We start from the raw sequence: 72,089 nt of genomic DNA on the forward strand, positions 1-72,089 counted from the left end.
TACCTGTATCTTCCATAAGGATCTGGTCTGTATTGCTTCAAAGAGCACACTACTGCAAACATTTTGCTTCTAGTCTCACAATAGTTTTTCTCCCGTTTAACAAATTTTCAGCTAAAATAGGTTATGATCTTCTCCATACTGTTACTAAATTGGAGAAAATGCTACTCATGGCAACTGTACTTGCGCCCTAGGCTCTCGCAAAAATATACCAAGGATAGGGACATCATTTTTTCCTAGCTTCATTTCATGAAATGCTTGCTTTCAGTGTTCCATCACAAAGAGTTGTTTTGCTTTCCCTGTCATGAAGATGACTTAACTATTTCTGCAAATCCATGTATGAATCTCCTGTAGTATGAAGCCAGGCCCAAGAAGCTTCTCACATCTTTTTGACACTGGAATCTTAGCCACTCCTTGATTGCTTGGACCGTGTCCAGATTAGTGGAATCTTCATTCGCTGACATGACTTGACCAATATAGAGTACAGAAGTTTGAAAAAATTGGCAATTGCTGGGTTTGAGTTTGAGGTTGGGAGTATGCATAATATTATTGATGGAATGTCCAATATATAGCCTTGGGAAGCGGGAAGAAATAAAGAAATAGAAATTCAGTAGAAGGACACAGGGACAGTGTGTAAAATAACATATTGGAAATAAGGAAAGTAAGTATAAAATATGAATGCAAATAAAAAAAAAATATTCATCAATTATTCAAAGTTGTAATTGTAGAACACAATTCCATTTCCTTTGATGGACAGAAATTTCAATTCGTATTTATTTTTTACTCATAAAAAGAAATCAACAAAGTACAAACATATAAACAGATAAGATAGATGACATTAATGTAAAATAAAATCCAGTTAACATGAGTGAGGGCAGTGGCAAGAAAGGACGAGCCTTATAAACGCCAACCCAAGATACTTAATGAAATAAATTGAAATAACATAGATTAAACTAAAAATTAAGAAAACAAAATACCGTACAGACCCTACACAAAAACAAAACTACAATACAAGATACAAGAGCCTACAATATTAATGCAAATGATAATGATCCAGTATAAAAGTTTTATATTTCTATTTGAAAACATTTAGAGATTTACTGTTGCGAATTTGGCAAGGAATTGAATTCCAAATGACAGGACCCTGATAAAATATTGATTGTTGATACAAAGAGGTTTTAAAGAATGGCAATTGAATGTTTGATGCATTCCTAGTCACATGCATGTGTATGGAACTATTTGCACAGAAATATTGCAACAGTGTCTTCGGTAAAACATTATTATGTCAAGAGTACATAAATATTGCAATGTTAAACTTAAATATATCTTCATTGTTTTAGTACTCTCAAGTGACAAATTATTGGTGCTAAAATGTTTGTGAATCCCACCCGAAAATTAACTCCTTCATGCTGAGTGTTGGATGTAGACAGCAACACTACTATGTCCGGTGTCCGGTTAGCCCCCATAAAAAATGACCAAACCTTGTTGTTTTATATATACAAATATTTTTGATGGTTTCTTGTCAATTCGAGGGTGCTGATTACGAATCTGGATGATGCCACTCGTGTAACCCTGAGCATTTTCCGCAAATTGGCAAAATCCATTATGGCCGCCAATAATATGCAAATTACCCATGAAACTCATAAAATTGTCCTCATAATGACTGTGAAATGCATGAAATTGTGTGGCAGGAGTGAAATACAATCTTAAAACATAATTTTTGACAAAATATTTATTTTCCCGATATTCAAAATGGCTGCCATAGGCCATTGTATACACTATCATGTACAATATGAAAAGGGAAAACTAGTTTTCACAAAAATGAGCACTAAACTGCAAAAATCGCGATGTATGAACGAAGTAATATATGAAAATCATCATTACTAATGAGATATATTATTTATTATGTCAAATATTGGAACATTGCTGTATTTTGGTATCTAAAATAGCCGCCACTGGCCCAAAGAGTATTATGTACAATGACAATGGCCGGGTCAAAAATGACATGATTGAGCATTAAAATGCAGATTATTAAGATGAACGAGTGGAATACTGACTAAAAACAATTGTAATATGCCATTTATGTGGTAAATGCTGTATTTTGACATTCAAAATGGCCGCCATAGCCCCTATATTGATCATGTACAATGCGAAAAGGGAAACTAATTTTCACACGAGTAAGAAACATAAAATGCATGTAATTGTGATCTATGAGTAGAATATTGTCTGACATGTTTTATAGCAAGACATATCATTTCTTTTGTCAGGCATGAGATAAATACTGTATTATGAAGTTCAAAATGGCCCCTACACGCCATAACAGTATTATCTACAATGTGAATTGGGACGTATAATTTTGTAAGAATTTGGATTGGCTTGACTATGACATCCGTATAATCCTGTTATATGAGTAAAATGTTATTTTGAAAACATTTTTTTTAATCATCGCATTTCATTTTCCATACAGGTAATAAATACTGTTTTTAGATATTCAAAATAACCTCTACAAGGCCTAAATAAATTATGTAACATGCGAACAGGGAAACGAATATTCACAAGAGTGAGAATCATAAAATGCATATAACTGTGATGTACGGGTAAAGATATTTTCTAGAACATTATTTCTAACTGAAAACATCACATATGGGTCGTGGACATGGTGGAGGTAATAAATGCTGTACTTTGAAATCCAAAATGGCTACCGTAGGTCCTAAAAGTATTGTGTACATTGTAACATGGGACGTATAATTTTGACAGAATTTGGCTTCACTTGACTCTAAATATTGCATAAAATTGTGAATTGTGATGTAAAGGTGAATTATCGTCTAAAACCATGGTTTCTAACTAGATATATCATAATGTTGTGTAATTAAGGTGATAAAATGCTGCATTTTTCAATTGAAAATGGCCACCAAAAGCACTTATCGTATATATACAATTTGGGTGGAGACAAATGATGTTCACAAAAAGGGCATATGACAGCCATTTTGAATGTTGAAATACAGTATTTATCACCTAAATTACATAAGATATTATATATTTTTGTTATAAATCATGTCTTCAGACAATATTCCACTCATACATCACCATTTGACCAAGCAAAGCCAAATTCTGTTCAAATGATTTGTTCCCATTCATATTGTGTATATTGTGTATATTGTGTAAGTACCGTAAGGGACTGTAGCGGCCATTTTGACTTTAAAATAACCGTATTATCACCTAACTGGCAGAATAAATGATATATCTTAATAGAAATGATGCTTTCAGACAAAATTTTACTCATAGATCACTATTACGTGCATTTATGGTGCTCACTTCTGTCAATATTGGTTTCCCACTTTGCATTGTACATAATACGGTTAATGTCGAGGGCGGCCATTTTGAGAGTCGAAATACATTATTTAACACAAACTTCAAACCTGAATGATATATTTCGTTAGAAAATACGTTTTAGACAGTATCCAGTTAATTTATCACATATATATGCATTTTAGCGCTCAATCTTGTGATTTTTTTTCTCCCATTTCTCATTGTGTATAATACTTTTAGGGCATTTGGCAGCCATTTTGAATATCACAATACAACATTTACCACATACATAGCATATTGATAATATATTTCGTTAATAATTATGTTGATAGTCAGTATTCCAATTGTTTAATCTTCATAATAAGCATTTTAGTGATCACTCTTGAGAATTTTTTGGCTCCATTGCAATTGTACGCAATACTGTTTGGGCCAGTGGCGGCTATTTTAGATATCAAAATACTGCAATTTTCCCATATATGACATTACAAATTATGTATCTCTTTAGTAATGGTGATTTACATGTATTACTTCGTTCATACATCGCGATTTTTTGCAGTTTAGTGCTCATTTTTGTGGAAATAGTTTTCCCTATTCATATTGTACATGATAGTGTATACAATGGCCTATGGCGGCCATTTTGAATATCAGGAAAATAAATATTTTATTAAAAATTATTTTTCAAGATTGTATTTCACTCCTGCCACACAATTTCATGCATTTCACAGCCAATGTGCGGACAATTTTATGATTTTCATGGGTAATTTGCATATTTTGGCGGCCATATTGGATTTTGCCAATTTGCAGAAAATGCTCAAGGTTACACGAGTGGCATCATTCAGATTCGTAATCAGCACCCTCGAATTGACAAGAAACCATCAAAAAATATTGTATATATAAAAAAACAACGTTATGCCTCTTCTATCCTGGACTATATGTCCGGTTAGCCCAGAGAAATAAACTTTATTGAATGTCATATTTTATCAAAAGATGGTAGTCTAGAACTTGAACACTTCAAATATTTTTATTTTCTGGTGGGATTCACTCACTCTTTGGCAACACTGTATTTGGGGGGTATACAATGGAAGCAAAAGAGTCAAATTTACAGTTTCAGTAGTTTGGGGTGAAAGAGAAAATCTGATATTGAGAAATGTGTACTGTAAATCAACATTGAAATTTTTAGTTCATTGCTGTTTTGTACTTTGTCATTTCCTAAGGTGTCAAAAGAACTTATTTTATATTTGATCTTTTATACTTGCTATATATGTTGGGTATTGTGATACTTTGGATCTTGGATTCTGCCAGGTAGTGCCAAAATAAAGTGTATGTATATTAAACGAAATCACCATTATTTCTATTTTTTATGTTATTGATGATATTTTGACTAATAAAATCTTTTAAGAAATTAAGTAATATAAGAGTCTTTGTGTCGTGTTTGGTTTGGAAGTGTGATGCACTGATGAAAGATTTTTTAATTAAGTAAAAAGTATGGACCTACTGGTGTGCTTAATTCCTTCCCCTTTAATGCCAAGTTGTGGGTATATGAAAATTTAGCTGCATGCTACTTTACTTTATATGCAATAATTATAGATTGATTATCAGTTATATCAGTGGCGTAATGTGCCAAAAGTTTTGAGCGGGCGAGATATTGCCTATCGGGCAGAATTTATAACAAGCTGTGAGTGAATCAAGCGGACAAAAATGAAGAATTTAGGCTCATTATTACAGGGTCTTTTTGGCCAAATATTGCTAATTTTTCCAATTGATTTTTAATAGTGTATCATCATGTTACTATAATTTTGTTGAAAATGGAAATGACTCAAACACAAAAAATGTTTACTTCCAACTTTTAGTAAAAAAAAATATTATTAGTTATTTCCCTTATCAGTGTACAAGGGAAAATTATGTCCAGATATAGTAAAGGACAAGAAGAGAAAGAGAATAAGAGAGGGGGCAGGTTTTTCCAATAAAGGGGGTGGGGGTTATTTTCATACACATTTTCCTGATCGGCCGCTCGAAGAGCTAAAAGCTGGCAATAGTCCTAGCGACTGAATTTTAAGTACATTTTAGTTTTATTTGTACAAAGAAGATAAGGTTTCCCATAAGGCTTAAATGAATAATGCGGGCTTGGACCGCGAGTTTATTTTTTTTCCATGTATTAAAAAATGAAAATGGACCATTCAAGGTTTTAATTAATATGTAACCATGAACAAGATTGACATCTAACCAAACGATAATGCAAGCACGATTGGAAATTTTTTATATACTAACATGAAAAAGGACATACGAACTGTTCGCAGGGACTCGTGACAAAGATAACTAACTCCCTACTCAGAAATCCGAGCGCGAAGAGCAAGCTGAAAATCTTTGATATTCCGACCTGAAAACGGGACATCAAGCACCTGTTCGTAAAATATGAACATGATGCATGACCTGCTAAACAAAATAATGATATTATTCAGAATTATTTTGGTTTATATTGACTTGAAAATTTGATATCTCAAGCCCCATGTAATCCTCTTAAGCAGGGTATGTGTTATTTTCATTGAGCATGCGCCAGTGAAGTGCGAGCGGAAATAATATTTTGATATGTTTTTTTTCCAATTCTTTCCCTCCCCTCATATGATTCAGTTTTCCTTTTGTTCTTCCCTTTTCTCATGCCCTATATTTTTCTGTCTTCTTCTCTTTTATATGTTTTGTCGCCAATCACTTCGCCCCCCCCCCCTGGATCCACATATAGGAGAGAGAGAGAAAAAGAGAGAGAATAAAAGAGAAAATTGAACTTTTTTAGTCCCTGTAATTACTAGTTTCCTTTGTAATTAATTTATTGTTTAATTTCAACCACATATAACGGCTACATATTTCTAACAGAACAGAGAATGAGACAAAGATATCTATATACATGTACTTATAATAGACCCATGCCCCATACGTAATGGGTTCAAGGGGCTCTTGCACCCCCTCTAAATAAATTGTCAAACCTATCTATAATAGTACACACAATCATTTACTTAACAGAGGCGCGTAAATAGATTTTTACACCCCTCCTAAAAAAAAGGCGGGTCCTCACCCTTCAAAAAAAGGGTAGGCCTACTGGATGGAGTAACCAGGGCGATCGGAACTGAAGGAGAGAAAGCCTTTGCCCCCGGTCGTTCGGATCTGGGCCCGTTATTCATTACTTAGATGTGTATTTCTCAGTAAATGAACAATAATTCCGGAATTAGGCCTATACCAAATTAACATTTGGCTCGGTCACCGTGCTCACTCTTTTTTTTTTAGATCATTGTGTATACAAAAATTGCACGACGATTGACATAATGAGACGCCTGTTTAATAATTCCAAATTTATCTATTGACATAATATGCATATTAATGTTACAGAACATATAATGATTCAATAATTCATGATTTTAATGTTGGATTCGAGATTTTGGATTAAAAGAAAAGTGCAAAGGGCTTTATTGATAATAAAATGTTCAACGGCTGATTCTACAAAAAGTTTGAAAACCATAGAATCAGGCCTGAACTTGGCGATTACGTAATGCGTACTGAAGAGACGTACATGAGCGCACAATGGCGGGAAAATCTGGAAGAAAAAAAATCCCCCGGAATAATAGAGGCTATGCACGAATGGGCGCAAATAGAATGCGTCTTCTTCCACCAACATGCAAGGAATGTTTGATCGATATGGGTGTTTTTTTTCAATCACTGCCGATCGGGCTAATTGACTGTTGACTTTGAAAGGAAAGAAAACCTAGAGATATTAAATTGGTGTTGTCAGAAACTCTTCTATTTGTATTGTTTTTATTCGTCAAACGTTTGACGTCCGCAGTGTACATTTTCAGCATGCAAGATGCAGACACAAGCAGACTTAGTGAAGGTAAGAAAAGAAATTTAAATGTCTGTTTTTATCATTGATAACTCCGGAAGATAACCAGGCAACTATATTACACATGTGTATAGGTAGTCAAAAAGACAGAAGGAAAGTGAGTTAGTGGTCGACAGAATTGTAGCAGGTTTCTAGACTGTGTTTTGTTTTTTAATGTCCAGATCTTAGAAGTATATCGAGCCTATAACTGTACTTAACCACATAGGTATCCAGAACGATACAAATTAGGTGAAATGGAGCCTTATAATAAAATTTAACATTTTAAATCCAAGCCTTAGTTGACATTCATCAAGGCCAGCATTGTCGAGATAATTTTGTTTCCGATATTGATCACAGAAAAAGATATAACGGCGGTTACCCAATGTGATCTCGAAAGTTTTCACTGTGAGCAACGCTGTGCAAAATTGACAAAATTTGCCGTTTTCTAGCTGTTAATCAAAAAGGCTACAAAACAGCTACAAAGGGGCTATGAAAATTGAGAGAAAACGGCAACAAAAATGAAAGATGTGGAAATAGTGAACCTGACTGAACCATGAGGTCAAGTCTTACCGTGGCTCTCCATATTTTTGTTTAAGGCATTTATTTTTGTTTTTATTTTGTTTAATGCATCATTTCCGCCCATTTAGATGTTGAATACAGGGACGAAGCCACTGTGTGTGTGTGTGGGGGGGGTTACAGTGGTGACCGCCCCTTTTATTTTTTTAAGTCATGACAAACAAAAATAAAAGAAAGAGTGGAAAAGGATAAAGAGTGGAAAAGGATAAAGAGTGAGAAAGCTTAGGTTAAAAAATAATTGACAAAAAATATATCTGGGTAGGATCCTCGTTAAATGGGGATGGACATGCGCGGATCCAGGATTTCGTAGGGAGGACGGGAGCCCAAATTTGACATGATTTTGTATTTTTTGAAAAATGGCGCCCCCTCCCTCCCCGTCAGGCAAACATAAGTGCCTTAAATGCATGTTGAATTAGGTTATTTCATATAGTCACATGAAAAGGGGCAATTGAAGACCACTTTTTTAGAACGATGTGTTCATGAAGAAAAAAAAATCCATGAACACACGTAATGTCCTTGAACCTTGAAGAATAGCCCCTTTCAGCAGCTCCAAAGCTATCCCCGGACAAAAACCTAGAAATGTGTATCGGTGCGAGGTGCCATGGTATTGGGAAGGTAATTTGAAATTTCACTTATATACATTCAAAGTGATTATTTTTATATTACATTTATTTTAACATGAAAGCTTATTCGTCAATGCATATCTAATTTAAAAACTAAAGCGGAAAATGGCATTTTCAGTTGTCCGGTTTGAATATCAAAAAAAATCAGCCCGTGCTTCTCGTTCGCATAAAAACTGTTAGGACAGGGTTCGTATAAACAATTGATGCGAGCGGGTGAAGCACGAGCTGAAAATGTTTGATATTCTAACCTGACAACTGGAACTTTAAGCATGTTTTAGAATAAACAAATAGCTGCGTATCTCGCGAGTCAAGTAATACAAGCTGGAAATTTTTTTCATATTCCCATCTGATAATTTGACATTTTAAGAAAGTTTTAGATAAAGAACAATTTGTCTCTCAATGAATGATTGATGCGAGCCCAAAGCGCAAGCTGAAATTTTACGATACTGACCAGAAGTAGAAAACTTTTGAGCACTTTTTACCATTTGATAAGAGAATACGTATCTCACTAAATAAATGGTGAAAATTCAAAGTAAGAGCTAATTTTTTTTTTTATCATGAACAGAATACATATCTAACGATATAATTCAAATGAAATGCTTATGTGCAAGTTAAAAAAAATCCATATACTCAGGTGCGGATTCAGCTTTCGCCAATGGGGGGAAAGGGGAGTTGGCCGAAAAATAATTTCATTCACTTTTTTCACCAAAAGCTGATTTTTTAGGGGTTATTCCTCTCCAAAGATTGATGTTTTAACTGCATCCCAGATTTGTTCTTACACAAAAGATATCAAAATAAGGCATAAAGAAATAAGCGAGCGGGAAGCGCGACCTATTTTTTATTTTATCAATAGTGATTTGAAATTTTATATGCTGAATAGTTGTTTATATGCAACTAAATGATTAATGAGAGCGCGAAGCGCGAGCTGAAAATTTTAATATACTGATCTAAAAAGCTGCCTGTTAATGACGACTTCCAGCTATTTTCCGACTAGAAAACTGAAAATATACTTTTTTTAATAATTAAAAGTATAGGTATCTAACTAAACTTATGCGAGCGCGAAACGCGAGCTGAACATTTTTTATTTTCCGACTTTTAATCTGGTAATTTTCAGCACATTTTGTAACTACGTGTATGAACAGAAATGGTATCTCACTAAACAATTGATGCGAGCGTAAAGTATGAACTGAATTTTTTATTTGTCTTTTAAATTTGATTTTTTTTTGCCATGTGCTGAATAATAGAATAGGTATCTAGCAAAACAAATGATGCAAGCGTGAAGCGCGAGATGAAAATTTCAATTTTCCGATTCGAAAAGTTTATTTTTTGTAACCATGAAGACTATGGGTATCTTATCAAACGATTGAAATGAAGGGTGAAAAGATTTATCTTTAATTTTAAGACCTGAAAAGCGGACTATCCGAGCACTTTTGACAAAATTGATGCCTAATTAACAATTTGTGCGAGCGCGAAGCTCTCGCCATTTTTTATGCAATTATTATTACCCCCAAATTGGGACATTCTATGCACTTTTTCTAATAAAGGAAAGGATGGGTATCTTTACTCAATAAATGAGGCGAGCACGCCTGGATCTGCCTATGGACACTGAATTGAAAAAAGGACTTATGTACGTGGGATCTATGGAGAGGATACGTAACTCACTAATAAAATATTGCGAGCGCGTAGCGCGAGCTAAGTTTTGTACATGGTTTCTTGTATATTATCATAAAACAGGATATTTCAATTCCGCCGCATTTAAATTTACCTTTTTGTGCAGACCTTGTATCTCAATATAACAAGGCAATACGAGCAATTTCGCTCCCCAGGTCGAACAATTGGCGTGGCGTCCCCCTTTAAGTTTAAGGTCAATTTGGCGCCCTCGGTTAAACATGAGATTTGCGCCCCCACAAGAAATATGAGTTTGCCCTTACCCCTCTGAAACTTGAATTTGTTGCCTCTGGTCAATCATTAAAATAGCATCTCTTAAGTGGAACACCAACCCGGCTCCCCCTATATAGTTTAAACATCCATTCGGCGCCCTCCTAGTTCGAACATCAGTTCAGTGCCCCACCCCCTGGACGAACATTAATTTGTCGCCCCTACTTTGAACATCAATTTGGCGCCCCCTAGTTAGAACACTATTCAGTCCCTCCCCCCTGTTTGAATATTATTCAGCGCCCCCTGGTTCGAGCATCAATTTGGCGCCCCCTAGTTCGAACATCATTTCGGCGTCCCCTGATTCAAGCATCATTTTGGTGCCCCCTAGTTTGAACGTCAACTCTGCGCCCCCTAGTTTGAACATTATTTCGGCGTCCCCTGCTTCAAACATCATTTTGGCGCCCCTAGTGTAAACATCAATTCAACGCCCTATAATTCGAACATTTTTTGGCACCCCCTAGTTCGCACAGTCTTCGGCGCCCCCTAGTTCGAACATCAATTTGGCGCCCTCTAGTTTGAACATTATTTCGGCATCTCCCGAATCAAACATTTTGGCGCCCCCTAGTTTGAACACCAAGTTGGTGTCCCCTGGTTCGAACCTCACTTCATTGTTCCCTAATTTGAACATTAATTTGGCGCCCTCCCAGTTCGTACATACATTCGGCGCTCCTCTACTTCAATCATCAATTCAACACCCCCCCCCTCCGAGTTCAAACATTATTCGGCGCCCCCCTAATTAGAACATTATCTGGCGCCCCCTAGTTTAAACATCAGTTCAGTACCCCCTAGTTAGAACATCACTTCGGTCCCCCCCCCTGGTTCGAATATCAATTTAAATCCCCAAAGTTTGAACACCAAATGGGTGCCCCCCCCGGACGAATATTAATTTGTGGCCCCCACTTTGAACATCTACATGCCCCCTAGTTTGAACATTATTCGGCGCCCCCTCTAATTCAAACATTTTTTGGCGCCCCCTAATTCAAACATCACTTCGGTGTTTCCTAATTCGAACATTAATTTGGCACCCTCAGTTTGATCATCAATTTGGCATCCCTCCTATTTCGAACATCAATTTAACGCCCCCACGTTTGGACATCAAATGGGCGTCCCCCTGGTTTGAACATCATTCGGTGCCCCCCCCCCCCTTCGGACGAACAGTCTTCGGCGCCCCTAGTTTGAACATCAATTTGGCGCCCCCTAGATTGAGCATAGTTTCGGCGTCCCCTGAATCAAACATTTTGGCGCCCCCTAGTTTGAACATCTACTTGGTGTCCCCTGGTTCGAACCTCACTTCGGTGCCCCCTAATTCGAACATTAACTTGGCGCCCCTTAGAATGAACCCCGCCAGGCACCCCCCCACCACCCCCCCCCCCTATTTTGAACTTCAATTCAACTCCCCCAGGTTTGAACATCAAATGGACGCCCCTGGTTCGAACATCACTTCGGTGCCCCCTAATTCGAACATTAAATCTGCACTCTCCTAGTTCAAACAAAAATTTAGCATCCCCTACTTCGAACATCAATTGGATGCACCCTACTCCGAACAGTATTCGGCCCCCCAGTTGTTTGAACATTATTTGGCGCCCCTAGTTCAAACGTGTTTGGCATCCCGCCCCTCCCGAGTTCGAACAATATTCAGCTCTTCCCTAATTCGAACATTATCTGGCGCCCCCTAGTTCGAACATCAACTTGGTGCCCCCTGGTTTGAACATCAGTTCGGCACCCCCTTGTTCGAACATCAGTTCAGTGCCCCCTAGTTCGAACATTAATGTGACGCCCCATTGAATGAACATTAATTTTGCGCCCTCAGTTTGAACATCAGTTAGGCACCCCTGGTATGGACATCACTTCGTTGCCCCCTAATTCGAACATTTATTTCGCCCCCCCCCCCATCCCCATACGAACATCAATTCTGCATTCTCCTTGTTCAAACAAAAATTTATCACCCCCTAGTTCGAACATTAATTTGGCACCCCCTAGAATGAACCTTAATTTTGCGCCCTTAGATTGAACATCAATTTGGCACCCCCCCCCCTAGTTCTAACTTCAGTTCAATGCCCCAAAATTTGAACATCGAATGGACGCCCCGGTTCGAACATCAATTCGGTGCCACCCCCCCCCCCCGACGAATATTACTTTGAACATCAATTTGGCGTCCCTAGTTTTAACATCAATTTGGCGCTCCCGTACTTAAAACATCAATTCAACATCAATTCAACACCCTCCCCCCCCCCGGATTTATCATCTTTTAAACGACAACTCAAGTCATATCTTTTTTCCAAATATCTAATTTTCTATTTTCATATATTTAATATGTATTTGTTTTTATGATTTTATTCTATCACTGTTCGGTTTGACTTGGCTAACCGAGCTGGGGCCTGGTGGCCTCGAGTGCTATACTAGAGCTTCTGTGAATAATGTGCTGACCAGGCTTGTCCCTTAAATTGTTGGTGAACGAAGCAGCAAGCAATAGGCCACCAGGCCTCATCTGGCGCAGTTGAGAACACCAATAGTTGATGCAATTTAATGTATTTAATTCTATACTCTTACTACTTAAGATTTATATTTATATTTTATTTCTGACAATTTCTGACAATTGTAAGCGCTGCGATACTCTTTGTGTATAGCACATATAAATAATCCTTATTATTATTGTTGTTCGAATATTATTCAGTGCCCCTATAATTCGAACATTATTTGACGCCCAATCGTTCTAGTATCAATTTGGTGCCCCCTAGTTTGAAAATCAGTATGGCACCCTTAGTTCGAACATCACTTCGTTGCCCCTAATTCGTACATTAATTTCGCCCCCCCCCCATTTGAACATCAATTCGACGCCCCCCCTGCTCCAAACTGTATTCGGCGCCCCCCTTGTTTGAACATTATTCGGCGCCCCTAGTTCAAACGTATTTGACACCCCGCCCCCCCCCTTCGTTCAAGCATCAATTCCACGTCCACAAATTTGAACATCAAATAGGCGCCCCTGGTTCGCACATCGATTCGGGCTCCCCTAATTTGAACGTCAGTTCGGCTCCCTTGGTTCGAACATCACTTCGTTGTTCCGTAATTCGAACATTAATTTGGCGCCCTCCAAGTTCGTACAAAAATTTGGGGTTCCCCTACTTCAAACATCAAGTCAACACCCCCTCCCCGAGTTCGAACATTATTCCCCCCCCCCCTAATTCGAATATTATTTGAGTCTTCCTAGTTTGAACATCAGTTCGGCACCCCTGGTTGGAACATCACTTCGGTGCCCCCTCATTCGAACATTAATTTGGCGCCCTCCTACTTCGCAAAAAATTCGGCGCTCCCCTACTTCAAGCATCAATTCAACATCACCCCCCCCTAATTCGAACATTATCTGGTGCTCCCTTGTTCGAACATCAACTAGGTGCCCCCTGGTTTGAACAGCAGTTCGGCACCCCCTGGTTCGAACATCACTTCGGTGCCCCGTAGTTCGAACATTAATTTGGCGCCTCCTAGAATGAACATTAATTTTGTGCCCTCAGTTTGAAGATCAGTATGGCACCCCTGGTTTGGACATCACTTCGTTGCCCCCTAATTCGAACATAAATTTCACCGCCCCCCCCCCCCCCCATTCGAACATCAATTCTGCACTCTCCTTGTTCAAGCAAAAATTTATCACCCCCTTCTTCGAACATCAATTCGACGCCGCCCCCCGACTCCGACCAGTATTAGGCACCCCCTTGTTTAAAACATTATTCGGCGCCCCTAGTTCAAACGTATTTGGAACCCCCCCCCCCCCCCTAGTTCGAACATCGATTCGACGCCCCCAAATTTGAACTTCAATTTGGCGCCCTCTGGTTCGAATATCAGTTTGGCACCCCCCTGTTCGAACATCACTTCAGTGTTCCCTAATTCGAACATTAACGTGGCGCCCTCCTAGTTTGTACAAAATTCGGCGCTCCCCTACTTCAAATATCAATATAGTTAGAACATCAACTTGGTGCCCCTTGGTTTGAACATCAGTTCGGCACCCCCTGGTTAAAACATCAGGTCGGTGCCCCCTAGTTCGAACATTAATTTGACGCCCCCAAGAATGAACATTAATTTTGCGCCCTCAGTTTGAACATCAGTTAGGCACCCCTGGTTTGGACATCACTTCGTTGCCCCCTAATTCGAACATTAATTTCGCCCCTCCCCATTCCAACATCAATTCTGCACTCTCCTTGTTCAAACAAAAATCTATCACCCCCTACTTTTGAACATCAATTCGACGCCGCCCCCTACTCCGACCAGTATTAGGCACCCCCCTTGTTTGAACATTATTCGGCGCCCCTAGTTCAAACGTATTTGGAACCGACGTCCCCAAATTTGAACATCAATTTGGCGCCCCCTGGTACGAACGTAAGTTCGGCACCCCCTAAATCGAACATCACTTCGGTGTTCCCTAACTCGAACATTAATTAGGCGCCCTCAGTTTGAACATCCATTTGGCACCCCCTTATTCAAAACATCAATTCGACGCCCCAAGTTTGAACATCAAGTGGGCGCCCCCTTGTTCGAACATCACTTTGGTGCCCCCAGGACGAACATTAATTTGTCGCCCTTAATTTGAACATCAATTTGGTGCCCCCTAGTTTGAACATCATTTCGGCGCTCCCCTACTTCAAACATCAATTCAACACCCCCCCCCCTCCCGAGTTAGAACATTATTCGGCGCCTCCCCCCTAATTCAAACATTATTTGGGCTTCCCCTGGTTCGAACATTAATTCGCCCCCCAGCACAAACATTAATTTGTCGCCCCTAGTTTGAACATCAGTTTGGAACCCCTGGCTGATCATCACTTCCGTGCCCCCCACCCCAGGACGAATATCATTTTTGTCGCTCCTACTTTGAACATCAATTTGGTGCCCCCTAGTTTGAACATCAATTCGGCGCCCCCCTACATCAAACATCAGTCAGCATCCCCCCCCCCCCGAGTTAGATCATTATTCGGCACCCCCCCAAATTCGAACATTGTTTGACGCCCCCCTTAGTTGAACATCAAATGGGCTTCCCCTGGTTCGAACATCAATTCGGTGCCCCCCTCCCTTGTTTTTCAGCATGGTCTTGTTAACATAAGATAACAATATAAAAAGAACTTAGGTTCAATACAAAATAATAAATTCAATACATTAAAATAAGAAATATTACTAATGCAAACATTGTTCAATGAGTTATAGCATGATAATTTTTTTTAGGAGTCGGTGAAATTAGGAAAATTATCACAGAGAACACAATTACAGTAAAATATTAATTAAAATGTATGATATTATTAACATACGCCGAGATGCGTATCGATGGTAATGGGGGGGGGGGGGTCGGCAAGAATATAATTATATTGGGGTATACACTACAGCACAGTAAGGACATCAATATGCCGACCCCATAAAAAAAATATGAAATACAAAGTGTCTGAAAAGAAATGATTAATTTGAGGCCGTACAGTAGAGCGACGTAAAAGGAGGAAGTAAAATTGCATGTTAACCCTTTCATCCCCACCCCCATTTTTTCAAAGGAATTAACACATTATCTTAATGATTTAATCGCATGTATTATTTTCTTCTCAATGTCGACTGTCATATATGGTACAGGCCTGTCCATCTAGATCACCCATGACGACCAAGCCATAGAAGATAGCAATAACTCCCTTTAGTCCATGATGATACACTGTTGGGAGCAAGTGGTATTCGATGATGACGACGAATTCAAAGACGACCTCGACTCCACGTCATGTCAGCACTTAAGTCAACGATGCGACGCGGTGGATCGAGCAGGCTGTGGAGCGCCGTGAGATATTATGGACTCATGGGGGGGGGGTATACTGGGGACCGTTTCATGAAAGTTGTCAGCACTGACAAGATTCTTTCTCAAACTGTTATCATAGTAACAGTCAGAGGCCAGAGCTTCTCAGCCAATCAAAAGCAAGGATTTCACTGAAATAGTCAGCACTGACAATTTAGTCAGTGCTGACAACTTTCATGAAACACCCCCGGATAATCAAACCTAGGTTTAAAAACTAGAATTTGAAACCACACTTCTAATAATGGGCTTTATATTATTTATTCCATATTCGTGGCAATAATAATGCATCGATTGATTAATTAAAATTCATAATATTTTTGTATTTTCCAATTCTTTCCATGTTATGACTCAACTAATTTTTCACAAATTTCTAAGGCAATCTTAATAAGAATAATTTTTAATCGTTGAATGTATTGACAAAATTGGCACTCAATAAAAGTGTTATCTTAGTTAACCCAGGTTTAAATAAACCATGTCTATAATATCATAATACCATCCTGAGATATGAATTTATATCACCATCGTCATAAGCCGTGATCAGGGCTTCCATGAATAAAAAAAAATTATAATAATGGTAAAGTTGTCATTTTATGGTAACCAATTATGAACTGGTAGGTTTTCGGGCTTGGGATAGCTGGAACCCCCACCCCCCTCCCCCCAAAAAAATCTTTAAATAATTTGTATTCGATTCTTGGTCGCAAAGTTTTCAAACTTGTGCACGACGGTGTGGAAAGTTCAACGCCCTTATTTTTCTTTTGGCCTCATTACGCCAATGATGATCGGGATTTGGATTGGATGCTGATTTCACAAATATTCTGTAAACTTTATTATTATTTTTTTTTTATTAAAAAAATATTTTGTGCCCTTGTAGTCTGGGAAAACAATGTATCATACGTATGATATTACTTAAAACTGCATATGGGAAATGAAAGCATTCTTATTATTTGTCACCACGCATATAATTTGTTTTATTCAAATAATATTTCTAAAATTAGTGATATATACCAACTTATTCTCTCAGTGCTCATATTATATTTCAAGAAAAATTAGTTTCACGTAACAAACATATTCACGCTAAAACACGAACTTTAAAAATGGCTAATTTCAATGTATAACAATTAAGTTCAAGTTTACATTAGAAAAAAAGACCCAATATTATATTTTCATATTCATATTTAAGTCATTCATATATTTAGAATAAAAAATCTAGGTCACGATGCACAATTTCCCTTCTAGTTTCAATATCCTATGTATTGATATTATAAGAGATACAAAGAGTTACAACTGTTGTAACTTTGCCACTATGGCAACTACCATGGCTACAGGGCTCGGCAACAAATCAAAATCAAGGTTACCATGGTAGTTGCCATAATGGCAAAGTTACAACAGTTGTAACTCTTTATGAAACGACCACCAGGCCTTTGTCTAATTTCGCATTGCTGTTTCTCTTTGTTTGTAAATCAGGGTCCAGCTCTTCACGAGTTCTGCTTCTTGTTGGCCTTTGTTTTACTTTTCAAAGTTTGCTATCGTTTCAAAACTTTTAAGAGCCTAACTACAGGAAGCACGGGAATCTCAGAATGTTCAGAGAGAAACAAATTCTCAAAAAATATGCAACTTCAAAAAAAAATTGCACGATAACAAAAAATAGTTTTGAAATGGGTTATCGTGATGAAACAACTGAAAAATGCGGATTTCCTTGCCTGGCCATGGAAATGTCTTGACTCCATCAAACTTATCCCCTCAAAAAATTCTAAACTCCAAGTTAAAGGAATGATTTCTTACTGAACTATGAAAAGCGAAACTGATATAATTTTGAAACTTTCACAAGTTCCTCTTTACAACGATGTACCATAATTATGCTATTATGCATGGGCGGAAATCCCAGGTGGGGGCGTCCCCTACCCAAAATAGTAGGGGGACACAATATCAAATGTCCCTCCTACTATTTTGATATTTTATGATGAAAAGAAATACATCATTAAATATCGACATAAAATATGTATTTTGGGCGAGATGACCTTACTTTTTGTGTGATTTCCTTGTTTATTTTTGTTATCAAAATTTTCAGCCCCTGGTCCCCCTACCTTTGGGGAGATAATTCCGCCCTTGCAGTATAATGTAATAATAAAATATGTATTTATCCTGAATATTTGGCTACTTACTAAGGAAGTAAAATGCTTTTCCTTTTTTTTCGCTCGCGAACTGAAGTGGTACCCATGGTCGCTCGTACAGATCCAAGCATTTCAAAATTTTATTGTCCCTAAATGGCGTAATCCTAATGTAATTATAGATGTCAGATTCTACCCCTGAACGGCATAAATGTAAAATGTAAGTTTATGTTAAAATTTACTCCTAAATTTTGTAAACGTCGAAGGACCAGTGAAAAAGTAACCCTTACAAATGTCGAAAGTATGACTGGATTTTTTTTTCAAAAATGTCGCCTTGTTGCGGAAATCCGACCCTTTTAATATTCGACGCTTTATTGGGACACGCATGGTTACCACGTCAGTTCTTAAAGGGCAAGTCCATCCCAGAAAAAAAACGTTGCTTTGAATATATATAGAGAAAAATAAAACAAGCGTACGCTGAACATTTCATCAAAATCGGTTGTAAAATAATGAAATAATGTAAAGTTTTGATATTTTTAAACTTCACTTATTTTTTCACAAAACAGTTATATGCACAACTCAAAGACGTGCAAATGAAACAATCGATGTCCCTCACTCACTTTTTCTTTTGTTTTTATTGTTAAATTATACATTATTTCATTTTTTAAAAGATTTTACAAGAAGGGCCAACTTGACTCAACCATATAGCATTAAACAATGCTAATTCCATATGTTCAGGGAGGAATTTATCGTTTCTCTTGACAACGAGAAAAAAAGATAGGATATTTCATTTTTCATGTAGCAAGTTACAAAAGAAATAGTGGATGACGTCATCAGTCTCCTCATTTGCATACCGACCAGGGTGTGCATATAACAATTTTATTTTACTTAACCCAAAATATAAAATGACATAACTGTCTTATATTTATTATTTTACGTCCGATTTTATGAAATTTTAAAGTGTTATGCTGTTGATATTTTCTCTTTTTATTCAATCATTTTTATGTTAGGATTTGGCTTGTCCTTTAAGTGACCCCCCTCCTCTCGGAGGACACACTTCAGTCTAAGATCAGCGAAATCATGATTATTTCTGCGTAATTAATTTTTCCTTGTTCACTGACATTGGTTATATTGACAAGAATATCTCTGCAGGAAAGAACATCGTGTCCCTTAATGCGATGCTTTCACGTTGCGGGTTTAACACAGAGCAAAAAAAAAAGAATATCGGGAGAGGGGGGTTAGCCCCAGCCCTTTTTTCAGCTTTTTAGGGGTAACATTGTGAATCACATCCTCATGTATATAATCCATGAAGTGATCACAATGACACTATGTTCTTTCCATTATAAAATGAAAATATATTTTATTAAATGGTGTCGTTTTCCCTGTTTTGACTTCTTTTGCATTTATTCATCGTACTTGTACACTTAAGTCTTTACCCCCTTCCCTTTTTTCCCTCTTTCTCGCCAACTGATTTCCTCCATTAACTTTGTAATTACCTGTCTTGTCAAAGATTGTGCAAAGTCTCGCACTCCCTCTCCTCACCCCCCCCCCCCCCCCTGATCACCCATCATCATTTCTGACACGCACACCTCATACACTCCTGATTCCCTTTAATATGCACCCCCCCCCCCTGTTCTTCGCCTGCATTCAATTACATTAATTTTGCTTCGTTCTTTTATCTGGGTTCGGGAGTGGGGAGTTTTTAATTCGTTATATTTTCGTTCTAGTCTTTTTGCAACGGCTCCTATTTTAGTCATTATCCTCTCAAAAATGGACATTACACTTTTTAAAATTCTCACTATATTTTCTTACTAAACCCTTTTCGCTCAACTGCGTTCTTACAATAATTGACAAATTATGTTTTGAAGAATTATACTTGATAATTCAAATTTATCTTTTGATGAATTATATTAAATAAATCACAAACATATGAATACTATACTTTCAAAGTTGCTCATATTTCCTTTGGGAGTTATATTTGTTATCCTTAAGCATCCAAGTGCAGTTATATTACATAAGGCCTACTATTTGGCTCTTACTTTTACTTCCTCGCTTTTAATAATAAATAATTTAAAAAAAGGTATGTCACATTTAATAATTATCACCAATTCCATTAACCTGCCCCCTCATCTTAATTTTTGTCATTTCATATACACGATTCCCATTTGGTTTAATTTACATTTGCACCTACCTATCTACCTACCACCCCATTTCCCACCAGCTCCCTCCCCCCCCTCTCTCTCTTTCTCTCTGTATGTGTGATATTAATTATGTAGGCAATGAAAATGTGAACTTCACAAAACGTGGGTACAATTGAAGCGTATACAAATTGAAGACTGTTTCATCGAAGCCACTAAAGATCAAACCTCTAGAAATATATGGCAATTCAAAATACTGCTACTAAAGTAGACAGAAATTTGTTCAACTCGGAAAAAAAAAATATATTTGTGCACAAATGGTTGAATATTGCTTTTTAGACTTTTTAAAAGATTTTTTCCCCAAATCTTCATTTATGAAGTTCACATCAAGTTCATGGCCATACCCACTGGGGGGGGGCAATTAATTTTTTTTAATAAGATTTTCACAAAAATATTACCAATAGTGCACATTCAATTTCACTTTAGAAAATACAAAGTTCCCATTACAAGCTGGGTCACTAAGCTCCCTAGCTTTCAAGTTTATTAAAAAAGTTTTACGCATCTTCCCGCCCCCCCCAAAAAAAAAAAAAAAAATTATGCGTATAGCCATGATCAAGTTATCTTACGCCGCATTAAATTTTGGCACTTGAACAAGAGTGTCTAAGAATATACCATACATTGTGTTTTTTTTTAAAGTTGATCCAAATTTAGAGGGCCAAGATTGACTGCATTTGTAAACAATGACATTTAAAAAAATGATTTTCAATGTTAGATTTTATCAACTTTTTTTAAAGATCTTTATTAAAACCAATGTCTTGAGAGTATTTACTTTGTTTTACCACCAGTATGTGAAAGAGCAATGCATAGCCATCTTATTTGGACCTTAATTATATCTGACACCCATCCCCCAAAAATAAATAAATAAAAATAGCAAGAAGGGTCAAGATGAAACCTTCACCTACGTCTCGGCCCATCAACAGCTTTGTCACTGAATGTTAACCTGGAAAATTTGCCTTTCTGATCAGTTTCCATTTACTTCACACATTCAAACAACCTTGGATCGAATTTTCAGATTAATTTATTCACACATGCATAGATATTATTATGTTATCTAAAAACATGAAAAATTGCTCTTCCATATTCTGATAAATCAAAATTGTAATGTCAACCCTCTAAATTTGGATTAACTTCATTTTGATATGCAGTTGGTGATTTCAAGTTCGGTTTTGATGTTAAAAGGTTGGACAGCACCAAAACAAAAATAACACTGGTCTGAGGAAAAGGCGTTGAAATATTAATGAGACATGACTTTCATTGTCTCAGCTTAGGTTTTAGAGCTATGAAAGGGAATCCTATGCTTCCAACAGCGACACCAAAATTGAACTGGAAAGACCAATATACCAATTAAGGGTTCCAGCAAGCAGCCTGCCATCCTGGTGATGTCATGTTGGAACCCTCTATTGGCAGGGTGTAATCTACATTATAGGATAATGAAATGTTAAAACAATCCCTTAGGGGTGGGCTGGTGAGAATAACAAAGGAAAGAGAACAGACAAAAATTGAGTTTTAATACATTTTATTTACATAACAAATTTGGAAATTCCTACCTACAAAAAAAATAAACCAGCAGCCCAAAAGATTTATCCAAGTAAGAAGCCCCAGTGCAAGTGACCTCGATCAATGGGGCAAACCCTGACCCCTCACAAAATGGTTTCTACCAAGTCAGAGATGTAGTCTTCCAACTAGACCCACACAAATCTATGACATCACTAGCAAAAGACTCCTTTTTTTGTCAATGAATAGAGAGGTGCACATGTCATTCATCAAACATTACATAGCTTGGCCCAAACTAAAGTGCTTTTAATTGGGATTTCTGACATGACTTGCCAATAGTACACAAACAATACAATGAGATTTCCCAGGTCATGTCGTTGAGGGCGACATAACATTTTTTTGTTATTACCTTGACACCACTCCCCTTTCTCTCTTCGTGTATCTAAATCCATTGATCTCTTTACAGCCCCTCTGCCCATCCTCATACTACCCCCTCTCCTCTTATTGCCTCCATTCCTCTCTCTTTCTCATCACCCTCTCCATCTTTCCCTTATCTTTTCTCTCTCCATCTTCTCCTTTGTTAATCTCATCCATCAATCCATTGATTGCAGTCTCTCCATACATCCATGTACTATCCAACCAACTCTTGTCACTCCTTCCTTCCTTTCACATCCTCTAAACAATTGCCAATCAAGACTGATACAATGTTCTATCTAATCAGCTTCATTTACCAAATAAGTATTTTTATTTTCTTTTAGCCTTAGCACATTTTATTGAACTGTTTTGAAGTAAATAATTATTGATAGACTGCTTTCTCTGTACATAATACATATGTTCTCTATGAACTCCATTAAAAAATAGTTGCATATCTAAATGTGAAGAAAAGGCAACTGGTATATTTTGGTGGGGGGGGGGGGGGTGAGGGACGAGGGGTGGTCTTGGTCATTCACCCTTTCATCTACGGGAAAACACATGCTTGAGTTTACATATCCAATTCACCCCATAACTCTGAAAGAAAGGAGCTTGAAGCATCGGAACAACAATGTATCATGTGAATCGGGAGCCTCCACACCCCGCGGGTTAAACATAGGCCATTCCCTCGAACACTGGGTGCTTCATATTCCCTGAAATGTAGTTTTTAATGCTGAATCGCTTTTGGGTAGCAAAGTGCAATGTAATATTTCATGGAGAGCATCGGGGATATCACTCAATACACACATCCAGGAGTCTCCTACATAGATAGTCCTCTGGTAAAAACATTTGCTCCTCCTTAATCCATTTCTCTGACCTACATCACAGTGAATCCTAAAAAAACATAACCCTTTGCGATATCTGCCTAGGCAGAGTCTCCAGCCAAAAGTCAGCCAATCTAAGCCAAGGATCCAAAGAAATCTGTTTCATGACAGAGATTTGCCAAGTTCCATTAAACATCAAATGGATCAACCTTTGCATAATGCAGCAAAACAGAGACGGCTGACTGGGTGCAATTATGTTTGAGATGAGCCGTGGTCATATCTAAACAAAACACTAAAGGATGCTGCTCCTGCCATAGGAATATTCCTGCAAAAGGGCAACCTGGATTGTATTCTAGTGGAATCAGTCTGGAAGAGTATACAAATCCCTAAAAATCCAAAATTCAAAATACTAGTGTGGCAACCTCACATCTGACCCAAAACAGCAGCCACTGTAACGTAGTGGATTAAAGTCTTACATGGCCATTTGGTGAATTTCTTCATAGCATAAAGAGATTATATCTCTAATTATCAGCTTATTGAATCTTTCCAGGACTCACATGAAACAGATATATTCATCCAGTAAGTGATGTCAATTCTACATGGATTAACCTACAGAAATACAATGGTTCTTGGAAAGGAGATATACTGATGTCCTCTTATGCAGCTGTTCATCTTTGAGAGCAACAGACTCAATCAAATAAACCCTAAGACTCTCAAAGGATGTAAATGTAGCTGCTCTTCTTCAAAAGAAATAATATGGAACATGGCTCTAGAAATACTTCACATTCTGTTTCCTTTCACAGCCAAGTGGAAGCAAAGCAAAGGCACCACAGGATTAGATTCAATTATCTAGAAGTTGATCGACAAAGCTCTTGCTAATACCAAAATTGCAAGGTCTCAGTGGGTGATTTCATGGTTGGTGTCAAAATACTCTTGGAATCTCCCACTGTAGGATACAAATCCAATGTGATTCGCATGGCAGCATAGTTGTAGAGTCCATTAAGGACATCAAGTAACACTCCATCATAGGGCTGTGATCAGCAGTCATCACTAAACAATCTTGGAAATATGAGCTTTACAAGCAATTGCATCAAAAACACTTCCAGAAAAACCACAGGAAAATCTAGACAAGGATGCTTTGTTTGACAAGAGGCTCTGAATCTGGAATAAATAACTGTCCTTTTCTTTCCTTATTACCAAATACATGACTGTAACAGCACCCACAAAGACCCAATATTCAGAATAATCAAGGTAAATTTTCAACTTTCAGGGAGAATTTACAGATGAAGCAAAGAGACCATTCTCAGTATCAATCATTGGTGATGTCACTGCTTTAGGGGTGATTAATACTTGAAACGAGTGGGGTATCAGAGCATGAGACTCAAACTAGTGAGGAATCATCAAACAAGTGCTGTGCCAGTATGGTACAGAAAATCACCTAGAATGCTGTGACTATAGGATACTGTGAATGATGCTAAGGATCAAGTTGCAACTTTAAACAAGTATCTAAAACTGTGGCTAACCATCAATCAAATAACAGCCGCCTCATACCAGTTTAGTATAAAAGGCAAAAAAGTAGATAGACGCCTTTAACTCTGATTAACATTCAAGTGGAGTTAACCCAGAACCGTTCTTGAAATATCACATTGCACTTCACTTTCTTGATACTGTGGCAGATAATTGATGAAGCAATTTTTTTTTCCAGAGGAGGGAATGAAAAAGTTGAGCACGTGTTTTTCAGGAAGATGGCCTATGTCGAGTCTTCTACCTTATTCACAAGAGCCACTGATCATCCCTTAGCCAAACTACTTATCTTTACACATTCTGAGGATACATCGGAAGGATACACTCAGCATTGGTTTTACCATCAACTAAGAGCAAAGGACCAAGTTTATCATTTTTGTATATGTAGTTTCGCATACATGGGCATTGTTTTTCGAGAATAGGGGGGGATGCGATTGGAATTCATAGAAACATACAAGCAAGATGTACAGAAATCTAAGCATAGTAGTCAAATCAGGTAATATGACTTTTCCAATCGGCACTGAATTGTTACCATTTTTTTATAAATAGTAATTGATATACATATTTGTAGTGCTTGATAATAAATATATTTTCTGCTGATTTAGAACATTGTAACATCAGTCATGGTGAATTCGTGTTGAAAGGACATGTAAGGAAGACAATCCAAGTGAAAGAGAGGGATAGAGAATACAGGGAGGGAAAGAAAGTCAGTAATTAATGGATCGATGAAGAGATAAACATGCAGACAGGAGAAGAGAGAGAAAGAGAATGGGAGAGGTGGAAGGGGTAATGAGAACGAGAGGGGAATGGGGGTAATCAGAGGGAGGGGTGTGGTGCAAGGAAGAACAGAGATAACTGCAAGAGATCAATGGGTTGAGATACAAGAGAATGAGGAAATTGTTGGGGGTGGGGTCAGATTAATGATAAAGAAAGTGGGTTGGAATTTAAAAAATTAGAAAAGAATCAAGGATGTATTATGAGGAACAGAGAGAAACAATATTGTTGCAGATCAATGAATATGAAAGGACATGGAGAAAAGGATGATTTTCAATGTTTCAAGGCAATATTTTTCTCTTTTTTTTTAGGGGAAAGAGAGGTAATTTGAAATAGCTAAAACTGGCATCGAGGCCAAAAAAAAATTGCAAAAGACAATAACACTGACAGAGCCTCTTTGAGAATACCATCATATTTGTTGCCCTAAGTTAAAAAAAAATACCCGGAAAATCTCATTGTATTGTATTGTATGAAAAGTCTTTGAAATCACAATTAAAGCACTTACATTTGGTCAGATGCATGTCATGTCTGATGATGTCATGTGCCTCTCTCTACACATTGCAAAAAAAGACCAGTCTTTCAATGGTGACATCTTAAATTGTGTGAGTTAGCAGGAAGACCACAGCACAGACCAGGCACGATTCCATATTTGTGAGGTCCAGGGCCGCTCCCATCAACCTAAAAGGTCAACCGCTCTGGTGCTTTTACTTGAAGAAATCTTCTGGGCTGCCAGTCTAACAGTGTTTCTCAAAAAAATAATAGGATACAAAATTAATTAGAATATTACATGTATACATATTTCACAAACTTTAAGGGCAGGTTCAAGCTATTCAGAAATGTACCAACCATAATGGATATATGAATAGTAAATTGTTTACCAATAATATTACACTTGCATCCAACAATTCAGTCGAAAACTTAATGGATTCTCGACTGCAAACCATTTACTTCAATACCTGGATCATTGCACGATCTGTATTTTATATAAAACACTTGAAATTCCTAATCAAATTCCCTCTCCTCAATGCATATACATAAATCAAGTCTAAATCTAATTGTTGACTGGACCATTAAATCATTGCAAGGAAATTACATTATTATGAATGACATCTTTACCCTTGTGGGAAATGCCATTTTCTGATACGAAACAACTTATTTGACCTTGGAAAAATAATCAGGTCATCATAAATACATGATCAAAGTATGAAGTTGATCTGTCACATATTATTTCGCTATCATGAGAACCAATTTACAGATATATATATTCTGTGACCTTGACACATCAAAAGTGAGATCGTCATCACTTTCACAATGTAAATACATAATTCAACTTGTTGATCGGTCCGATGGTCTTTAATATTTTTTAGAGTCGAAAGAATGATGTACAGGTGGAAAACCCTGGAAACATACAGTGTACATGTAATACCTACACCCACTAACCAACTGTGGTGGGCTACTGAGCCAAAATTACCAAGTTATTACTTTAAAATACAAAAAAAAAAGAATGTATAAGAAACCCATTTCTTCTTGTATTTCCAAAATTTTTCTATTTATACTGGCTTTGAATATAGTTAATTTGACCTGACCTTCAATTTATGGCTGCCACCATTGGGGGTGGTTCCAAAAACAGAACATAAGTACTTTCAATGAATTATGAGCCAGGTGTGTTGCTATTTTAGTGCATGAATTTTTTTTCCAGGCAAACTTAAAGTCCCCTAGTTAGAAATTACCCTAAATTCATTTACCGAGGAAATATTTCACAAAGAATTAAGAGTGACTTTAAAGGGTTATTTGTACCGCATATTAATAACATCATGGAAATATAAGTATGTAGGAAGGCATTGTGCAAAAACTTTGGAGGTAATGTTTGTGTTCAACAATTCTGCGACAAGTAGATCCAGAGTAAAAAAATAGAGATAAACTCAATTATAGGGTAAAACTCTGGAAAACCTTTGGATCCACTTTTGCAGAATATTAACACAAAAAGTACCCACTAATACTAACTTCATCAAGAGAAATTTGCAAATTACCTTAACTCTACTCTACTGGGCCTAACAATCCACTATCTAACACTCGGGGGGGGGGGGGGGGTAGGGTAATGGCCCTCCCCTCTTTTTTTCTCATGATGAATCTGCTGTGAAATTTTTTTTGAACTTCTGAACTTTTACATTAAAGTCTCACGCAACGTTTGAGAACAAAATGCCTGGTTTGCGGTTATGAAATTACGCAGCAATATGTAAGTGCATGTCAGACCCAAAATCGCTAAAAAGCGTGATTTCTAGAACAAAGTCGATAAAAAATGTGTTTTCAGGAAAATTAATTTTTACTTTAATTGACGATAGTCAATTAATGTCATGCTATTCAATGTCACCAATGAATTTGGTTGAAAGTTTTGGTAACAGATTTTTTTTCATTTGCACTTATTAGGAATGTTATAAAAAATAATCACACCAAAAATTAGCATTCTAAGAGCTTTATTTAGTGAATTACAGCAAAAGGTATGATTTCATGAATAAAATAGCATAATTCATTCATACAAGATGAACTTAGATTCTCTCCAAGAGTCCAAAATTGGGTCGTGATCACGCAATCTGCGGCCGAGTTCTTATGGGGGCCATAATGCCCCCCCCCCCTCCAGCTGGGAGTGAAAAGAATCAAACACCTCGGGGCTATTAGGGTTAATTCTAAGCTTCGTTGTACTTGCAAATTATTCAAACCTTATGCACAAATTATTGTTCTGTTCCTACTAACCATGCCCTACAAAGTATGGATCCATTAATGAAACAGATAATTCAGATACTTTGAACTATTAGCAGAGATAATAGCTTGAACCTGCTCTTTGGAGCTACGCAAAAGTCATCATATGGTTTGAGGTTGAAGACGCCATCGCCAAAAAAGAGGCGGCTGTGTCTCACTTCTACTGTGCGGGCGAGATAAATTCCAGGCAACAGCCTTTGATTTAGGGATCTTGTTCATATTGAGCAAATTTATATCAATTTTGTGCCTTTCTACGATCACTGATGCATGATTTGTAAACCTTCAATTATCATAAATTTTAAAAAGATCCTTTCAAACTAAATTGTTAATATTTATTCTGACAGGAATTGAATTGTCACTAGAGTTTTCTTTGTTTAAATTCTATGAATCATTTATCAAATTAAGGCATGATATGTCAGTGATCACAGACATTAATTTTTTTTATTTTTTCAGAACAGCACACTCATGTATAACGACATGTGTGTAAGATATGCACCCCCACCCCCTACTCATATACCCAACATGAAACTATGCTCTGCACATGATAAAAACAGGTAATTTTAACCAAAGCCAAATATTTGGGGACCACAGAAATCGTCGACTCATTTTGCATATTCTAGTCTAAATGACTGTTTCAACTCATGCAACTATACCTGTACATGATGTTGACTCCCATCAATGAAATTTAATCCTATGATGGAAGGAGAGGGGAATCTCTAATGCACGACGTGTTAGGGCTAATCGTGTCATACAAGCCCAGGATTACATAGAATACTGCAAATTTTAAAAATCGGACTCATGCATTGTCTCAGGAAATTCCAATATGGATTATTCCAAACAAGTGTCCATGTGAAGCCCTACAAACAAGATACAACATATACTTGGATTCTAGTGAGGAGGTGGTCCAGTCATCAAGAGCGGAAACCTAGTAGTCCTTTCTTCTCTTGCTACTGCTGCTGCTTCCCCTCTCGTAATCATCCCGGTTCCTCTCATCTGCCTGCCTCTTGTCAGCCTTCTTCACAGTCTTGAAGAAGTTGTCCAGACCGAACACATCTTCTTCCTCCTCCCTCTCGAACTGGACGGGGCCATCGCGACGTCTGGAGCTGTCTGCCCCGGCAAAGCCTTTGTCAGGAACAAACCTATGGGGATAGAACAGGTCAAATAGTAAGGAATGAAGGAACGTCTACAACTCTCCAGATTTCTTTCAAAAGTCACATTCCCAGACTCTCTTGCTCTTCTCTGACCTCTTATTTGATGTTTGCATCATTGAATTTATTCTGTTAGCCAATGTATAATTTATGTATTTATGTATTTTTCTTGGACATCATCCTCAAGCTCATAAAGCTTATGATATATATAATATGAATGATTATACTAATATAAATGTTATGTAAATGATGTATATATGAATAATATCAATCAATCAATCAGACAAGAGATTTCATGCTCAGAAAGCATCATATTTCAAAAATCACATTGTGCTGCACCCAACCCAGGTGAGGCAAATCGGTACCAGACAGGATTAATTCCTTGACTACACCAAGAGCCTTTAGCAGCTGGAGCTAAAGTAATATATATGTACCATTGAATAGATAACTAGAAAATTCGCACCTCACAAGTGGTATATATTATTATATCTTACTTCTTATTCTTAATGAGGTTATCAAGATCATCCCCATAGACATCTTTGTCTGCATTCCTACTGGGTCTGTACAGGTTGTTGGCAACGTTCTGATCCTTTCTCCAAGGCTCACTATAAACATTATAACTCTCATCTTCTCCTCCTCCAAAGCCACTGCTCAATCCCTGCCAGATTAAAACAAAGGTAAAATAAAAGAAATGTTACACAAGGATTCATTTGAATCTAAAAAGCAAAACTTAAAAAAAGAATTTATCTAAGGACTACACAGAAAAAATTCCTATTTCATCAATATTCTCAAAAAAGTGTCACAGGAGACCTAAATCTGTCAATGTCACAACGGTCTAAAAAGATTCATTAGATATTTTATCATGGAATCAAAAGCTTCATTCAAGTTCACTCATCCAAATGACCTTTAAACATCTTTATCTCAAAAATCTGTTTTTCATGAAAAAAATGATGAATTGTCCTGCGATCATTCCTACAATTTCATTCATTTAAAGCACATTAATAAAAAAAAGTTGAATTAATGAACTGAATTTCACTCCCTACTATAATATCATAATCAATAATTAAGCTTGAATGTACAGAGAAAAATATTTATCAAGTAATATCTCAAATGCAATCCTCTCAAGACATCCTACCTCTGGTTATAGTGCAATTAAAACTGCTCTTCGTACTCATTTGAATGACATACTTAGATTTCGTCTCAACCAGCAAAGATTTAAATTCCTTCAAATGACACCTAAATTTCATCTTGTTTGCGTTATTCAATATAATATGAGTGATTTTATTGTTTATGCACGTTATATGTCATATTGAAATACATTATATCACTCCTTAATTCTCTATTTGATCATAATCTTTCTCTTTTTTCCTCATTCTTCTTCATCATATTAAAAGTGAAAATTTGACCAAAAAAAAATGAATCTCACTTTTTGGCTAATTTGAATTTTTTAAACCAAAATCACAACAAACACGTACACATTCTGAAAACCATGAAGCATTGGCTCAAGCCAACACCATATTGCCCAGAAAGCAAACTAACACTTAACCACTCAGTGGAGTACATTTGCTTACTAACAGAAAACCTTCAATAGGAGTTACTTACTCAACGGGTACTTACCTTTGACTGATTGAATAATCTCTGATCAAACTGTGTATCATCTGATCTGCCTCCTCCAGCATTAGGAAGACCAAGGGCAATCTTCTCACTCACATCCCGTTCTCTCTGTTTCTCCAGGCGAGATCGTTTATCAGGAGCAGCACGGGCAAAGTTCCTCTCCCTCTGTCTGTCACGATGACGCTCCTCCCTGATCTTGTCTCGCTCTCTCACATCGTCATCATTGTCTGGAGGTGGATTCACGTGTATGGAAGTAATTGTCATTATTAGCATTGATCATCATCATCTTCATCTTACGTTATCACCCGTCATCATTATATTTGCCATGTTGTCATCCATCTTCTTTAACATCTGGACATGTTATCATTAACCTGTCACCATCCCATTCAATATCTTCAAGGCTAGCAAAAATGACATTAACAATATCACCTATCAACAATCCTCTTTTCAAGGGACAAAAAAGAAAGTTCTTTGCTTCTATAGTCCAGTAAACCTTCCCATTCTGATTCTATATTTAGCGACTTCTTTTGGTCATTATTTGACCATTATTTGACCTTTATTGATATCACTGAATCAATCTTACCCATTGCTGATTTGATGCCTGCTCTGTCTTCACGAGCCTTAGCAGCAATGGCTCTCAGTTGTTCTTCATGTTTCTCCTTCTCCCTCTGTGCTACCTTACGCTCCATACCAGCACGCATCTCCACAGCTTCACGGGCCTACCAAACAAGCAAACATACATTTTCAGAATCTAATACACAAGAAATTATACAATTACAAAAAATAAATAGAAATGTGTTGAATAATATATTGCAGTTTCCTGTACACTCTTTGCATCAATACAAGGTTTAAAGGATAATTTGTACAATTCAAAAATTCAAATAACTAAATGGATTCTCCGCTGCTCACAGTTGAAATTTATGCCTTTACCATTGCCAGACCAATTAGTCTGGTTGGTTACAAACACTTATAACCAGACCATTTAACATTGAATTCAATGGGGTCTATTTGGTATTCATTTAACCAAACTTTGGGCTACCTACACCTATTCAGATTTGTCATCATGCTCTACCAATATGATCATAAAAATGCTGCATAACATTATAAAGAACTTGATGATGCCACACTTTGATTGTGTTAAATAATATCTTACCTTTCTATCAGCAATGTAAAGGGCTTCAGCCAGCTTAGCAAAGTTCTCATTAATCTGTGGATTCTGTAGTCCTCTGCCATCAGCTGCTAGACGTTTGTCTAATGGTATGGTGTAACCCTACAGAATAGAAAGGAAAAAAGTCATTACAAATAGTTCATTTTTCTATACATGGTGATTTGGTACCTAGTATGATACAAAAGTAAATATCAATTTCAGCTTAGTAGCTCTTGCTCTAAATGCTCCCCAGGCAAAAGAGGAATGTATGCAACCATGTGAAAGCAAGCAAGTACCCCATGACTACAAATAATGGATATATCTTTAAGCATCATCTCAATCTTGTCTCAACATTGTGCTGCACTCAACCCTAGAGAGGTGAAAGTGTACCCCAGAATTACTTCCTTGAATGCACTAAGTGCCTGAAGCAACATCTGGATCCTGTCTCACAAAGAGCTACGACTGATCCGATCATCCTTAACTATATGGAAAGCCATCAATGTCATAATATTTTATACAGGAAATTTTTTGTAAACAAAGAGCATGCTAAATGGTCAAGATAACGATGAATGTTCGAATATACATATCATTGATAAACATTTTGAACAAACATGCATTTGATATGCTCACGTTGCTGGCTTTCCATAGTTGTGGTTAATCAGATCGATAGCAATTCTTTGTATGACGGAGCAAGGGGTAACATATAGAGCGCCATTGAACATGCAATCAGATAATCAGTGCCTCATAAATACTATATATTATTATGGAACAAAATAAAAATAAGAAATAATACACTCAGTTATGCCTTGGGCATGTTAATACTGTTCCAAAAATACCTCATGAAGATAATTCTTACTGATGCCCTTGCTAAAATACATTATTTTTAAAATCATTTCTGGTTCTTTTTTAAAATAAAATTATTCACCTTTTGATTTTTCCAATTTGAGATACAAGGTGGGATCTTCCATTCCTGCTGTTCTTTAACTGTGACCTAAGTGTGGAGAAAAAAATGATGAAGTAGAAAGAAGGGCAAAAAAATCAAACATTAATGATCAAACAGCTTGATTAATCATTATGCCAAAATTAAAGAAAATGATTAAAACAGTTCATTAGAAAATTGCAGTCTTTTTCATTTATCTGGTTAGTAAGTTAGCTATAATCAATTTTACAAATGGTTGTTTAAACCATAGATAAGTCTGATTACTGTTCACTGTGAAACACTTGTGCTATTATGCAAAGAGACAAAATAATCTTATCTCATCATTCTCAGCATTGTATTGATCAAAAGAAATTCATATCACTCAAAATATAAAATATGTACTCAACAGCCAAACAAAATAAAGGTTTCAATGGAAGTTACCATTATTGTAAATGTTATGCAACAGATCATGTAAGATCAGTCTGGGGAGCATTTCATGAAGGGATTTGTCTGTAATTTTGCAAGGACTAGTTTGCTCTAAGCCAATCAGATCCAAGAATAGCACGAGCTTATGACCATAGTCAGAAAAACACCAATGACTATTTGTGTCATGAAATGCTCCCCTGAAATCAAGAAATGCACTACACTACATCAGAGTGATTAGATATTATCATTTTTTCCTTGGTGAATCAGACACGATGTCTTACCTTTCTTGTAGGTGAATGCATGACAGGGGCTGGGGGTGAAGGAGGCCCTCGGGGTATCTTCTTATTCGTCCTGAAAACAAATAATTCAATATTGATTAGTTAGATTCATTCTCTTACTTTTCACATGCTTAATTTTCAAACTTCGCTTTCTTTGGCTCAAAATTTAAAAAAGATGAAGAAATATACATGTACAAAGAAAAAAATTCCTGCATACAATGCAAATTTAGTGCAAATGTATCTTCAACAGAAGATGGTGATATTTCCTAAATGCAAAGTTACCAGAGGGTACCAGGGTACCATGCTAAGGTACCAGAGGTCAGATAATATAGGCCTACATATATTCTTAGCTGTGAACGTGACAGTAATAAATTCTGATCTCCATCTAATAATTTCATCATGAAAATTTATAAAACCTTACACAATTGTACCAGTCAATCCTGTAAATTCCAATATGCTTCAGAATGGGACCTTCTAGTAGATAAAGGGTTAATCTTATTGTGGTTGTACTCATACACTCATTGATATGAGAGGGAAGTAACCTCATTGTATTGTTTTCCCTCTCAGTGCATCAGCACATCTGCTGACCCATAATGTACATTATATGTCGCCCTCTTTTGTTGAACCTCATGTTTTGCAATAAGGGCGATGTGATACTCACTTGAATCTTGGTGGTTCCATGGGATCTTTCTGTGCCTCTACCATTCGAATCACCCTCTGCTTGGCACCAGAGTTGAAGGCAAGACCCTGTTGTGATGGTGTGTATCTAGCAAAGACAATAAACAAGATTTACAATAAGATGGAAATGTCTATTAGTGTATCCTAGACGTGCAAACAGTCATAGAAAACTGTACAAAATCTAAGTTTCGCTATGCACACAAGCAGACAAAAAAATAATTGTAATTTTCATGGGCTACTTTTCAAAACTTACTACCTGAACCTGCAACATTTGGTAAGCTTAAACATTGAAAGAAATGGGGATTTTTCATGGCTCCCTTTTTTGAATTTCCAGGGCTGTTTTGAGCATTTTGAGGGCTTAGTCCCCCCAAGCCCCCACGTAATTTTTCTCACAAGGCAACACTTTCACATGTTGAAGATATTTTTATGACTGCTCCCTTTCTCTTTTCTCTTTTAATCCCCCCCAAGAAAATTGTTGAATTGAGTTATCAATTAAGGGGGGAGGGGTTTGGTGGAGAGAGTAGGATTTGATTCTATTTTTTTCTTCATACCTGCCAACAGTTACTCTGCAATCACACCAACAAAAGTGATCCCAAACCAACTGATGCCATGCCATTTGAAATACCACAATAGCTATGATCAGTCTGGGGTCAGTTTTATTGGTATGACTGCAGTATAAAAACAGAACAAATAATATATAAGGCCAGGTCAAACATACCTGATGTATTGTGCAGGTGCAGTTTTCTCTGCATGGCGAACAGGAAGAGCCGCTGATATTTTGGACTGGACGATCTTCTCCAAAGCTGCTCTCGTCTTCTCAGCAGTCTGAAATCATATTTTACATCATTCAGATAAGTAAACAACCATATAACTAACAGTACAGAATGAATTCCTACCAATTGTCCAATTCTCAGCTACCAACAAGAATCATTGTCCCATCTAATTTACTTGATAATTATGTCACCAGTGGGATGTTTCATCAAGGTGTAAGTTACACATGATCTACAAAAAAAATGATGTTCTCCTAAATCAGAAATCAAATTTTAGTGGAACTGAATTTCCCAAAACCAGACTATGAGTTTGACAAATATTAAACTTTGCATTGAAATACATACAAATGGCAAGAATCAATTTATGTACATAGGTCGTAATTTAACTGATGGAAATTAATATGTAACCAGGCATGGCAAAACCCACAGTTACATTGAGAGATTTTCAGTTTCAAGATGATCAATGATACATGTACTTATACCATGGTCACATTTGTTCTACGGCGGCCGTACGGCGAGTCAAAAACAGCCATTTTAACATTTTTGTACCAGCTAAATATAGGTGGTTTGAATAAAAATGAATAAAACGGCTGATTTCGACTCACCGTACGGCCGCCGTAGAGCAAATGTGACCATGGTATTAATTACCCTTAAGTCCTAGTTTCTTGTTTAAGTTCTTCTCCTCATGAGAGTAAGGATCACCCTATTTTAGTTATAATTCTAAAGCTGTTAATCTCTTCTTTCCGTGGGGATGTTGAACTGAAATTCATTTATGGTGCCTTTGGTAGATTTGGCCATGCTTGGTCTCATATGATTGCCTATCTGATTTAGCACAAAAACATACTCTTGCATAAAGTTATATGTAACTTACATGACAGATATATCAAACAACCCCCTTGGTGTTTTTAAGAGACAAAACAGTAGTAAAATGAAGTATATTAAGAAAGACAGTCCATGCTCAACTTAATGAGACTTCCCCCTGCCATTATCATAGCACATGAATATTTCCTCCACATAACTTAAGCAGATAAACTGATATCCATGCTGCATCAGTAGCAACCTGTCAATTTTCTCTGGAGGTTCGATTGATACATGTATGTATCAGTAGAATAGCTAAAGTGATAACATGCTTGATACATCTTGTTTGACTCACTTCTTCAATTGACTCTTCATCTGGTTTTTGAAGTTCTGGATCATCATCATCACCCATTGCTCTTGGAAGGAGATCTTGAGGCCTGGAATGTACAATCTGAAAAAAAATCAGCAAGAGTTTTGTTATTGCATTAACAATAAACATTAAATCATATAATATTCAATAACACATTTCAATCATATATTTTTTCTTAAATGTAAAATTAATACAACCAAGTAATACATATCAAGATAACATATCCCTATGCACTCTAGTAAAGCCTATATAAAAGTCAAAACAGAGTAAAGAGGTGGACACTGAAGTGAGTTTGAGATATACTCTTGGTATTAATTAGAGAGATTTTAGAACTCATTAAACTTATTTTGGTATCTCCTGGGACCATGGGGTTTTTCTTAAAAGGGCTTGTATCACGTTTTATCTGACAGATTTTTATTATCCAACAATTACCACAGTAACAGCCAGAAAGATGAATTTCCAGCAAATCAAATTCGAAGAAAGTTGTCAGATCAGACAACGTGCCAGACAAAAAAATATTGAATTTTTTGGGGGTCCAAATTACAAAGGCACTTGCAGAGAGCTTCAACCATGTCATACAATTATCTTCTCAGAAGGTGACAATTAGCCCAACGATCAAGGTGGACATGTAAATACAAATTATTATCAATAGTGTGCTGTCTTAGATGTATCCTTGAAAGAGGTTTCAATTGTACCATGGTACAAACAATATATTGCAAGTTATGTTTCAAATTTTTTTTAGTTTTACTTTCAAGTTTTTTTTTACCCATTGTATTTGTTTTTGTTATTCTGTATAGCATTCTGTTACTTTTGAAAAGCTCTCTAAGTAACTATTATTATTACATAATTACGCTTGTTTCATCATATACAATTAGACAAATCCAATTAAACATGCACTTGAGAAAGGGAAGCTTGATAATACAAGAAAGCTGCATAGACCACGGTTTTGTACCATCCTACAATTGAAACCTCTTTCGAGAATAAGGGCTTTAGTGTATCGTCAAGTATCACGCTCTCTGGCAATTCTAATCAATATCTTATCCCCCTCTGCACCACTCCATGCAAAATTGCAGAGATTTATCTTGAGAGCCTTTCTGGGGTCTATTCCTTCTCACCTTCTTTCCAAGCATAGATCATACCAAAAATTTAGTCAATGTGCCGTAGCCACTTCCCTCAATTTCTTTTGGTCATTAATTTCTTTAAGTCACGAAACAGAATCATTCATAGGAATAAATCTTGAAATTGCCTGTGCGATGAAACCTACCTTGTCCTTCCCATGTCCAATCCTAGCAAGAGCATCATAGCGGACCTTGCCTTCTGCATCCACTGTCTTGGCTACAGCATTAGATTGATTGGTCTTTGAACGACCCATGTCCAGAGGATACTGTGCAACATGGATTTCTGGAAAGGCTCCTCCGTCTCCATAGTCCTGTATAATAAAAATACCAAAAAATGTAACAAACCATAACTTGGGATGATCTTCTTGTGAAAAATTATATACTGATCAGTTTGATCTAACCGGTATGGAGGCTTCACAGCACAATATGTATTTGGTCCTGAAAAGGACCACCCAAATTTACTCCCAAACTCCTTGTTTTGACAATTACATTCTTGTCATCTTCAGGACACATTTGTCGAAATGACAAATCTTGGCGGTCCTTTTCAGGACCAAACATACACCCACAGAAGAAAATGTGTTTTATGAAGCCTCCATACTGCTTCATTCTATGCCATGGCAACCTTCGAAAGTTTGATCTACGAAGCTAGATCCGCCATGTTTAAGTCATGGATGTAAAGTTGCAATATTGCCATCTATATGAACCTATGAATTGAAGTTGCCACATGTACTTGTAGGTGAGAGAGGGCTTCTGTTAAACCAACGATATGGCGCCTTTGCCTTGGATGTCCAGTCCACTGTAACTGTCTTATTTTCCTTGAATTTCCCCTTAAAAGACAGTGGTTGAAAGATGTTTTATAAAAATGACCTTGTCCTCCTGACAACTTTATACGAGGGCTGTAGGCAGTGATTCAATGAAAATGATAGTTCTGTGGTACAAAATGAAATCTGAATGTCACTTTAATTAATTACAATGGCAATTTCCATATTTCTAAAACATAGAGAAATGTCAAAATGAGAAATATATGTTCTATATATAACACTTTAAATTTCCCTCTTGAAGTATACCTCACTTCCAATATTTATCTGTATTTTTTTACAGTATATTTATTGAAATACTTGACAGGTTATACTAAAATCAGAATGAATGACTAACTACATGTACCTTCACAACTTTGCTGCATATTTGTTTGGGTCTTTTTTTTTCTTTGTTTAGGGGGAGGGTATATATATTAATGTACTTACGGCCAATGACCGAGGCACCCATCCTTTCCGATGACCGTATGGTGGAGCTGCATTCCTTGATACAGAAACCACACGTAACTGAAAAGAAAGAGAAACATAATGCAAATTAATCAATTTAATACAACATCCTATAATCAAACTAAAGAGCACAGGCTCATAAAAGTCATATTCCAGTATTATTTGAAATGATATTACGAGTAAGTCTGTCAAAAACAGCGTATATCATCATATCCTAACTTTTTAAATTTTCACTATTTGTCGCATCTGGGGGGTTGCAAGCAACACATGAAAAAACAGCTCATTATGTTATTGCAACATTTTTTGTTCACTCCTACCCCATTGATATCATACAAAGGGTTGGTGAGCTTTGTCACAAAATGTTTCTGAACAGGCCTAATTAGTACTATTGTTTAAAATGAAATACATGTAAAAATGTTCATTTGCATACCTCTTTGGCTCTCAGGTCTACCTCGTCTTCTTGCCCCCATTGCTTGGGTTTAGGTAGGATGCTGTAGAAAAAGTATAATTTTTTTAGTCAATTGCTAATATTTGATAGAAAAGAACAAGGAAATATGAAGCAGGAGCATCTTAACTGTACAGCAACATTTGTTAAAATCCCAGAAATGTGTCTGATTTGTCAGCGCAATGCTAACAATTGTCACATCACATGATACACTGTATAGTGAGTGATTGTCATATAAGTCAGACAAGTGGAATGCCTCTGGCCGTTTCACCTGCATCACACGGTTCAATATAGCAGCAGTGCTGACTTTGAATACTACTCTAACTCACACAAGATGTTCAGTGATACATGGTTACTCTTATGTCCACTTTTTATGAACTAGACCAATAAACTTACAGAGATATGATGGTTATTCAACAAAAAACCCAACATGGCCAAAGTTCATTGACCTTACATGACCTTTGACCTTGATCATGTGACCTGAAACTGGAACAGGATGTTCAGTGATACTTGATTACTCTTATGTACAAGTTTCATGAATCAGATCCATAAACTTTCAAAGTTATGATGGTAATTCAACAGATACACCCAATTCGGCCAAAGTTCATTGACCTTTGACCTTGGTCATGTGACCTGAAAAGCGCACAGGATGTTCAGTGATACTTGATTACTCTTATGTACAAGTTTCATGAATCAGATCCATAAACTTTCAAAGTTATGATGGTAATTCAACAGATACCCCGATTCGGCCAAAGTTCATTGACCCTAAATGACCTTTGACCTTAATCATGAGACCTGAAACTTGCACAAAATGTTCAGTGATGCTTGATTACTATTATGTCCAAGTTTCATGAATCAGATCCATAAACTTTCAAAGTTATGATGGGAATTCAACAGATATCCCCAATTCGGCCAAAGTTCATTGACCCTAAATGACCTTTGACCTTGGTCATGTGACGTGAAGCTCATGCAGGATGTTCAGTGATACTTGATTAACCTTATGTCCAAGTTTCATGAACTAGGTCCATATATTTTCTAAGTTATGATGACATTTCAAAAACTTAACCTCAGGTTAAGATTTTGATGTTGATTCCTCCAACATGGTCTAAGTTCATTGCCCCTAAATGACCTTTGACCTTGGTCATGTGACATGAAACTCTGATAGGATGTTCAGTAATACTTGATTAACCTTATGGCCAAGTTTTATTAACTAGGTCCATATACTTTCTAAGTTATGATGTCATTTCAAAAACTTAACCTCAGGTTAAGATTTGATGTTGACGCCGCCGCCGTCGGAAAAGCGGCGCCTATAGTCTCACTTTGCTTCGCAGGTGAGACAAAAATGATTTCATGAGCTCAAAACTTTGCAAAATTCTTCCAAAGGGAACTTGAATAAAGATGATGAAAAATGGTCAACAAGTGGAGCACTTCTGGCAGTCTCACCTGTATAACACTATTCAATATAGCAGCAATGCTGACTCTGAAAACTACTATAAAATGATAATTCATTGACCCTAAATATTTGACCTTAATCATGTGACCTTAAACTTGTCAGTGATACCTGATTGCCCCTATGTCCACAATTCATTAACTAAATGTATATCCATAAACTTTGAAAGTTATGACAGCACTTTAATAATAACCTCCAACATGGCCAAATTTCATTGACCTTTGACCTTGGTCATGTGACCTGAAACTCGCACAGGATGTTAAGTGATACTTGATTACTCTTATGTCCAAGTTTTATGAACTAGATCAATACAATATCAGAGTTATGATGGTAATTCAACAAATACCTCCGACTTGGCCAAAGTTCATTGACCTTAAATGACCTTTGACCTTGGTCATGTGACTTGAAACTTGCACAGGATGTCCAGTGATACTTGATTACTCTGATGTTCAAGCTTTATAAATCAGATCCATAAACTTTCAAAGTTATGATGGTAATTCAAAAACTTAACCTTAGGTTAAGATTTCGATATTGACTCGCACAACATGGTCTAAGTTCATTGACCCTAAATCATTGCGCAACAAACCGCTTGCCCGGGGCAAGTGATAATGACTTGCGGGCAAGCATTTCTCAAAGTCAATTCCCTGATCCGGCAAATACTTGTTTTGGAACTAAAATAATAAAATATCAATAGACCATCTAAATTTCAATATCTTTTGGATAATCATTCACAACTATCTCTCATATTATGTTAAACCAGTAAAAAAAAAAAACAGTGGAAACTGATGTAAAATCAGCGCCAATTACTTATAATTTATCGCCAGGTACCTTGTTCGAAAAAACCGTGCCATCGCATCTTACGTTCTATGAGTGCAATGACTGCATATGCGTTACTATCTTGCGCAATTTGCCGATGCAAACCCCCCACCAAAAGTGGCTAAAATATCACATTCTGCAAAAATCCATGAAATGGCCAGCTATTTTCCATATAACTTGTTTTGATATTGTTTTTAGTTGGAAACTACCAAAAAAATGAAGGTTATTCAGCTCTTTCTTGACTCTGATTTATGATGATGCTTACAATCGGTAAAGGTTTTTTGTTATTGTGGTCCTACATGTAGACTTTCATGTTGCAAGAAAAAAAAACATGAAAGTCTACATAATAATCTATTTCAGAGTCAATAAAGAGCTGAATATTTTTCACTGGCTTTCTTTATAGTTTCCAACTAAATCAAAACATTGCTAAGGAAATATGGCAAACAGATAAATATTCCGTGGATTTAAAGATGAAAAATATGAGATTTTAGCAACTTTTGGATAAGGTTTTTTTTTTTCAACCTTCAACACCCATTTATGAATAGCGAAAAGTTTTTTTCAAAATAAACATAGTGACTCAGGCCTACGTTGCTGAGTAAACTTTTGAATGTGTGTTCTCTTATACGATACATGATTCTCAATTGTTGTTATTTTGTATGACCTTTAAAAATAATAGTTGTGTCATCATACTAAAATTATAAAACAAATTTGGCAAGCACTTTTAATACGTGATTATAAAGTATGTACTACTAATTAATTCTTATCTATAAATTCTTATCTTCAAAACGGCATCGCTAGTCGGAAGTACGTAATTAGAAGCGGTTAAAGGGTCAGGTCTATTGTCTTTGCTTTGTTGACAAACGCATCGAGAGATCTATGTACATGAGATCAGGTCTGGTAAGAAATGTAGATAAATAAATAAAATTCGACACTACAAACCGATTTCACCCTCTAACTAGGATTTCCTAGGGAAATCCATCTTTCTGTACATGTGTGTTTTATAGTACATATTAGCCTAGTACATATATGGGAGGGGATTTAAGACTCCAATGATGAAGAAGTATATGTCAAAGGATTTAAAAAAGACATCATCATGGAGTCCTCAAGACTACACATTGCCATAACCTAGTCTTGAGGACGCAAAGTTTTTTGACAAACTGACATATACTTCTTCATCATTGATGTCTTGACACTGTTGTAATAGTGTCTTAAGCGAAGGACCATAATAAAGATGGATTCCCCTTGGAAATCCATCTTTTTGTATTAAAAATTACGTAATTGGTCGTGATTTTATTGAACTCTACACCTTCCTACACCTAATGCATAGGAAGGTTTAAAAAAACAGGGGGGAAAAAGGTGAAAAATAAAGGATTCTCACCAGACCGATGTCGCGTAGACCCCTCGATTCCACATGTAATACACATGTAAACAACACAAATACAATGGCGTCGACCCTTAAACCGCTTACGTATTACGTACATGTACTTCCGATACGCAATGCCTTTTTGAAGAACAATTCATAGATAAAAATATTACTTCACAAATATAAAAATTTCTTACGTAATTATAAATAATTGATATAATACTATTAATTATTCATAATTACGTAATATATCTTATTATTTGTAAAATAATAATTTTTATCTATAAATTAATCTTTAGAACGGCATCGCTAACCGGAAGTACGTAATACATAAGCGGTTCAAGGGTAGACGCCATTGTATTTGCGTTGTTTACATCGGTATTATATGTGGATCGTGGGGTCTACGCAACATCGGTCTGGTAAGAATCCTTTCTTTTTCACCTTTTTTTCCCTGTTTTTTCTAAACCTTCCTGCGCATTAGGTGTACATGTAGGAAGGTGTAGAGTTCAATAAAATCACGACCAATTATGTGATTTTTAATAAAAAAGATGGATTTCCAAGGGGAATCCATCTTTATTATGGTCCTTCACTTAAGACACTATTACAACAGGGTCAAGACGTCAATGATGAAGAAGTATTAGTCAGTTTGTCAAAAAACATCATCATTGTGTCCTCAAGACTAGCCATCACCACACTCAGTCACTGTTAGATTCCATTCACTAAATCTAACACAATTATTGAGCTCTACCCTGGCCTGGTTATATGGTAAGTTCCCCCAAGTCTGCGCAGTCCCCCTTGTCTGCGCACACGCATATCTGCGCGATTCTAGTAAAAGAAGATACGCAATGAGCAAAAACTTTACACATGCAATACATACTGTAGACAAGTATTCATTCAAAAATCAGGCTCAAATTGGTGGGAAAATAATGAATTTAGGGCATTTCATGTGACGGCCACAAAATGCAGCCTTTCTCATCAAATTCCCAAATCATGTGCAAGGTGAATGAGTGTGCAGATATGGGGTATGGTGAGACTACCACAAATCGACCACCTTGCGCGCATTAAAATTATTGCGTATTACAAACGATACATGCGGGAGAGTAGGTGCAGTGTCCATGGAAACGGTAAGAATCGTTTTTAAAAGAAAAAAAAGAAGCAACAAAAGTAAAAAAATAGTAGAATTAATCAAAATTGTATTGACCAAACCCAAACCCCGCTGAAAAACCTAGAAATCCAATGGGAAATGGCTTTAGAACAAATATCCGTTGCCAATCGTCGAATCATGTGCCGGAGCTCGCAGTGGAAGTATTGAGATGATCTTTTAGCATGTTTACATCATAGAACTGATTTGAAAGAGAAAAAAATTTTCGCCACTGCGACAAGAATCGGCCGTAAACTTGGTGTACCGCGGGTCGTCGGTTTCAAAAGACAAGTGCAAATGAGCAAATGTAAAATCGTTGCATTCGTTGTTCGTCGATATATACGCGGATTGAATCAGAGTCGCTGAGCGAAATAAGGGAATAATCTGATCTGCTCAATTTTCTGCACAAATGAGACGAAAACTGGGTAAAATTTATGAATATTTTTGCAGATACAATGCTTAGATGATTAGGTGGTCGATAAGGGGTAGTTCCAACCATACCATTTTTTTCAATCTGAAAATGACTGCCCAAGGTTTTTTCAAGAAAATCCTATACGGTACTGGAGTCCGTATTTTCTTTCATTTTTAATGAGAAATTTGGTACACTTACTCTTAATAATATAAGGAACATTATTAACTGAAAGATTTTGTGAAATAAGCAGAAATTTATGTTAAATCCTAAGTCAAATTGTTGGGTTCGCAGACTTGGGGCCCACCATCATAACTCCTGACTGTACATGAGCATTACTGCGTCACAGAATTGTGATATAGCCAATGGAAATGTGTGCACAAGAAATTGCACACGCCAGTAACGGCAACGGCCCCCTACAAGTACAATCACCGTTCACATTCGCCACTCTCACGTCCATCTAGCAATTGATTTTACTTTTAAAAATATCAATAAACCAATCATGAAATAAATTTCGTAAATGATCTACTCACTCAGCAAGTGACACCATGGTAAATTTGACGAAAGCCTTGGCTACAATGCAGAAAACTCTGGGCAAACTATCGGCTGTCGTGTGACGTGAGTTCTTCGTAAAGCTAGCCAACTACGCCATAGGCTTTATAAATGCAAATCTGCAAACGCTAGAGGGAGACGTGCCAATTTCCGATCCTATCACAACACAGAGCTGGGGATAATAATTTTTTTGCAAAAAGTTTCAGAAACGGGTACATGAAAAGTGTTCACGAATTATGTATGCCACTGGCTCGGAAAATGTATCAAGAATAAAATTGAATGGGTTAAATTATAAACATATATGGGATTCATTTACACATCTTGATAATGGTCGTCCTTCCCAGTGGAAGCACATATCCCAATATTTTTGTGTGTTTTTATCACGGTCATTCTTTACACTGTATATAGCTATCCCCTTAAAGGCCAAGTCAACCTCGGAAAAATGTTGATTTGGATCAATAGAGAAAACTCAGAGAAGTATAATGCTGAAAATTTCATCCAAATCGGATGAAAACTAAGAAATTTATGACATTTTAAAATTTCGCTTATTTTTCACAAAACAGTGATATGCACAATTTAGTCACGTGCAAATGAGAGAATCGATGATGTCCCTCACTCATTATTTATTTTGTTTTTTTTTAGTGTATGAATTATACAATATTTAATTTTTTACAGATTTGACAATAAGGACCAACTTGACTGAATCATAAAATGTTAAACAATGGTAATTCCACAAGTTCAAGGCAAAAAAAAACAACACTTTGTTTCACAGGACAATGAAAAGAAAATTAGAATATTTCATATTTCATGTAAAATACAAAAGAAATAGTTAGTGATGTCATCAGTTCCCTCATTTGCATAATGACCAGGATGTTCATATAACTATTATTTTTAATTAAAGCAACAGTCATAACTTTCCTATTTTACATCCGATTTTGATGAAATTTTCAGTGTTGTGCTTGTTAGATTTTTCTCTTTTTATTCAAATCAACTTTTTGTTGAGATGGACTTGTCCTTTAATTATTTTTCTGTAATGTGTAGAACCTCGAGTGCAAAATTTAATCTTACTTTTATGTTCTTGTTAAATTTTGTTAATTCGTACATAATTTAATGTATTTTTCCTCTTTTCTGTTAACTTTGCATGTTTTAGTCTTCGGACTGTTTTACAATATCTTTTCATAATAAACCGAATTGAATTGAATTGAATTCTGAAACAGAAGCTTAAAATGAGAATGTAAGAGTACATTCATGAATTATTTGTTAACTTTCATTTTACATGTTGTCAAAAAAAATTCTCTCTTGGAGATCGAGCGTTCGGGATTTGGCTCATACGAAATCAATGACATCCAAATTTCTCCTCCTTCTTTCTCTTTTTTACCCCTTTCCCCTCCTCTCCCCCCTCCCTCCCTCTCTCTCCGCCCTTTTCTCATTCTCTCTCTCTATTTTATTTTTATTCTTCTTTGAAGTTGTATACCTTTATATTTTGCATATATGAATGTACCATATATATTTTTTTAATCCACACCAATAAACATTTAGGCCCATTGGCGGCGGAAGCCAACAAAATTAGGGGGAGTCCACCTGAAATTTTGGGATGGACACAGGTAAAAAATTGGACAAGCCCCACAAAAAAAGGTTATCAACCTAAATTTTAGGAGTGGCTAACCAAAAAAATGTTGACAAGCAAAAAAAAAAAAAAGGTTATCGAAAAAAATTTAAGGGGGGACACGTCCCCATCTGTTAATCGCAATTCTATTTTTCTTTTAACATTAGCCCCCTCCCCCCCAAAAAAAAAAGCGAACAGACCGCTAGTATGCCCACTAGAACTGTGTTCAGGGGTTTCTGTTATTTTTCAATGTGACCACACACAAAAAACAAAGATGGGACAAAAAATAAAGAGGAGTGATAAAAAAGTATTTAATCCCAAGTGCGGTGCTGAATCGCATATGAAAAGATTGAATGGGGCAAGCAATGTGAAAACAGAAGGGTTATTTACCCCTTTATTTTTTCCTTTTAATAAGAAAATAAAGTTACCTTTTGAAAACACCAACTCCAGTGTAACTTATGTACTATACCACTGCTGGAGAGTCCTTTCACACCACAATAAAAGATCACTTAAGAAAAAAAAAGTTTTGGTTTTCTCGTCCGAAGTTTTGTTCTTGTCTTGTCTTTGGTTAAGTCGGCATATGCAGACTTGTACTCCGCAACTTTATTGATGTGTGTGAGATCACCAAGTAAGCAGGTCACTTGCTAGGTTTTTGAGTGAGTTTGGATTTGAAAGAGTCCAATGAGGTTATCAATGTTGTGTCCATGTTCACCTGTCGTTTTACAGGAATTGATCATATTTTGATTATAATGTTAATATTTCAAAAGGGTAGCTCAAATTTATTTGATGATTTGTTTTGAAAATCGCTTTCTGAAAAGGCCTATATGAATCTAGAATGATTGCTATCCTAGCGTAAATATGAGAAAATCTTGTATTAATTTGCGCATTATGATTATGTTGAAAATCCAATACATAGGGTCTCTCGGTATGCTCTTTTATTTACTTCCTAAGTAGAGATGTAATAGGTTTATCTTTTTCTGTTTAGGGCATGTTTCTTAATGCTGAGGAAAAAAAAAGAAAATTATCAATGTAAACTTTTTGTGAATCTTTTTTACTTCAGTGGTGTCACTCACTGACAAAAAACAAAAAGAAAAAAAAAACACACACCAAAAAACGCAACATGTTACTGAAAGGGGGACATGAGTCATGAACGGTCATGAACTCCTCTGACCGTCGTGGGGGGGGGTTGGGGTCATGGCTCCCAAAAGTTTCACCATCAAGAAGAATAAGGGAAAGGAAAAGGGGTAAGATACAATGTTGTTTTCTGAATATTATGTAACAATCTATCATAAAATTAGACTTTCATTTCAAAAAGGTAATTTTTCTGCTTGCCCTACTTTCTCACTCCGGACTTATAAGAAATGTTTTTCACACACGACATGTTGTTTGTACCTCTATTTCTATCCCATCCCTCACATTACGTAACTGTGTAACTCTATAATGCACCTTTTACTCCACTTAGGGCCTTGGACCACCCCCCCCCCACAGAAAAAATATGACGACGAAGAAAAAGAAGGGAAGGAAACATGGGAAATAAATTATTTTCTGATTATGTCAGAATCTTTCACAAAATGAGATTTTTACTAGAAAGGCCAAAAGGTTGGCTTTCTCACTTCGCTCGCATTGTTTTAAAATAAATTTTGCCCCATATAATATACCTGGCCCCCTCAAAGTTTTTGGCTCATTGTGTTACTTCTGTTGATATTTTAGAAAATCTTGTCTTACTGGTATTTTTCTGGACTTCTCATAGTCCTTTAAAATGATCAACGTTTCATGAAATGCCTTTCTACAAACTTTTCATTATGAAATTCTTGGAGTGGTCAAGAAGTTATACACAGAAATCAACTTGACCTCTTTATAATGACCTTATTTTTCTTCGTTTGAGTCAACTATCTTCATTGCATTATGAGTTTAAGTATTTCTCCTGTAAAAGCCTTGCCTTTGACAAATTCTGTATGTTTTACATTAGTGTGTTTCTTTATCAAACTCTAAATGCCTTTTTTGCAATTATTACATTCTTTATAAAAATATTTAAAACAATATCATCTAAATGAATATGTATATTTTGTGGAATGTTTAACTATGAAATCAATTTGAATCAATGAAATCAAACCTCAGTATGTTTTCCTCCATGTTACTTTATATTAGTTCTTTCCTGTATTCCACAATGGTTAAAACAAAGAATATACACAAGGAGTCAGTGGATATCGCATTAAAAATATATTTTCTTTATTCAATAGAAATATAAAGAATAAATTACTCACTTGCTTAATTCATGCAACTTACCAATGGAACATTTAGGCAAAGAAAAAAGTTGTACTCTATGAATATTCTCTGATTGGAGTATGAACAGAGAATAGAGAACTGTCACATTATGTGATAAGAAAAAAAAAAAACTTAGGAACTACTGGGTTGCTTTCATAGAGATGTATTATCTCTATGGTTGCTTTTGATTGCATTTTTTCTGCATCATACCCTTACACAGTAAAAACAAAACTGTCCAAGGATATTGAAGGATCACTTTATCACCTTAAAATTTAACTCTACATGTATTTATTAATGACTATCATCTCTACCATAATCAAAGCCCAATGTTTGAGAGGGCGTTGCCAGAAGACACTTTCAATGAATTGCAAAATTATTTTGCAATATGTACAATTGATAGACTAACTTTAACTGTAGTAAATAGTTTTACACACTTGTTGTTGCATGTAGATTAGCAATCAATTTGTAATTGATTGCAAAACATGATTTTTTTTAATGTTTAGTTGGTTTGGGAACCTCAAATAGATTTTAGTTATATGCAAGTTTCTAGTAATGTCCAATAAGAGTTGTGTTCTATAAAACCTATTAATAATAATAATTTAAAAAAATGAAAAACTTCTAATTCATAATGAATTGTTTTATAGACCAATTCAAACAACATCATTTCAGCAGCAATAGCATCCCATTCCTGGGAGTGTATATTAAAAGTTTAGTGAGACAGTAGCACATATTTTGAACTATTATTTCAAATGATGATTCATTACATAAAATAAGATTTAAAGACAAAGTATAAATCACTTAACATCATCATGTTAAGCACGGCCCGCAGGGAGAACAGTTTTCAGAACTGAAGTGGCTACCCTAGGTAAAATATGATATTATTATCATCATTATTAGTATGTGAAAAGTTATGTAAGATTTTGTGTTACAATACACAATCTGAAACAACAAGTCAAGGTTGCCAGAAACTCATTATTATAAGGAAGGCTCTTCATAAATTACCAAGATTGAACAGATTTGTTTTTTTTTAATCAGTAGACATATCTAACACACAGTATCAGGCACTTCAAGTGTGAATTTGAAATATCTGTCTCTTTATAAACAAAGAGTGAAATTAAAGCAACAAAATTAATCAATAGAACAGTGCCAAAAAAGACTTCTCTGTCCTTAATCTTACTCTTTGTGCTAAGAAATCACAAAGTTCAAATTGTATATTTGTACAAATCGAAAAAAGTAAGACACGTTTCAATTCGTAATACAAGGCATGGAACAACTTCAATATTAAAGCATCAATGTTACAAATCTTCATAAATAAGTTAATGGCAGTAAAGTTTACAAATAAATCCTATATTTACAAAGATACTGTACATTTCAATTCATGGAAGTTACTCATTGATGTATGTACAGTCATGTATATTTGCACATTAAACAAACCGCTGATCCATAGGATATACTTTAAGGAGTATACTGTACATTACCCAACAGGCCTTTATCAAAGTCTTTGATTTCTTGGTCTAAACTGAGGGCAAGCAAGGACTGCTGTACTACACAGTATGCAAATATACCAGGCTTGGAGAAAATAGAGTGGGGAATTACTTATCCAAGGTTGAATAGGCAATTACTATATATTTCTTGAGGTGTAAAACCCAAAATCAATAGTAATAGTAATATTCGTATAGTAATATCATAGTAATATTTAAAGTAATATTGCAAGTCAAACTGATATGATAAAATCTAATTCAGGATATGGAATAGATAGAGTCCATAAATGTTGGAGCATATCTTTATCTTTCTCATGGCAGTCACCACTATTATTCAAATCAGCCAGTGTCGTCCCAAAGCGATTTCAGACAATAAGGCCTAATGTACCCAGAAAGTAACTTCAGATAGCAACATATGCACAAACATGCACATAAAACACCATAAACTTCATAAGATACATGCTACCATCTCTATAACATCCAAATGAAATGACACCTTTCTGCTTTTAATATCTATAACAATTTTTCTGGAAATTTTTGCACAGAATAAGATTCCGAAAATATATCTTGCAATTCTTAAAAATGCTTTAAGTCCATTGATTCATGTGGCAAAGTAATATAAACAAAAATATTAGCATTGAGTTCAAATTACAATTACAGATGTAAGAAAAATAGTGATAAAACTTGTCTACATACACATGTATGAATATTTGTTCTTTCTTACATGATATAGCACCATTGTGATGTAAAGCATCAAAAATTCGGAGCGTAATAAATCTAACTCTCCTCATAAAATTCCTAATAATAAATTTGACAGTCCAGGGCCCTATCCCATAAAAATTACCATTATTGTAACTTTGTCATCCAAAGGCAACCACCATCGCAATGATGCTCAACAACCAATCAAACTCAAGGATACCATATAAGTTACCACAGGATGGTAAAGTTACCATAATAGTAACTTTTATGCAATGCGGCCCAGGAGCTCGTTGCAGAAAGATTTGCAATCAAAATCAAGTCCAAAAATCTAGCGCTACTTGATTTTCAACCAATGAAATGCGCGTATGAGAGATATTACGCTTCAATTTTGTTTAAAAACACAACTCTTTCTGCAATGTTTCCAGGATATATAACATCCACCATATTCTAGAAGAATTCTGTCAGCTTATTTCAGTACAGTCAATAGGTATTTGACCCATCTTTAAGGCCCTGTCTATGGATACCATCTACTACCATTAAACATCAAACATGGTTGGAAAATTAATTTGAACATATCCAACTTTAAAGCAGCTTACGCCCTTAGTCATTGTCTAGATGTAAATCTATATTTAAGTTGAAGAAAGATTTCAAAATGTGCACATTTGTTTGTCTATAAGTACCATCAGTCAGCATTATGTCCAAACCCTATAAAGCCAATATTTCCAATTTCCAATTGGAGTACACACTCAAAGGGACATGTCAATCAATAAAGACAAATTGCCAAAAAACATTCATTTTTTTTAATTTACCCCGGTTTCCAGTATAATTGAGAGGGATATAATCATTTTTGGATGACTTTCTCAGGTTCTTTTAAATTCTGTAAATGGCTTATAATATTTGACACTGACTTACTATTTTAATTCATACTATTTCAAAGAGCCTCTTTGAAAATGCAGTGTCCAACTGCATGACCGCATCTCTGAGTGCCATTTTACAGTGCTGTTCATTAATTAAAAAATGCTTGATTTCGAATTCTATCACATATTTGCCGCTGGCCAATCAGATGTCACTATCTAATTTTTCAAGAAAAATAGAATAGTTGCTTTGACCTGATCACTGATAGATATTTGAAAGAATGGTCCTATCTGTATCAACAAATTCTAGAATACAATGGATACCAAGCTGGTCTTTTCTGTATATAAAGTACTGTTTACCATGCACTACAACTGGAATGATAATATAGAAAATAACTCATTCTTTTCTAATGACCCAAGTACTTTTGCTACTTGCACAATAACAGTTTATCAATCAATCAATCAAAAGAGTTTTTCAATCTAAAAAATATTAGTTTTCTTGGCATGCACAATATATGTTTTCAGTTAAAAAAAACAAATAACATGATAAACAAACAATTTCATGATGTATCATGGGAAAAATATTTTATTTTCAATAAGAATACAAGAAATATTTTGTGAAGTAATTCAAGAATAGGCAAAGGTAGTAGTTGTGCTGCCTTAGGTGAATCAAATGACTGCAACGTTTTTATAAAGTTTGTCTGTAGTATAAGCTACATGGCCCCATAACACAAACGGTTGTGATCAAAGTCAATTTGAAAAAATATATTTGGTTACTGTTCAATCATATCAATAAAATGGGTAAGCAACATTGACCATTGATTGGTCATTGACATTTTGAAATTGATTGCAGTCCTTTGCGTCAAGGGATCCACATGAAAATAACCGAATTAATTGAATAGAATATGTATTTAAATGTGTCTAATCGCTGCCCATAGGAATCAGGACAGAAAAACTAAAACTTCATAGCAACTGCTCCACTCAAATCGATCAATAACAATTTCTTCACAGATGACTAAATTGAGTTTTAATGACTTATTCACCAAATTTATGTCCCTGACTAGCTAGTTGTAAGCAGTGTATATTAACTTATTTCAAATTGAGAGTATAACAGTTGTTAACAATTGCACATGTATCTAAAGGTGGAGCGTAAAACTATATAAGATATTTAAATGGGTGCAAAAAATGTTAATAAACTACACGTAGACAGATTCTCAACTGCAGTCAAATTGAAGACTCTGCCGTAGCCAGTTCAGAAGTAAGCACTTCTAAGATATGCCCATAATGACCTCTGTGACCTTTGGCCTCATTATCTAATCAGATCATTGTCCCTCCAACATGCATATATGAGCAAAATTTGAATTTGATCCCTCTAACAATGTTGAGAACAAGATATTTCAATGTAAATAATGACCCCTTGATCTTTATATCACAAAAAAACTGATCAGATCATTACCACTCCTATGCATAGTTACACCAAGTTTGAAATTGATCTGTTGAACAGTCCTTGAGTTATCAGCAAAAACACAAATGGTATAGTCGGGCAGAGGGACAACCCAAAAAGTATTAATAGACCTAACAACTACCTACGTTGTGCAGAGTCATAAATATTCAATGGATATCAAATTTACGAACATACTACCTTAAAGCTACACTGTGAACTCTTATTCAATATAACATCTCTTCATTTTAAATAGACATGTCCACATGCAAGAAATTGATTTCAGGTCTCAGCTGAGTTTATAGTAAAGAAGGATTTAATAGAAAGTAATTTTTCAGGGGAGGACAGCTTTGTATCATAATGGCTTGGCCTCTAACGATGGTATCTTAACTGAAGTTGCTGAAGTTGACAGATCATCCCCAGGTCTTTTTGCTGATGTCTGAATGGATAGAGGTCTATCACTTGCTTGTGGTGTGCTGGTCACCTAGGGGAATCAAATTTTTTGACAAAGAACAGAAAAGAAGATGAATTACATGAATAAAATACTGAACATTGGCAAAAACAAAGGCCTAATTGTACATACAAACAAATTCAGAAGTTTATAAGTTAATTGCTTTAGAAACATATGACTTTGTCAAGATATACCAAAGAGATTCTTATTTATGAGGTACAAATTTCTTAAAATGAAAAAGGGATAAAAGTGGTTTTATAAGGATAAAAATGGACAAAAATAAAATAATAATGAAACTTCCTTTAATATACACACATCAAACTGTTTCCCAGATTACCCATATTGTTTGATAAAATTGCAATAACAGTGTGGTGACGAGGTTAGTAAATTTGCTGCAATTCAAAACCTTGCAACCCATGCTAAATGAACGCTCTTTCAAGGAGTTGTGGTCAATTGGATACAAGGTTCAAATCCTCACAAAAAAAAGATGTACCACATTTGCAAGAACTGGATCCCCTGGCTCTTTCCAAAGCAAACAAACAATATAACATGACATTAATATGTTCTTCAGCCAGGAGACACACCCAAGAATACAGGGATGAATAAAATTGACCAACAGAAAATATGATCATAAAAAATAATTTAAAAAAAATGTAATCACAGCAAAAAAAGTTGTTGAATGAAATGAAATTTTAACGATCATTACTACGTGGGCAATAAATCGGCCACCAGATGGATTTAGGCAACTGGTCCCAGTGTGTTTTCATAAATACATTGTGAAGTGCTCTAGGGCCCTGTTGCATAAAAGTTACTATTATGGCAACTTTTCCATCCAATTGTAACTACCATGATAACAATGGTCAACAGTCAATCAAAATCAAGAATTCCATGCAAGTTACCATTGCACAGCAAAGTAATGGTAACTTTTATGCAACGGGGCTCTGGTATTTTGATTAGCGGGATTGAATGTCCTAATATAACCTAGATTAAAAAATAAACAAACAAAACAAAAAATAGAAACACTGCATTCAGATGCTTCTTCATAACAATAAAATTATCTACCTGCACAAAGATCAGGGGGATGTTTCACAAAGATTTAAGTATGACTTAGAGTTGCGCTGAAATGCTGACGCGTACATGATATGCAACGGACGATCTTATTGATTGATGCGCGTAGTGCGCATCCTTGTGGCACGATCTGACCAATGTAGTCAAGCCTTTTAAACCGCATGCAACTTGGCATTTAAGTGCGACTCTAAGTCATACTTATATCTTTGTGAAACACCCCCCAGATTTCAACTGTAGCTGACAGGAATCAAAATGATTAAGATTCTTACTTGGCACCAAGAACATATCACCAATCATTTGTAAATAGTGTGTACCATTCTAACAGCTTCATGAAAAGCCATCCTGATCACATGTCCAACTATATTTACATCAGCACATTTCCATCAATGTTGTCCTCACTGAGAAATTGTCATTTGATGAGTTAGTATAGTTACAGTGCTTCTAAGCCAATAAAAATTTAGGATTTCATTGACATTGTCAGTGAAGGGCAACACATCATCAGTGACAACCAATGTTGTGAACTTTTATTACTATGAACTTTTATTATTGTGAACTTTTTACTGATTTGAAAACATCAATGCTGGCCGCACAGAAATGTTAGCCTAACAGAATGCTAACAGTAAGCCCAGTCACATCTTTCAGATTGTGAAGTCAAAACATTTATTTCAATGCATTGTTGTAACATTAGGCATCGCTACCAAATATCCAATTGCAACAGGGCCTCTGTTAGCGCGATTGTCCGCGCCAACAATGTTTCTGTGCGGTCAGTACAGGTTGTTAGTATTGCAGTCCTTAACAACAAGAAAGTGAACAAGGACAGTGAGAGATCTTGGGTTAGAATATAGACAATAATAGAAGAAAGGATATAGTTGTGATTAAAGTGGAATGTCCCACCTGTTGGCATGCGACATGCAGCTGAATAGGCGGCATTGGTACATTTCTTGTGGCTGTCGTCGTGTTCTTTCCTTCTACGTTTGCTAACAAGGGGATCACATAAACATGCATGAATGTTAATTGAGTTACACTTACTTTGGCCCAAATTCAAAACGAGGTTGAAACTCACACCACAGAAGGGATTTTAAATCCTTTTATATTGTCAAACAAATTGATATATGCACAAAGCATCTCAATATATATTATCAGAGTCAGTGTGTGCATGGTTAATAAATCTACTCTTGGGTTTTGAAACAAGTGGTTTAAACCTCATTTATGAATTTGGGCTTCTGTGTTCATAATGCAATTTGGGACTGAAAAAGGATGAATGAAAGTCAGTAATCATATCCCTAAAGTCTGTTCTATTAGAGTATTTATAAATCAGAAACTTACATGTAATAGATCTTTTGAAGATTGGATCTGATGCATTTCATCCAAGAAATGCAACGTTTCTGAACACAAAGACACCAGTTGAGATTAGTCGAGTAAGTTCAACTTGCAATTTATGTAAAATCATTACATTGAATAGAGTCTGTATTTATATTTAGACTTAATATATCCCTTTGGATTCATTAAAATACTGGAGGACGTTTTCAAAGCTTGACATATTTATGCCTGTCTACAGATGTCACAATACATGAAATATTTTTCTCGTCAAGAGATCAACGTCAATGCTATATCTTCAGGTTTAAATCTAGGTTTCTTTTCTTTTGGCTTTCTTTTTTTTCCTTCAAAAAGTGCATGAAAAACCATAAAGCTTTTAATTATCAATTACCAGCCACTGTAAGAAAGCTTCCACATATTCAGAGACTGAAATCACATTCAATGTGTTATACTATATAGTCAAAATGACTAGATAATAATGTTTATCACAAATAAAAACAAAACATTTACAACTGCAGTTTATTTGTTTTTTTTGCATTGCTTTTTGCTTTATCAGTTAACAGAAATTCAGAAAAATTATTTATTATAAAGGGGTGGTCAAAGCTGAAAGTTTTTATAGCATAATAAATAGAGTAGAATTCACTGAGCAAAATGCCGAAAATTTTTGTCAAAATCGGACAACAAATAGGAAAGTTATTGAATTTTAAAGTTCAGTAATATCTTGTAAAAACAGTTGTCATGAATATTCATTAGGTGGGCTGATGTCACATCTCCACTTGTTCTTTTGTATTTTATTATATGAAATTAGGTTTATTCAAATTTTTTCCTCCAAGAACTAGAAAACTTGGATTGACAACTGATTTAGTGCATTAGATATTTATTGCTGCAACTTATTTCATTATAAGGGAGACATTATTATTCACACAAGTATGAAATAATAAAACAATTATGATTTTATATAATAAAAACATAAGAAAACGGAAAGTGGAGATGTGACATCATCAGCTCACCTAATGAATATTCATGACGACTGTTTTCACAAAATATTGCTAAACTTTAAACTTCAATAACTTTGTTATCCGATTTTGATGAAATTTTCGGCGTTTTGCTCAGTGAATTCTACTCTGTGTATTAAGATATAAATATTTTCAGCCTAGACCACCCCTTTAAGAATATGAAATCATTTGAAAACCATCACACCGTCATTGATTTTGTGGTTTGGTTCTGCGCACATGATGTGATCGTGGTACAGAATAGATGTCAATATTTAAGACACCTAGATAGATATAATAAGCCTTAGACAAAATTGGTTAATTTTAAGCAGATATTCAAGTTAGTAGCTGATCACTAGGCTTTGTGTCTTTACTAGACTATTTCAACATGCTAATGAATGGATTATAAAAATAGATGCTAATCGTGTACTTACCATGGGATGTAGGATGTAGATGCGCAGCCGTTTGATAGTTAAAGAAGAATCCATCTGGTAGGGTGTTGACAGTGCCTGCTGGTGATGCCGCATACACCACTCCCTGTGGAGCATGGTACATTAGAGGTGTGGCTAATGCATTGCTGTTACCTGCAGCTGGATGAACAAATATTTATAGTACATGTATCAAAACAAAATTATGACAAAATGATTGTGCCAGCAAAGTATACAACATACATCAGTCCTTGAGGAACATGGTAGCATAATTCAGAGGAGTCGCTAACTCATTGGTGTTACCTGCAGCTGTATGAACAAAATATATACTGCAATAAAGCAATCCTTTCAGGGAAGCAAAAACTGCCAGCAGCTGATGCAGCATACACCACTCCCTGATGAGCATTGTAAATTATTTTGAGGCATATACATTTATTCATGCAATGTAGAAATAATTTGGATAAAGTGATCAACATGGGGGGGGTTAACAAAACTCAAGAAATTCTTTCAAACATCAAAACAATATTCAAAAGGACTTTACAGCTAAAGCTGTTGAGTTTAATATGAACAGCTTGAATATGGAATCCAAATATATGAACCGTAAAATTTTCATTACAATATTAAGAAACTATGAACACTTTCTTCAGAATTTAAGCTCATAAAAGAGATGTATGAAACAGCCCCTGGTATCGTATACATGTAGGGATGAAGAGAGAATGTTATCATTGGTACATATGATATCAACTGGTAATTGGGTCAGATTAAGATCTATCATCGTGTCCGAGTCTGGCTGGGTTCTCACTCCTGTGGGGGTCATAATTGAATGTCACAAGAATTGGGTCAATAGAGATATGCCTATACCAACTGGGTATTCAACTTAATTAGATTAATCACCACAAAAGCAAATAGAACAGGGGACTGTCAGCTCACTTATAGCCCTCCTACAGTCACTGCACTTCTTGGCTCAAGTTTAACAGAATTACTAAATGGATTTACAAACTGTTACTGCAGAAGCGCCAACATTGGTTTAATGTTGATAAATGTGACCCTTTCAAAATTCTTATTCTGTGCAAAGGCCTTAAATTCTAATATCATTAGGGCAAGGCACTTTTCCATAGGGCACATCAGCATGAATTGGAAAAATGAAAAAGGGCACAACAGATCTTTGAGGCCAATTAAAGTGGCATCAAGGCCAATCATTAGGGCATCGAAGACCATATCCTTGGATGGCCTGCGTGTAGACAAAGTATAAATAAAAGTAATAATCATGGCCACTCGTTTAGCTTTCATATCCATCACAAATTTAAATGCTGTATAAACAATAATCCCCCATTTATAAATGTTCAACTATACACGTATACTTGCTCCAGATTCTTAGAGATACCCCTTCTAAAGGATGGAAATGGGTTAGGTTTACGACCCCCTATTACTGGCTTTTTATAAGACAAGCCAGCAGAAGCATCTAACCATGACTCATGTATTTGGAATGAAAGTCAGCAAAATTACCTCCTTTTTTTCAAGATTATTCATGAGAGATTTGTACACAGTCCATTATTAATTACACTTTTACAAATGCTTGCACAAATAACACCTTGGATATCTATTACTATTATTTTGCAATCTAAATGGTAAGTTTAATATCTGTAAAATTAGACTAGGATTATCAAAAACTGTCTCATGTACATTATGGAATTTCACCTTGCATATGTTCCAGTCATTCATTCATACAAACTGTAGAACAGCACTTAGGGGAACATTTCATGAAACAAATAGTGATCATTAATGAAAGATTTGCCCTGAGCCAATCAGATGCAAGGATTTCAGTAGCTTATAACAATAGTTAATGAAAATCACTAACTTTTTGTTTCAAGAAATGCTAAACCAGATATGATTTATACTCACGACTCATGGATGATTGTGGTGCAGTGAGCATGGTCACAGTATTGGCACTCTGAGTGGGTTGGGTGGTGGTTGTGGCAGCAGAAGCAGCAGCAGCTGGCGTCGGGACAAAGGCAGTGACCACTGGATTAGAAGCAGTACCAGCGAGACTTGCTCCTTGTGGTAATCTAACAAAAATATGATACATAATTATGCTGTCATGTGTTTATTTCCATAGATAACATGGATGTACAAATAAATAGAACTATTCTTTGTATTTGGAGTCCATTTTGCCTTAACTTTTCCTAGCCTGTGTGTCTCTCAAAATAAAAAAAAACAAGGTGCAAGTCATCCAGACCATAATTGACTGCATTTGTTTGTGACAGATCGGTGAATATGATCAGTATTTTGTGTTGCTTCATACCACCTAATTAGTATCGTTTCAACAAACACCACGTTGTATGTCAATTGTATTGTATTGTATTGTATTTATTTTCCGTCAATTAAAAATTAAAACAACGATAGATATATTTACAGTTACAAAGAAACGATCATTAAAAAGACGGAGGGATTGCCCTACTCAGCGTTGATAACATATCAACGCTGTTTTACAGAGGGGTCCCTTACATAGATATACATGTAAATATAACACAGGAAAAGACAAACTAATCGACTTACGATAAAGACGTTTACAAAATGTGAAAAAGGTTAAAAAAAAAAAAAAAAAAAAAAAAAAAAAAAACTTATTTACAACATATAGATATACACGATAACAAAGTAAGAACGAGGGGTCTGAATCAAATTTACAAGAAGTCTGGAAAAATGTTTTTAAGGCCTTTTTTGAAGGCATCGATATTTTCTAATAATTTAATGTGATGGGGAAGAGTATTATATTGAGATGCACCTCTGTATTGGATAGTGCGACGAGAGTATTCTGTTTTGGGTTTGGGTAAAGTAAAGTTATGACAATTACGTAGTGAATATTGATGGGAAGATGGCTGAAACATATCGGACATAATTGGAGACAACATGTTATGGGCTGATTTATAAACAAATATATTGAGATTTTTCTTACGTCTTGATTCCAGAGATGACCAATTTAAGACTGAATGAATTTGTGCATTAGAGATATGATCATATGGGTTGACTTTCATTATTATTCTGCTAGCACGATTCTGGAGGGTTTGCAATTGTTTGGTAAGTTTTTTATTAGAAGAATCAATTAAAATATCCGCATAGTCGAAAAGGGGCAAGATAATGGCTTTGTAAATCAAATTTAGATTTGTCTCATTAATAAAATAGCGGAGTCTACCCAAATATTTGACTAACTTACCGACCTTTCTACATAGGTTTTCAATATGGACATCCCACTTCAGTTTATTGTCAATTATAAATCCGAGATATTTAACATTAGTAGACTGTTGAATTGCAATGTTATTGATATTTACATTTAAAACGTTACATTTACTTAACATATGTCTCGACCCTATAAGTAAAGATACAGTTTTATCAAAATTCAACGTCAACTTATTATTGCACATCCATTTATAAATAAACGACAAATCATAATTAAGCTTATTTTCGACACTTTTAACATTAAAATCAGAAAAATAAATGACAGTATCAAGTCAATCATGATCCAGACAATTAAAACACAAGTAACATCATCACTATCATTAACTCCTTGTTCTTTACTGTGCCCCCCCCCACTCCTCCCTCCTTTAAAGGGTTTGGATTAAAGAGATTTACCTGTAGACTGTGGGCGTTGCTGCTGGTGTCTGGCCCTGTATGTTAGGTTGAAGCTGCAACTGAGGATTCGACTGTACCTGGAGTGCTTGAAGTGCTTGGCCTGCTGCTAGGGCTTGTCCTGTCGATTGAAAACAGAAGTTTACATTTTATTGCAATTAAAAAAAATTAACACCTAGGGCCTGTTTCATAAAGGACTTACAACTGATGTGACTTGCCATTATGGCAACTACCATGGCCACAAGTCTCAGCAGCCAATTAAAATCAAAGTTATCATGGTAAATTCCATAATGACAAAGTTACACCAGTTGTAACTCTTTATGAAACAAGCAGAAACAAGAATTACAGACTCAAGTTGTATTGAAATTGAAATATCACTGAAGGTACATGTATGCCCTACCCCATTGAAGTAGCATTTATTCCTGATTTATTGCCATAATAAATCTTCATGCCACATCCAAAGCAAAAAATGTCTCGCAGGTCTTAATCAAAGACAAATATGTATGTAGTGAATCTTATGAGCATTGTGCAAATACTAAGGAAGTAGTTCACTCTGCAAGATTTTTCAGACTTATTGTCAATTATGTTGTTACCATGACAACACAGTAACCAACCCATTCGCAAAATGTGTCTTGCATGAAATCAATGTAAGACCAATGAGAGTCCCAGGGAGAGAGAGAGAGAAGGGGGGGATGAGGTACAGGAAAAACAAAATTTTTAATGAAAATGAAAATCCATAATTTATTGTTTGAAATAGACATAAAATAAAATACTCCGAAAATTTGCTTTGCCCAATTGATCGTGGGCCCGGCAGCCGCTGTGCAGCGCCAGATTGACGAGGCTCTATCCCTTTAATCGTTGAACGCCAAACAGGGTAGCAGCAACTCCCATCTTTTAACATCTTTTGGTCTGATGCGGCCGGGGTTTGAACCCCCGACCTCCCGGTTGTGAGACGGACGCTCTACCAACTGAGCCAACACACCGGTTGTAGTTGATCAGCATCCCAAATCAGAACTAAATTTGTTAAGCCACTGCGCTCAGCTGAATTTGATTTGTGTACTTGCCTTGTTTCATCACAAGTGTTGCCTGAAGAGAAAACAAGCTGTTCGGCATGTCTGACAGATTGCAAGATTTTGAGTTTTAGCTCTGAATATTTTGCAATAAACTCCTAAAAAAAATTGGAAACCTGACTTTGATCAATAACCCCTCCTCGGTTTTAGTTATTATTAATGTGTGATTGATACCAATGAATGGATCATTTAATTCTCTTGAAAATGATACCCTACATGATATGATTATGGTTCACATGGAGGTGTCGTGCCTTGAAATGTGGAGCAAGGTCAAAGTTCAAAAGTTGCAAAATTTGAAGGTCACTTTTTTTCCGTGGTGATGAGTGAGTTTCTCAGCGGTTTCTTTTGTTTTCAGTTTTCATGCACCTTAACATCAACAGTATCATGGAATCAAACACACCATTGCACAAGCAAACACATAACAAACAAACAAACAAACATGCATGGGTATTTCAAATCATGTTATCTCACAGAACCATCACTACATAAACCACAACAAAACATCCAAAATGAAGAAGCAGGGGCTTTATTTGAATGGATTTTCATCTCTATTGACACAGACAAAAGAATCATGTTCTTTATTGTCCCTTCATGACGATTTCTGCTCTTTTTGCAGCTTTTCAATTCAGACCTCATCCAACACTTTTGAATCCTGCTCTTTTTGTGATGGCATGATCATAACAAGCATGGTATCATTTTAAAGAGAATTACATGATCTTTTGAATATCAAATATTTCCTTGAGTAAAATTGGGAATTGGGAGAAATTAATGGCAAAACTCAGATTTCCAAACTTTTTTTGAGGGGTGCATATTGAAACACTAGGAGCTCTGACAGGGATTTGTTTGTCTGACAGAAATTAATTTTTATCATGTAACCACCAATTGACCAACTATTAATTTCAAATACACATGGATGTTCCTAGAAAGAAATTACCAATACCTGTTGGAGAGATGAGTGTTGTGATGGTAGCCCCGGGTGGAACAGACATTGGGGGTAGACTAGTTGCTGTTGTGGAGCTCACTTTTGTTCCAGATGTTACTGGGACAGTTGACGAAGTAGGGATATATGTGGTCATTGGAAATGTATGCCCAGCACCCGATAACAGACCTAGACATATCAAGAGTCATACAACATTTGATAAAGCATTCAATTCATTTTTCATGCATCAAATGATTACATACAGGTCCATCAGGGGGAAAAGAATGCCCCATCAGCATGAAGCATATCATAACCTTTCAAACTAATTTTCAGAAATTTCATTATGAAGGGGAGCTCTACCAAATCACAATAAAAACTTGAATAATGATGGTCTTCACTTTGCATTCCCATTCATCAAACCAAGATCTACCCTGTCGGAGAATTAATAAAGATATGAAAGAAATAATGAGTTTGTGACATGATCGACTCTCTCATTTGTCACATCTGATGTGTGTATCACTATGTTGCGCAAATAAGCAAAGCTTTAACAAAAAAATTCCCATTTTTATTCAAATCAACTTTTCGTTGGGGTGGACTTCACCTTTCTCATGTACATACATGAACATGTAACAATCTCTCATACAAATGCACAGATGGAATAATATTAAGGATTTCCTTTACAAAGTGTTATCAAATCAAGTAACATCTTTAAGTCCATGCAACTGGTGCTTATAGCATATTTCCTTTGTTTCTGATTAGAATAAGTTATTTGCCTTGAAATCAGTAGGTCTAAATGAAACAAATTGAGTTATTGGATTTTTACCATTTGAAGTACTTGCATTTGCATCAGCCCCTGCTCCTGGTACTTGAGTGACTTGAAACATAGTTGATCTTCCTTCCTAAAAGAAAGAAAGAAAAAAAAAGTCTGGGAATAAGTTAAGCAAGCAATGTTTTTTTTTGTTATGGGGGTAAGGATTTCAATTAAGTGCCCTATATATTATATCAAAACCTGATACATGATGGACTTTTTATGCAGTCATATAAAAATGCACAGCAAATACCTGGAGAATTAGACTGAAAACAAAATTAAACCCACAATGACACTTTATTGCTAGATAAGTTAAATTTGATTGGGTCATTCCATGCCAATTCACCCAATGAATGTGCAATTTTGCACCCGACCGTCTCAGAATTCGTTGTAATTTGGTATACATAAAATTCAACATGGCCCAAGCACAAAACAAAAAAATTAGTCCAATCGGTTCGTCGGTTCTCGCGCTACGGCCCGCCCTTTTCTCCTTGTTTTGACAAAAATGGGCGTGACCTTCAACTTTCAATGGCCACTGCGTCGTTACGTGTTGACCAATTTTCATGAAACTGGTACCATTTGATAGGAAATTCAGAGAGGAATCCAAAACATGCATCGAATAATGTATTGGAGCAATTTATAAGGTCATGACCTTTGACCTTAACTTTGACCTTGAGTTTGACCCCCGGACAAATAATTTTTTAACTTGATTTTCGTATATGTTAATTATTGGTATGATATTGACAAAATATGTTAAAATCAATGATGATATTTTATTTCTTCACATTTAAAAACTCTTCCAAAGATACCATGAAATTTCACTCTAGTCCCACACACTGATATTCATGTTAGTAAAGTGTTTACCAGTTACATGATTTCTTCCAATCTTAAGTTACAGTATGCAAGCACATGAAAAGAAATTAAGCTTAATCAGTTCACAAAATAAAAGATTAAACCTTTATGCTCATGAATAGGTATCTGTTTAGGCATTTTATGATTCAGCAATATATATCATATACATATATATACATGTATATATTTTGATGATAAAAGTGAAGACTTTACTACCATGAATATATATGATATATATTGCCGAACATCAAAATGAATATATATTGATGAACATCAAAATGCCTAAACAGATACCTATTCATGAGCATAAAGGTTTAATCTTTTATTTGTGAACTGATTAAGCTTAATTTCTTTTCATGTGCTTGCATACTGTAACTTAAGATTGGAAGAAATCATGTAACTGGTAAACACTTTACTAACATGAATATCAGTGTGTGGGACTAGAGTGAAATTTCATGGTATCTTTGGAAGAGTTTTTAAAGGTGAAGAAATAAAATATCATCATCGATTTTAACATATTTTGTCAATATCATACCAATAATTAACATACACGAAAATCAAGTTAAAAAAATATTTGTCCGGGGTCAAACTCAAAGTTAAGGTCAAAGGTCATGACCTTATAAATTGCTCCAATACATTATTCGATGCATGTTTTGGATTCCTCTCTGAATTTCCTATCAAATGGTACCAGTTTCATGAAAATTGGTCAACACGTAACGACGCAGTGGCCATTGAAAGTTGAAGGTCACGCCCATTTTTGTCAAAACAAGGAGAAAAGGGCGGGCCGTAGCGCGAGAACCGACGAACCGATTGGACTAATTTTTTTTTGTGCTTGGGCCATGTTGATTTTTATGTATACCAAATTACAACGAATTCTGAGATGGTCGGGTGCAACCACTGGGTGAATCCAGATGGAATGACCCGATTCAATTATTTTGTTTTAATTTTGAAGTACAGTATTATCTTCAAGATGATACATGTACAAGGGTATCGGTATATTAATTGACCCGACTCTGTACAAGGGTATCGGTATATTAATTGACCCGACTCTGTATAAGGGTATCGGTATATTAATTGACCCGACTCTGTTTCTAAAGGAAAAGTACACCTTGTTTTCCAATTTTTTCAAGAAAGTATAACACACGTCAGAACAATCAAAGATTGAAACTTAAAAAAAACTCCTTGTCTTCTTTATGTTGATTATCAAAGATATTCTCCACCTATCACTGATCCATGTCTCATTTTTTACTTTACAGAATTAATCAATTGAAAAACTTGGATGAACTTCCTTCTAAAGGCATGGTCACACCGCCCGAGCGTTGTTGGAGCAGTCGTGGAGCAAAGAGAAAAAAATCATCACCGCTTGCTACCGTTCACCATTTTCAATTGTTTTTATTTTGTTTTTTATTTTTTATTTTGTGAGCGAAATTCGACCCTCTTTCTCTACCGCTCCAACAACGCTCTGGCGGTGTGACCAGGCCTTAACCAAACCTAGAGGAAACAAGAAATAATGAATAATGATCCTTTGTGAACATTCATTAACTAGTATAACGAGATCGAATGATCTGTAAAAAAGGAGATGATTAGAAATAAGTGTACAATGTAAATACTTTATAGATCATGTGTATGAAACATAAAATGTACTAAGAAAGATCCCATGTATGAAAGTGAAAGAAGCGAATGTGTTGGATATCAAATGTGGAAAATAAAATCTCTTGTATGTATGCCTCTCCTGGAGTTGGAATGATAATTAGTGACAAATGTGAAAAATGTGTGCCTCCTCTTCCACACTTTCTTCCTGTATATCAATGGATGACTCCGGTAGAGAATTCCATGTCTGCATCACAGCTAAGAATAAACTCTAAACTTCCAACAATGTGACTCGTGTATTTTGGCCCTTATATGCTGGAATGCCATATATGCCAGAGCTGCTGCTGCCAGCTATGACCTGCTATTGGTCAGGCGATATGTACACTCCCATCAATGGCTTCCCCATTTAGATATCGTCATACCATAGATGGGATGCCATATGCAATTCAATAGAAGTATGCGAAAACATACATGTGAATTTATTATTTCCAGATAATATGATTAAAATAATGGAATACCAAGAGACTTTCATAGCCTTCAATACAGAATGAGCATTATCATAATTACATTATTGTATGACTCATTAGAGCAAATAAAATTGTTGTCCTTACTTTGATAATGAAAAAAATGTTTTTATTCACTTTCACTAATTCATACATGTACTTCATAATCTAATTAAATGTATGCCAACTTGCAGAATCATACCTCTTACAAAGCACTTAAAGATGACTTATTGCAGTTCTTGTCAATGCTCTCCTTTTTTGTCAATGACAATTACCTACATGTTTTACTATGACTATTCTAAGAATAAGAAATATGATGACTTTCAATTACATTATTACTTTCAAAACGAGTCTGCCACCCATCATAATTTGAATTCTTCTAATCTCCCTACTATTCCTGTTTTTCTATAAAGTTACCTTACCTATTATGCTAAATCGTCTTTAGAGTAGGGAAAAGAAGAAGTTCCAACGCAAGTGAATTTATTGCAATAGAAGCAAGCAAGTATTGGCAACTCTGATATACCAAATGGCAATTGCATTCTCTTCCACTCATACATGTATTACTTCCTTTTTTCTTAATTTTTCTTGACAGACTTTCTCCTCCCAGATTATTTATGATGTCCTGCAGATCAATTTGCCTGATATAACAAAAGTTTCTCAAATGTTATAAAAAATGGTGTGTTAGATCAGACCTATGTCACAGGTCCAGGATTGGATAGGATGAGATAAGACAATAACAAAGAGTATCAGGGAACTCAAAACCATGGATAATAGATTGGAGGGATGGGTGTTCAAAGAGAAAAATTAATTCTGGGTTAGTTCACATTAGATGCGGATGTTGATATCTCAGTGATGATTCCATTTCATTGCGTCTCTCATGTTTTACATGTACTTGAGAAGCCCATCTGACATCGGACACGCTTGGGAGGTTTCGTGGGTGTGGAGGGGGTATTCATTTTGATGGTGACAGTGAAGTTTGGCTCAATTGGTATTCATTCATCAATATTCAACAAGCATCGTCATGGAACACACCCCTGGCCTTCTTCCAAAAGAAGATGTAGGACACACAGGGTCTCCTATCCATATATGGAATATGCATTCTCAAACATGGCACTCTCATTAATCAGTGTGGGTGGCTCTTATTGGCTGTTCAGTTCTGAACCCTTTCTTCATCATGTAGAAAGAGGGCAGCAAACAAAGACTGTATGTATGTCACACAAGGCAATTTGCTATTTTGGTACTATGAATATGCATTATGCTAATTGACTGCACAAAAGAAAGTGATAATGATGTTGATCTGAGCATGGACTTACATGTACAATGAATGATCTGAGTATCCCTTTCAATATATTTCAAGGATAAAATTAATCAAAGGAAATCAAAGAACAAGGGCTTAGTGCCCCTCTAATTAGCCTTACAGATTCATTGTGCTCTTCTTTTCTCATCCCCCCTCCATTTGAGCTGTAAAATAGAAATGTGCCAGATAGAAAAATGATCTTGCCTTAAATTTATTAGGTTTTAAAGCTTGGTATTTTGAAGTAAACTTCCCATGTTTAATTAAAAAAAAAAATTCTGACAGGTTTTCAACAAAAATGAAAAGAGAGGTGAAACAACTTGTCTTTACCTTCAAATTCCGATTCACCTTTGAGTATATTCATCAAAGTCTTCAAAACATTTTTTTTTTTAATTTGAATGACAACATTATCTGGTACATGAACATCCAATACATGAAATGGGAAGACACAACATGTACTTCCTATGGAGAGACATTTGCCAGGACATTGACTTCATTAATTACTATTCGATGAAGTGAATTCATGTGGTAGGATATGATCGATGGGTGGTTAAGCCAACCCTCTCTCTAAAAGTTACATCCCTCACAATCCAAGCAATCCGAACCATGTTGGCATCAAGGGACCTCCAGACCCCGCCCCCGATTGATGACGTCATAACAACCATTCCACAACCTCAACACTAGAGAGCGCTTGGTATTCCATGATGCGTGAAGTCATCGTATCACCAAGCTCAAGGGTGATGTGGTAACCTCAGACCTAGACAGTTACTATTTCCAGAGGAATACATCATCTCATTCAGTCATGAGTAGGGGAAGCAGTCCTGTGTTTATAAACAAAGACTTGTTGTTGTTCGCTATGCTTCTGCTAAAGAGGAGTCTACGTGCATACCTCCCTCATGTCAGACAGGTTTCTCGGGTCTACATGTTGGAATGACGCGTATGCAGAATGCTTTTATAAGAATGCTATGTATCAACTATTTATGTCCCCACTCCCAAGTATTCATATACATGTACTTTGACAGCAACAAGTTTAACTGTTAACATATTAATCTAAATTGCGAAGAGGAGCTTTTTGAATTGTGCAAGTGAGATAAAATGAATTTGAGCTTGATGTACATGTATGTATCTTACAATCGTGCATTAAAACTGTGAAGTAAACTTCAAGTGCCATTCATTTCATCACATACATGAAATGTAAGTGGTGATTATAATAATTTCTATAACTTTTTTGAAGTTTCTGATAGAATATCCATAATCAATATGTGACACATATACAGGCTGCAATTTATTCTCAGTGTCCTTTAGACTTAATTAAAATAAGTAGATGTACGGTATATGCAGAAAGGGAGCTGTCAATATGAAACTGAAAATAACAAAATCCTCTTTTCAATATCGATCATTAGATATGAATAAGCAGGCAAATATTGAGAACATAATGGGATACATCATGTACAAGAAGGGAGGAACTAGATAGCAGGATTTTTTTTTTGCTCCAATGATGCCTCAAAGTAGGAGATCTCTTCTGAAAATGGGAAAAAACAATATACGGTACTGTACTAAACAGTCACAAAGTTTGGATTGTAGTCAAAGCCATTACTGCAATTTTGTTTCTCAAATGGTGGGCCGTGAAGCTCTCCCAGGTGGGCCGCGAGAAGCTCCAGAGGAAGAAAAATGGGGGAAAAACTATAGTATGTGTCACAGACCTGGACCTGTCCGACAGCAGGAATGTTATGTTTGATCGGTCTACCTGTCAAACAAAGCTAAAGCATGCATGCTTTACTTATGTAGGCATGTTGCAATATGCATACACATTATGATGGTTTTGATCTAACCTTGATGTGAACCTCATCATGTATGCATATTGTGTAGAATTTAGTTAATTAATTGTCGCCCATTTACCGGACCTTTGCGAATGCAGTTACTTCTTGAACCTTTTGTTTCGAACGTGCTTCTGGGGTGGTATTCTGAAAACGTTCTTATCTTTGTTCTTATCTTTTATCTTATCTCACTGAGATAAGAAGACGCTAAAATCATTGCAAATCGGTATTCTGAAAATCTTCTTAACGCGTTCTTATCTTTGTAAGGACTGCCTTCTTCTTATCTTCAACACGCCCATTTATAGGATATTACCAATCAAAATGCGCGTTATATTGGCAGTTTAACCAATAGAAGCGTACCTTATGTGAAGAGAATATCATGGGCGCTGCGCGTACACTGTTTCTGGCGCATTGCGCGAAATAGGCATTTTATACGCAATGACTGATTTTATTATTTCGAGACGTCCACGTGCACAAAATAAAGAAAGAAAAAAGTAAATAAAGCAGGTACAAATAAAGAATAAAAAATGAAGAAAGAAAGTAAGTAGGTATTAAAGTAAGAAGACAGAAAAGGGTCAGAATGAAGCAGAAAAAAGATGAAAGGAACAAAGCAGAAAATAATGAAAAATAAAAAGTAAACGAAAGAAAGCAAGCAAAAAGGACTTAAAAATAAAAAAGAAAGAAAAATAGAATAAATAAAAGAAGGAAAAGGATGAAAGAAATAAAACAATTATCAATGATAAAGTGAAGGAACAAAAAAAAGAAAAGAAAGAAACTAAAAGGAACACACACACAAAAAAGAAAAAGGTCAAACTAAAATGATTAAAAAAAGTAACATGGAACCGAAAAAGAAAATAGTCTAAAAACGAATAAAAGAAAGTTAGAAAGAAAAAAAAGAAGGAGAAAAAGGGAATAAAATGTAAAAAGTGAAGGAAGAGAAAAAAAAGGGAAATGAAACAAAGAAATAAAATTGAGAGAGAAAAAATGAAAGGAAAATTAACGCAAACATGAAGACTACAAAAAGATAAAGGAAAGAAAGGTAAATTCAAAGAAAGAAAGAAAGAGAAAAAAAACGAAAAGGGAAAATAAAGAGTTAAGAGAAGAAAGACAGAGAGAAGAAACAAAGTAAAGAAAAAGGGTAAATAAAGAATGAACGAAAAAAGAATGAGCGACGAAATAAAGAAAAAAAAGAAAGTAAAAAAGACACAAAAATTTCAGAAAGCAGAAATAAAATAAATTTAGAAAGAAAAATTAAGAATTATTAAAGGGAAGGAAGCAAAAGGGGAAAAATAAAATGAATGATTAAAAAAAGGAAAAGCATATATAAAAACGAAAGAATTGAAGAAAAAATAAGGAAGAAAAATAAAAAGATTACAAAAAAGTGAAGGAAGAAAGAAACAAAAAGGAAAAGCATATATAAAAACGAAAGAATGGACGAAAAAATAAGGAAGAAAAATAGAAAGATGACAAAAAAAGTGAAGGAAGAAAGAAAGAAAAGGAAGAGAAAAGAGGGAAAATAAGAAATAAAGACTCAGTAGCTATAAAGAAATAAGAAAGGGATGAAACGAAAAGGGAAAATAAAAATGGAAGAAAGATGAAGTATAAATGAAACAAAGCAAAAGAAAAAATTAAAAGATTTAAGCAGAACAAAAGAAAAGATATACATGGAGAATGAAATAAAAGAAGAAAGACATGCAGATAGAAAGGAAGAAAGACAGACAAATAGAAAGGAAGAAAAAAGAAAAAGGGATAGAAAAAATAGACGGGCAAAATAAAGGGTGAATGAAAGAAATGGTGGGAGTAATACTTGTGGGTACTTATTACTACTAGTGGCCATCGATTTTGAGCAAGAAAAAACGCAGACATCGTGAGATGTGATAACCCTCTAGCTATCTTAAATATTATCTTAAATACCGTGAAAGATAAGAAAGAAAAAAGATAAGAACGTTTTCAGAATACCACTTATCTTGATTTTGTTCTTATCTTTTTAGCGCACTTTTGTATTATATGCGCGAGTGGTAAATTTACGCGCTCAGCATTGGGGGTGGAGAGCAAGATAAGAACAAAGATAAGAACAAAAGATAAGAAAAAGATAAGAA

General features: G+C 35.8%; 2 protein-coding genes and 1 long non-coding RNA gene across 6 annotated transcripts in view; 1 reads left to right on the plus strand and 2 right to left on the minus strand.

The window, feature by feature from the left end:
* The first annotated feature begins 7,008 nt into the window (after window positions 1-7,008).
* On the plus strand, window positions 7,009-17,713 carry LOC121418651. The gene is made up of 2 exons (XR_005970494.1): window positions 7,009-7,183; window positions 15,907-17,713. It is a non-coding gene; the product is annotated as an uncharacterized LOC121418651 (long non-coding RNA).
* Window positions 17,714-21,922: 4,209 nt separating this feature from the next.
* On the minus strand, window positions 21,923-45,034 carry LOC121418652 (SNW domain-containing protein 1-like). The gene is made up of 14 exons (XM_041612629.1): window positions 44,893-45,034; window positions 39,166-39,226; window positions 38,718-38,795; window positions 37,620-37,784; window positions 36,341-36,436; window positions 35,136-35,242; window positions 34,401-34,505; window positions 33,743-33,812; window positions 33,042-33,107; window positions 32,123-32,239; window positions 31,553-31,688; window positions 30,973-31,196; window positions 29,850-30,013; window positions 21,923-29,346 (listed from the first exon to the last, which is right to left on the minus strand). Exons 1-14 carry the CDS (start codon window positions 44,907-44,909, stop codon window positions 29,133-29,135), a joined length of 1,620 nt encoding a protein of 539 aa, XP_041468563.1. The 5' UTR covers window positions 44,910-45,034; the 3' UTR covers window positions 21,923-29,132.
* A 6,284-nt stretch (window positions 45,035-51,318) lies between these two features.
* The window catches only part of LOC121418654 (serum response factor-like), a 31,937-nt gene continuing 11,166 nt past the window's right edge, over window positions 51,319-72,089 (minus strand). The window contains exons 3-9 of one of the 4 annotated variants that reach the window (XM_041612630.1): window positions 63,950-64,025; window positions 63,148-63,315; window positions 61,141-61,258; window positions 59,416-59,579; window positions 57,520-57,675; window positions 55,671-55,753; window positions 51,319-53,741 (exon numbers count right to left, since the gene is read on the minus strand). In XM_041612630.1, coding sequence (XP_041468564.1) covers window positions 53,613-53,741; window positions 55,671-55,753; window positions 57,520-57,675; window positions 59,416-59,579; window positions 61,141-61,258; window positions 63,148-63,315; window positions 63,950-64,025 — 894 coding nt within the window. In that variant the 3' untranslated portion in view covers window positions 51,319-53,612. Of the gene's footprint in view, window positions 53,742-55,670; window positions 55,754-56,102; window positions 56,162-57,519; window positions 57,676-59,415; window positions 59,580-61,140; window positions 61,259-63,147; window positions 63,316-63,949; window positions 64,026-72,089 lie in introns of all 4 variants that reach the window. The other 3 variants (XM_041612631.1, XM_041612632.1, XM_041612633.1) reach the window with 3 other exon arrangements.

The sequence above is a fragment of the Lytechinus variegatus genome, chromosome 7 (genome assembly GCF_018143015.1).
Source record: "Lytechinus variegatus isolate NC3 chromosome 7, Lvar_3.0, whole genome shotgun sequence".
NCBI classification, from domain to species: Eukaryota; Metazoa; Echinodermata; class Echinoidea; order Temnopleuroida; family Toxopneustidae; genus Lytechinus; species Lytechinus variegatus.

What these genes read in the sequence shown, in the direction of transcription:
- LOC121418652 (XM_041612629.1), bottom strand. An exon ending in GCACCTGCACAATACATCAG is followed by an intron (nt 34,506 to 35,135) that starts GTATGTTTGACC and finishes TGTCTTTGCTAG; the next exon opens with ATACACACCATCACAACAGG. An exon ending in GATTATTCAATCAGTCAAAG is followed by an intron (nt 30,014 to 30,972) that starts GTAAGTACCCGT and finishes TTAATCTGGCAG; the next exon opens with GGATTGAGCAGTGGCTTTGG.